Source organism: Corvus cornix, chromosome Z (assembly GCF_000738735.6).
Source record: "Corvus cornix cornix isolate S_Up_H32 chromosome Z, ASM73873v5, whole genome shotgun sequence".
NCBI lineage: Eukaryota > Metazoa > Chordata > Aves > Passeriformes > Corvidae > Corvus > Corvus cornix.
The window spans coordinates 43,494,832-43,566,920 of record NC_046357.1 but is presented as its reverse complement, the minus strand read 5'-3'; the positions used below and the strand labels follow the sequence as shown (position 1 = coordinate 43,566,920).

The 72,089-nt window shown below is 39.7% G+C and overlaps 2 protein-coding genes across 2 annotated transcripts; one reads left to right on the top strand and one right to left on the bottom strand.

Annotated features, from left to right (window-relative positions):
- The first annotated feature begins 12,652 nt into the window (after positions 1-12,652).
- On the top strand, positions 12,653-51,169 carry LOC104690483 (atrial natriuretic peptide receptor 2-like). Its single transcript, XM_010401338.4, is given in 24 exon segments — positions 12,653-12,706; positions 13,752-13,848; positions 16,684-16,816; positions 19,186-19,252; positions 19,254-19,310; positions 21,279-21,383; positions 21,935-22,037; positions 23,603-23,748; positions 26,346-26,418; positions 28,688-28,835; positions 30,280-30,366; positions 30,638-30,781; positions 31,662-31,783; positions 33,435-33,576; positions 36,814-36,862; positions 37,795-37,899; positions 38,833-38,946; positions 39,785-39,878; positions 40,678-40,765; positions 41,518-41,657; positions 45,086-45,238; positions 45,864-45,962; positions 48,255-48,346; positions 48,908-51,169. Coding segments are annotated over 24 exon segments (2,562 nt in total). The 3' UTR covers positions 49,058-51,169.
- A 976-nt stretch (positions 51,170-52,145) lies between these two features.
- On the bottom strand, positions 52,146-59,989 carry TMEM215 (transmembrane protein 215). The gene is made up of 2 exons (XM_010401340.3): positions 58,935-59,989; positions 52,146-56,031 (listed from the first exon to the last, which is right to left on the bottom strand). The coding sequence occupies exon 1, from the start codon at positions 59,816-59,818 to the stop codon at positions 59,096-59,098; it is 723 nt and encodes a 240-aa protein (XP_010399642.3). The 5' UTR covers positions 59,819-59,989; the 3' UTR covers positions 52,146-56,031; positions 58,935-59,095.
- Between the last annotated feature and the right edge of the window lie 12,100 nt (positions 59,990-72,089).

Here is a 72,089-nt window from a genome sequence, read left to right as displayed (position 1 = left end):
TGTATATGCAGATAAAATGTAGCTTCCTTTGCAAGAGCACTGATGTCTACTTGTGGCATTTAAAAGTCCTATTTTAAGCAATCTTGTAAGTTTATGTTAAATGTCTGCATGAGTGCGGTAAACTGCCTCCTTGGCACTGTTTCAGGAGGGATTCTGTAGAACTGTACTACTGTCACTGAACTGGGCTTATAGAGAGGTGTGACATGCCGTAACGCAGTTTCAGTAGCAGCCAAATTACTACCCTTTCCAAGTACTGTTATATTCTGTAGTTAAATGTGATGAGTCTGGGCTGTTTTTTCTGGTTTTTTTTCCTCTGGGACAAAGGGTTTAATCTGTTTGTTTTCACTCTGATGCCCTAGGAACTTCAAAGCAAATGATACAGGGTTACCACCTTCCCGCCTCATCTAGTTACTGAAGTGGCCTGCATTTTTTGATGTACCCCAGCACTTCCTCAATCCTCTGTAAATTCACTTTCCATTAAAGAGAAAATCAGACACATATATCCCTTCCACTAGTCCCCATCTCCTAGAACTCATTTTACTAATTTCTGCAGAAAATAGCACTTAGAGTAGGTGACAATCTATTCAGCAGGTTAAGTCTCTGTCTTTCTTGCTCTTTTTCCCAGTTTAAGAAAATGCGAGTGAAATTCATGAGACCTGAGCCAAAAATTAAGGCACTTTTAAAAGATACTACTTTTTTCAAAGAAAAAGCTTTTAAGTTAGAGTTAGAGAAATACTGGCAAGTGTATTTTAGAAGTAGGTTTAATCACGTTTTGAAAGACAGTGAAAAAATGCTGAGAAAAAAATTTAGTTAATCCTGGCAATTGAGATAGGCTATATTTCTCCCTTAATTTAGCAGAGTAATAAAGTCCAACTACTAATAAAAACAGAATTTAGAAAGTCATTAAGTATTTATAGTGGCATAGTGATGTATCTGGGACAAGTCTGACAAAACTGATTAGTTCATGGAGTAGGAAACGGTTCTGAAGGTAGATGCTTGAAATATTTTTTGTGCTGAATGCCTGATGTAGTCTAGGGAAGGAGAAATTCAGGTAACAGTTCTGCAGCCAGCACTAGCTCAAGGCTTGTGAGCCCAATAGAAAGATACACAAACTGAGATATTTCATCATTCTGATTTGTCTGAATCCTATAAATCTATTATAATACAAATTTGTTCCTTATAATTTGTTCTTTATATCAATTTTCTTTCATTCAATACTGTGATGAAACCAGAATGAAAAAATTGTTTCTAAAGAATTCATCTTCTTGGTGATGTTTCTTTTGTATGGCTCTAACCATCAGTATTGTTACCTTTAACAAGTGGGACATGATTTGCCACTGGGTCAGAACTGAGGTTCTACAACAACAGTAAATGATTGTCACATGTACAGAATTATGCTTGTGATTCCTGCCCTGCTAGGACTGAAGAAGTTAAATAAATGTATTCTTGAGTGATCTAGAAGTATTAATAGAAGAACAACATCTTGGCCAATGAAAACACAACAAAACAGAGTATGTTAAGAATAGTAAAACCTATACTGGATAAACCAAAGTTTTTGGACTCTCAAAAAGTTATCACAGAAAAGTGATAAAATTATGTCTGTAAAAATGTTGCATTACCAGAGTTTCCCACTGTGATTAGTAATGCATGATCACTGTTACAGTTTTGATTTTTCTCTACCTGTCAGGTAGAAACTTGCATTGCTCTTTTGCTATTGTGGCTAAATATCCCTGATGTGAATCTGCATCTCTGTCTTCTACTCTAGAAACTAATACCTTAGTAAAAGTACAGGGCACAAGCAGAGTCATGGATTTGTAAACACACATGAAAAATCAAGATTAAATATGTGACTGGAATTTCTTTTACTCATAAGAAAACATAACTTGCATGGCATTGCTTAAAACACGAATTATACAGCTAGCCTGAATTCTGGCAGTTCGTGTGACAGCTGAGACTTCTGTTGTATCAACACGTGTCTTTTTCGCTATTTCTTGAAGATCTCAGACAAGACAATTTTTTCAGCACACCCTAAAGAAAATAGGAGACTGCATTCACTACAGAAGGCAGTAGTAACAAATACTGGTGACCATTCTCATATAAGACAGAGATGATGTGCTTAATGACATCACAGGGTAAGTTCAGACATGCTTGGCTCCTGTCATTTTTAATTTCATACATCTGATGCAGAGTAAATATGTGTGTGTATATATATATATCTCACAATTATGAGTATCACTCCCCCATTCATTCCTAAGCAATTCATTTTTCCTTTAAGGTCCTTTTGTCCCTCTCAGCTAAAGCAGACCAAACTGTTGATTGACACCTTTTACTGGGGGTCCAGTGAACTCTGCCCTTCTACCTACTTCATTGCTTGCCTATCAAGTGCCATCCTGCATAAATTCTCATTGCCACTTCCAGTACTTAAGAAATCACACAGCCATTTTGCATTTTCTATTGTGCCAGCAGCATTCAGCAAATCTCTCGTCTCTCAGCTGGTTTCATTTCACAGTCAGGGCTTCCAATAAGAAAAGAGACAGCAGAGCACTTGGAGTATGTCTGCATCCCATCAAGGTCATTTTCAGCCCAAAAATCCAGTGAAACACATTTGTTCAACAAAGAGGTACAAGGACTTTCTCACTGTGAGATGCCATGTAAACCTTCCTTCTGATGGCCCTGCTCTGTGATCCTGCTGCTACTCCTTACTTTGCTTACTATCCTGGCGTAATTCCTTAATGTTAACATTACTCCTTAATGTTGATATTACTCCTTAATGACTAACATTTCTGCTACTTAAATTCTTCTAGAATGCATATAACCTGTGGAACTGCTGGTCATCCAAGTCTAGAAAACTCTAAAATAATTTTTTTCCCCTCTTTCTTCCCAGGCTATAACATTTATACCTCAAAACTTTTGCTGGGCAGACTTACCAAAGCTGGCTAACCCAGGTTTCTGCACACAAAACAAAACATATATTAATATAATAACAAAACATATATTACAATAGTCCATATATCGTGTGAGTGTATTATATGATTTTCTCATATATCATGACTGCTTCTTTAAACAAAAGTGCCTCCCAGACAGACAGGATTAGGGTGAGAAGTGTTGCTTCTTGGGACGGTTAAAGTCTGGCCCAGTGACTACATGCAGCGTACAGAGTAATGGAGTAAAATGGTGCTGCTGCTGCTAAGTCATGTTAATTTCATGGTTGGAACTGAAAGTAATCTCAGACTTCATTAAGAATAAGAGAATACTCTTTGTGGGACTATAAAGATCAGATTTTGGTCCTAGTCATTATGATCCTAGTCATAATACACAGAGATGTAGCTATTTCATAAAAGCTTACTATCTCAGAGTTGGCAGGGGGAGTGCATTGAAGCAGCACAAGATGTGAGTCAGTTTAAGAATGAAACTTAGTGTTGGGTATTTATTAAACCACTGATACCTCAGAGGAAACAAAAATAAACACTTATTTATTTAAGAGAATGATTTTCTTGTACTTACCCAAAGCCACACAAGTAATTTTCTCTTCAGCTTTATGCTAGCCACAGCTTCCCAGTGGAATTCCAATTTAAATCTCTTACATAATCAGAGCACTTTCAGGGGAGAATTTGACCCTGAGGGAGGCAGGAGAGCTGGAGAGACTTGCTAATAGTCATGTGATAAAAACAGTCTTTTCATTAGCCCTCCATGAAGCATGGAGATTGCCTTGAAATATGTCCTAGCTAGTATCAGAAATAGCCAAGCCAGAGATGAAAAACATCCTTGTGCTCAAATGAAAAGGGAGAAGAAAACCCTAAGATCATCTATGACAGTCCTCCTAATGAGTTCCTCACAAGTCACCGTTTAAAATGGTATCCTTTTCTCACCAGCACAGAAGTACAGGAATACCCTGGACATTCAGGTTCTAATGCACCCTTTCTCCCCTTAAATGGAGAATTGCATTTCAGGGTCCATAGAAATCAGTCCTTAATGAGAAACTCTCATGATCTCTGGGAAGCAACACTTCAGGAGTTGAGAGAAAAGCAGTTTCTTTCCTGGTTTTCCCTACATAACATACCTAGTTCACCTACTCTGTCTGCAGGTAGCCTGGTTCTTTAATCCCCTGTTTGACAATGGTAGGAGATTTATCCTACTTCGCACTTGGAGGGCTGAGACTTTTGTGTATTGCTCTTCCAAATGTGTAACTTGCATCTCTGAACTTTTCCATGAAGTATGGAGCAGTTTATGCAGCTTCCATGGGATATAAAAACTAGCAAGATAGGCTTTTCCTTCCCACAGAAGTACTGAGAACAAAATTTATGTAAGTTAAAGGTCATCTCCTCTTAATAGAATAAGCACCTGGGGCATGAGGAGAAGATATGCCTCATCATTTAAATGACTAGTGAAAGAGTGATATTACGATCCAATACAACACTTGGTTATGGTCAATCTGTGTTTCAAGTTAGTGATGGATAGAATTCTGTCCTATCTTGATAATTTTCTACTGGAACAGAAAGAAATGAAAATATTGTTTGTAAAGAGTAAGTCCTTTACAAAAATCCATATTTGCAATCAGAAATAGTTTAGCAAAAGATACTGTAGAGGGATATCTCTGTTAGGTTTTGAGCAAAGCATTTACATTTTCCTTTCTGGCCAGAATTTTATTTTATTGCATACTTACTCCAGAATATTATTTTTATTTATTTATTGTTAATATTTTTAATTTTTTTTCCCCACCACCATTACAGCTGAGGTATCCTTGTCACTGAGCAAAAACAGAGTGCTTGACAAGGGGGGGAGATCCAGGCAGCAAGGCAGGCAGAATAGTGTCAGCCCAAAGAGAGTCAGTTCTATAGTACCAGAGGGGGGCAATCATGATGGGTCTGTAGATAGAGTCCAGCCAAAATTGGAGGTTAACAGATGAAAACATGGTGATGAGACAAATCCAAGGTCAAGGCAGGAAGTCAAATCCATGTAGCCAGGGTCAGGATTCAGATAAAGAGTGTTTCTGGCCAGGTGTGGGCATAGGTACAATATAGCTCTGGCAGAAAACAAGTGTGAGAGCCCAGCCTCAACTCAGATCCTGGAGAAAGGTGCGGAGTCCCTGCAAGGGCTTCCCAGGCAACACTCCTGCACATGGCTTTGAGGCTGGGGAGCTGCACTGTCAGTGTTGGCCCTGAGACCAGGCAGGTAGCTTCCAGAAGAGAAGGGGATGCTCAGGGAGCATAGCTACTTATAACCCATGTCAGGATTGGGTTTCTTTTTTATTACTTGCTTTACACATAATACATAAAAATGAAGTATTTTTTCAAGAGCTAAGTGTCAGAAAGCCATGTGCAGATTCAGTGGGCATCAGGCCTCTGGTTGCTATTTATGTCTTTGAAAATCTCCTTTTGAAATTTTAAAAACCAGGGAATTATTTTATAAGAACTAAATTATAAAGGAAGTGAGGGATCTGGAAGAAATGTGTGAGATGAGAAGATACTCAGCTCAGCTCCTAACTAATATTTGACAGAGCAGAGCACTGAAATACTTTATGGTAGAATCATCTGACACACTGTGCTTCTTGCCAGCCAGACTGCACTAGAAATCATTAAGTATTCCACTTTGCGGTGTACTCTCTGAAGTGAGAGAGATATCAAAAACAGGAGAACAAGCAATTAGCAGTAGACCTAGACAATATAAAATCGAAATAATGGAAAATAAAAATCCTCTTTATAAATACAACTTAATATGCCTGCGTTTCTCCGTGCAGTAGATTTGCAAGTTTTCCATTCTGGAACTAGCACATCATTGGGAAAAGCAAAGACATGCCAGGGATTTCAGTCAAAGTGAGGCTGAGCCCTAAATCAGATGGTAGTTGCATGTGGCTACAAAGGATACCTTATTTTATTCCCAACAGGTACATCAGATCAGGTATTTGGGTTTCAAATCAAACCAGTTTTCTTTTCTGTCTCTTCCTTTCTGTCACCATTTGAGCCACTACTTCTTGTGTCAAAGCTACAGTGCAAATGGTAGATTGATCTCTGGGTGAAGTAAAAGAAGTTGCTGGCTGCCCAGTGTTTTCTGACAGAAGGAAGATGTGTCTGACTTCAGCAGTGAAAGTAATGTACCCAAAGAACCAGAGAATCCTGAATAGCAAATAAATCTTTTCAGGTTCAGTAGTGTGCAAAAATTCTCTTCTTCTCCAACTAGACTACTTCTGACAACTAGTCAGTCACAAAACGTTCTAAAAAATGGTGTTATACCAAACTGGACATTTACCAAGTTTGCTCCACTTGAGACACAGATTAAAAAAGGCTCATTGAGAGAAAGCCTTCATCAGCAGAAAGACTGTGATGTTAAAGAAAGACTGATTTTTACTGCTCTCTATAACTGTGACATTTATTTTAATTACAGAATGAGAGTGGTTGCATGGTAGTGATCCCAGGCTGCATTTGTAATCAGTTGTTTGCGTACAAAAACCAACATTCCCACAGTTGAAATATCTGTTCTGCTTTTTTTTTTAAATCTCCCTTTTTTCCTGTACTGTGTTACAGAACCTAGGATGATCCTTTTTCCCCTGTGGAGAAATGTGAGAACACGTTTATGTAAGGCATCTTGATACATAGTAACTGGCAGAAACCAGAATGGTGGAGACTTTGAGCGTGTAAAAAAGGATACAGAACAATATGACTGTTCTTTGTGTAGCTGGGATAAGTATTGAACTGAAATTATAGCAAGATAGAAGCTGGTGGGACTATAGAGAAAATCTTCTAGCAAAGAAGGGTAGTGAAGCCTTGGATTACACCACAAAGGAAGGGATAGAGGCTCCATTTCCAAAGGTCATTAAAAACAGGTTAGGCAAACATCTCTCCAGCCTGGCATATGCAGAAATGATCGTGGCTTGAGCAAAGGAAATAGTCTAGATCTCTTCTTCTTTTTTGGGTTGGTCCAAAGAGATGATAAAAAAGGCTAAATGTTCCTTTGGTTAAAAGACACCCTGTCTCGGTGATCTCTCAGTGTCTCTTAGGAATTCCTGATCTCATGACATCCTGGAAACATGGAAGCAATTGTGGTTTATGAGGGCGTGTTTCTGGGGGAGAGAAGGCCTGTGTGCAATGTCAAGAGATGTGCAGTGCTAATTGTACATAAAAATATGAGCTTTGGAAAATCATTGAAGAGTTCTGGAATCAGGAATGAGTAATACAGTGAGAAGTGAGGAGGACAGGAAAAACTCATTAAGGGAAAATGCAGATTTCAAATGAATGCCACTACTATCAGTGGAATGACCAGTGTATCTTTGGACCATAATGCAGGTTAAGAACAGAATTGTCCTTCAGCTACTGTCTGTCACTATTACCCAGGTCAGCCAGTAGATCTTAAGAGCAGCCAGGGTTTCTGTTCTTAAGCACTGCAGACATCTGGAACATTTCTGCCTGTGTGGGAGGACTGAAAGATGGGAAGCATTTGAGAACATCAGTGATGTTCTGCTCAGCTGAAAAACTCAAATTATACTGTACTGAACTGGGACCCACACTTCTTAAGCTTCCCAGGCAGCCATCCTAACAAATTGAAATTCATTCTCACATTCTCAGACTTGCTGAATGCCCTTTGAACAACTACAGCATTGACATGCTATGTAACAGTAACAGAAACAGAAAGATTTCTTCAGGAAAATCTCTTATGAAGAAATCTATATTAAGTTATGTACATAGGGTAGGATTTTCTAAAGTTTAGAAAGTTAAAGTTTTGAAAATAAAATGCTTGTTGGCTTCTCTGAGAACTGAGAGTTCATTTTTTCTTATCCAGTCTCTTTAGAGGCTTTCAGTTGTATGTTACATCAAATAACTAACATCACCAATATTTTCAGTTAGTGAGATAATCACTGTTACCTGCTAGTTTTCTACCCATGAGTATTTTCCTTGCAGAATTCTGGATATCATCATTCTATCTTCTCTTTAGAAAGAAAAAAACTACATGTTGTTTTACATGATGAAAATTCTAGAATGTTGCTTTTGTAGCACAATAGCTCATGTACTGGTCAATCCTCTAAATAGAGAATAGTCTTATTCTTAAGGAAAAATGTTTCTTCTTCAAGTCTGTGACATATCCTAGGTGACAGTCTTCATACAACCTGCAGGAAGTATGCAAGATACTTTTCATTTCAAGTTTTGGAGTATTTTCTAAGATGTTTGAAATAAATATTTAGGCTTATTTAGTGCCACAGATCAAACCCAAAGTGCAGCAACAGAACAAGCCTTCCTATGATGCCTCATGAACTAGAGTGAACCTGAGGAATGTGTCCGTAAAAGCATACATTTGTTCAGTATTCCCAGTAACCTGAGAGTGCAGGGAAGACTATCTGCCACCTTCACCAATTAATACCACTTGCTTTTTTGAGGTTTCTCTGAGTTTCTGAGGTATGTACAACATTGTGGGTGTTTGTCAGAATAAGCTGTTTCTTTGCTGCAGTTTTCAATGTCTGTAGTTGCCTTTTTTGTCTGTTTTGCTTTCATACTGCCTCCCTGTTCTGTTCCTTTGTGTAAGTATGTAACTGCTCCTTCTGCTGCGAGTAAACTGCCATCAAAGATTAATCATCTAACATTAACCTTTCAGATCCTTGAAAACCAATATGTCACCATTTCCTTTTCTAATTATGATTACCATTTTTTTAGCCTGAGACCTCTTTCTTTGAAATTCTCTCAAACTTTCAGTATTTGGAAAAGTGTATTAGGGAAATGAAGAGATACTACAAAGTTAAGTGATGGTGTGCATGCAAGACTCAGGGTTTTGCTTACTGCTTTCCAGCATTTCTTCAGACCCACACTTTATTACCTGTTCAGCACTTCCAGCAGATTGAGGGCATTCCGTACCTCAGAAGCTACTAATCTACTACAAAACTTTTTACAATGTTTAGTCTTTTAGTTAAATTATCGGTAGTTCTGAAGAAAATCAGGTGTTATTTTTTAAACCTGCTAATCCAGGCTCAGATTAGGTGTGAGCCTCACTGAACCATATGAGCTCACATGTGTGTTACTTGAATAAGTAAGAATGATGAGAAAAAACAAAGGGTGGGAGGAAAAAACACTGAATCTTTTTAAGCTAATGCATAATAATAAAAATAATAATAATCATCATCATCATAGCAGTTGTAACCAGATCAGACTTTTGACCCAGTTGTCCAGTTCATTTCGAAAGCAGCAGAAAGCCTGGAGGACCAGCACCATAAGGAGAGAACAAGAAGCTCATGCTGAAAGGCCTCTTTTGGCACATATAATTGTTTGTGTCAATGTGGATTGATAAGACAAAAGTCAGTGCTCTTTGTCTGTAGGGCTGCATTACATAGGGCAGAAAAACCCTTTCTGCATGCTAAAAATGCATAAACAAATGATTAGGGTGACCCAGTGAAGGTGTGATAACTTGTGCTATGGTACTGTCACCACATGCCAGAGCCCTGGGAGTTTCTTGTGGCTGGCCAGTGTATCACTCTGCTCTTGGTAAGGGGTAGAAGGCCACTATCTGCTGCCTCTGAACTCCCAGCTGAGAACCTGAAATCAGGCAGGTTCTCTGCTGCACTGCTGCTCTGTACTCCATTTGTGACAGGTTGTGCATCAAGAGGGGGCTTCCCTTAAACCAGACTGGGCATAGTGGGTGCATGCAGAGGAAGCTGTCCTTGAACCAGACCGGACACGATGGGAACCTGCCTGCCGTTGTGCTGCAGGGAAACCACTAGAGAGCAGTGCCAGAGTGTGCTGTCCATGCCCAGCAAGGGCCGCGGGTAGGGGAAGCCGTGCTGGTCCCAGTAAGAGAGGCACTTGGACTCTGTGCAGTTGAAAATGATTTTTGAGCTGTCACTATAAGATGAGAATAGTATGGATAATCTTACATCCCTGTCGCTGATAGGAGCCTGGAGCGGTGTAGCATTGAGCAGGTGCCAACCAATGCACAGGATGAACATCCTCTGCATGGTGGAGTTTTATATGCTAACAACTTAAGCTTTAGTTACTGATTTCACAAATTGCAGCACAGTCGTCATGAATCTGATAAATTTTGTCTTCGGAACGCCATAATTTTTAAACGTCAAATAAGCCCTGGCAGTGATTTTTTGAGTTTTTGTCTGGGGTTTTTTGGTGGTTTGTTTTTGTTTTTTGGGTTTGGGGTTTTTTGGGTTTGTTGCTTTTTGGGGACTGTTTGGTTTTGTTGTTTGTTTGTTTGGGGTTTTAGGAGGGTGCTGTTGGGTTGGGGGTTTTTTTGTTTGTTTGCTTGGTTTTTTGTTTGGGGCTTTTTGTTGGTTTTGGGGTATTTTTTTTTTACTCAGTGTCCTCATCTTGCTTTCAAGACAAGAACCATCTGGAAAATTTGAATGTTGGAATAAATAAATATTTTCAAGGATATCTGAAGCATTAATCACAATAATTTTTGTTCTGACTTATTGCTGGAATTTGCTATCCTAAAATACTTGAAAGCACAGAGGCAGCAACTTTTGTTCAGCAATATTGTATCCATTGTTATTTGCTACAAATGTTACAAAATTATATTTGTTATATGATTTTTGAAACACTAATAAGAATGCATGTTTTTAACAATATCTAAAGTTGTATTACTCATAGATTTTTGAAATATCTTTATTTTCCCTTTCTTTTGTAGCAGAAGTTATAATTGTGTCAATTAATGAAATGGAAATAGTGTAGCTTAAGGGACTGAGTACAGCCAACATAATAGAAACATGTAATATGTAAACATAAAGTGATTTGATAATTTAATTTCAATCAGTAGAAATGACCTGGGTTTTTTTCAGATTAAGAGATCCTTTGAAGAGAAGAAGCCAAAGAACTCGGTGTTACTGCACTAAGCAAGCCAAGGAGCAGTACACAGAATTCACTTAATCTATGCTAGACTGGGTCTGGCTGTGATAATAAACTCATCCTTGGTATGATGGGATGTTAAGATACTAATGCAAATTTTGTAACTGCGTATAACTTACAACCAGTAAAAGGAACAAATGTAAAGCAATTATTACTAAGTTTGAGATGAGTACTTCACTTTATTCAAATGTATTTCTGATTTCTTTTATATACAGAGAGTTGTGGACAGAGTTGAAGAATATATTACTCACTGAGCTGTCAATCCTTTCTTTTTACCAAAGTGTACATATTTATATTGTACTTGTTTCCTTTTTAAAATTTCTGGTGCTTATCTGCTTAAGTGCAGAGATGGTAATGTCCATCCCAGATAGCTGGGATTGGTTGTTAAATCAGATAATTGACAGCCATTTCTGTCTGCCCATCTTTGATCCAAGATTCCCATGTACATGTGCCCATTCTCCAGGAATTCTGAATGAGGGGATAGACAAGTAGCTGTAAAGGTAATGTATGATACTTACAGTCCTTGAGTATTGATATCACTGTCACCTGAATATTTGTCAGTCCTATTAAAGAAAGTAGGATCAGTCTGGTAATCTTTAGGCTTCTGTAGCATGTAACAAGTTGTAATCCTTAGCTTTGCTGCCAGCAAATTCCTTAATAAGCAAAGATATCCTAAAACACAGTGCCAATAAAACCTCTCCAATATGTTAATTTAAGTGGGCTCTTTTAAGCAGATAATTGTACCAAAAAAAAAAAAAAAAAAGGCGGCATTCTGAAATTCTCTAAAAGACTTCTAAAAGACATGGTGAGACCTATCATTTGGATGATCTCATCATAGTGAAGCACAGGAAAACAAAACACAAATGAGGTTTAGGATCTCACAACAGACATAAGATTTCAACCTAAAACATATTAGCTTATACAAGTAGCTCTTTAATGAGTGAATCCAAACAGATTTTTTAATTCATCTACAGCCCTTTCAAGATTAATTTGGCACACACTGCATTTTTTATGCCATTTTGATGCAAGACATAGTGAACTTCAAGCATTTTGAGTAATGTTCTTAATACCGGATTTGGCTGAGAGACAGAATTCAAGAGAAAACAGAGAAATATTCAGGAGAGCTGAATCACAACTGAAGATTTGTATTGGCAGGACTTCAGCAAACATAGATATTCATGGACACATCTATGTCTTTAGTGTACCACCATGGCCGCACAGAAGTCGTTTCACCTGTGTATGTAGCAGGACATTTGGATAGAAGTTGTCCTACACCTTCAAGGACTGCAAAGTTGAAGCTACAGGGTCTCATAAAATTCAGATGGAAGGAAGCTCAGGAAGCTGGTCAGCCTCTAGCCTTACCATTTATCTTATGTAGGTAGCCTTTGCTTGCCTTGGTGTTTATGCATCTCTCCTCCTCTGGGCTCAGCTATGTCTCTGTGTTTATTTCCACAGCATCAATTCATCTGCCTAAGGGTCAGATGCTAGTCACATTTGACAAGGCACTGTAAGAAAATCCCCCCAATTGGTTTTCTGATTTTGAGCAGTAAGGGGCAAAGGGTCTGAGGGTGGGGCTGGCCCTACAATAAGTGGGGACTTTTCGAAGGATTTCAGCAGAGGTGCAGAGGGATATTTCCACCCTGCACGATGAAGTGGGCTAGGGAAGAAGAGGGAAGGAGGAGGCAGAACAGCTGCAGCAGCTGGAGTTGCCAGGATCAGCTTGCCTAGCAACCCTCTTCTTAGGGAAGGACATCTAATTCAGAAGCAACAGCAACATCAGAAGCAGCCCTGACACTTGGTGAGCTGGGTGTACGTTAGGGAGCATGGGAGCTGTCAAAACACCAGCTGTAGAGCTCCGAAGCCTCCTCAGTTTATTGGTAGGTCTACCTAGATCTGCTTACCGGACCTTATTCCTCTGATCTGTGCATACAGAAAGAACTGTATATGGCTTATTAAAGTGAAACAGCTATTTGTACCAGGCAGTTGATTTTTATTTTAGTAATGTAGAAACTAAAAGCAATGGAAGACATATTACAAATAACCAGTTTTATCATTGTATCTTATTCCATTCATGTTGTGTTAAGCAATTGTATAATACAGTAGATGATTATGCTTTAATAATATGTAGAAAAACAATAGCAGATTGTATGAGTAGAAACTACTATCTTTTACTAGAAGTAGAATAAGCCCAGAGTACATTATCATAGAGTATTCTGATCTGTTCTTATACACCCTGGAGTATTTTTTAATACACGACTGATATAATCTGTTATATATACATATATAATGTATATTTTGTTACTGTTGCAATTCAATCTGTATGCTACTATGATGCTGTATTCTACCTATACCAGGCTTATGCTATCCTTATTTTATGTGTCATTGTGTATATTAACATTTATATGGTTAAAATTTGTAGTGTGTTATTAAAGGTATAATAGAAAATTACTCGTTCAAAGATTTTAGGTATAAAAGATTAAAAGAAACTGAACAGTTTGGAGTGGGAAGAGTGCCATTCTAGAAGCAAACAAAAAAACCTCTTTAAATAAATTGTGTCTCTGCATATGGTCCTAGAAGCACCTGCTCTTTGTAAAGAACCATTCTAGAAGAGAAAGGTTAGTTAAGTCCCCTCACTGTTTCAAGCCAATTTCTGGACAGATCAAAATAACATACTGGTTGTGTTTGTATACCCCCAAGGAGCTACCTTTTCTTTTTATTATTACTCCTATTTTTTTCTTTTTTTCTCCAGAAGTTGAAGACAGCAAAATATGCCATACTATGTTTCTGCATTTTGTTTGATTTCTGTAGAAGGATTACAAACTTAGGAGATGGAACCCATCCTTTCCCCGTTCTCCTACTGTCGTTTTGACTCTATTTTTTTTTGTTTTGTTTTGGTTTTTTTTTGGTTTTTTATTCTGTCAGGTGATACTAGTGGAGGGGTGGCATGATTTAGATAACAAAGACTATGACTGTTGGCCCCTGGAAAAGCCAGATGAGTATAACATGCTGGACTGCGGAGGTGAGTGAGTAATAAAGAAAGATGATATCTTACTTGGGGAATGGCTGAAACCCCAAAAGTGAAGTATTCAAAAGTGAAGTATTCATAATAATAGTTTACTCATGATGGATGTTATCTGTGGTAGAAAGCATCTAAATCAGTGACAACCTCTCTTCCTAGAGAAATAAGTGAAAGAAAACAACTAGAAGATACTTCAGAGTAATTATTTGTCCAATATAACTTTGTTCCAATAGAAAAAATAATAGCAACAGCTGTATCCCTTTGCCCAGAGAGAAACTGAAAACATTTTCTTTCTCATTAGAAAACCAAATGCAATTTAATCCAAATAAAGCATGGAGGCAGTGCTGCATTGTAGCAAATGTACTTGCTGAAACTTTGTAGTGTCAGTTCAAAAGTGTATTATGCTTAATCAGTAAGCCAGAATGCAAAATCACTGATTCTACATGTCATACTTTTCCACCTGGCTCAAAACTGTTCCATGAGTACCTAAAAAAACCCTCAGACCTTTAACCACTTACTTCTGCCAGTTCCAAAAATTAATTTACATTATGAGATAACAAAAAACCAGAATAATTTTTTTCTGTTGGTAATTTATAGATGAAAAAGTAATTAAGGAGCAACTGAAATGTGGAAAATTCAATTTAAGTATAAGAAAATTTCTTATACTGAAGGGGTTATAAAACAGTAGAACAGGTTTCTCAGAAAGTTTGTGGCTTCTCCATTCTTGGATATTTTCAAGACCTGACTAGACAAAGGCTAGAGGAACATCCTTGGGATGACACTGCCTTGAGCAACACAGGCTTGGACGAAATGATTTCTGTAGGCACCTTCCAAGATCAACTCTTCTGTCATCTTGTGACTCTGTCACAAATAAATAACTGATGTAAAGGAACACTTTGTTTATGTTGCAAAAGGTAGGACCGGAGACAAACATTTAATAGGGCTTTTAGAAAAAAACCAAGAACACCTCAGAAGGCGATTCTAATAAAACACTCCGGGAAATATACTGCTGTGTCACACTCTGAGCTGAATGTTACAGTTAAACATTCTCCAATTAATTATTTTGGAACAATGAAGTTCAAAGACTATCTAGATAATTTCAACTAGTACTTATATCCCTGTATGAATTGACTCTTGGTTTAACATTGAAACCGCTACTTATCAGTACAGATGCCTTGTTTAAATCTATTTTTATTAAGTACAAAGGAAACTAACATGAGCAGGTTGCTTAATTAATGTATACCCATTACAGTCAGTTTTAGAATGAACTTCAAGCTCTATCCTGCCTTTCTTTGTAGGTTTTCTTAGCCATTTTCTGGGCATTGCTAGAAGCAAAGCAAAGCACATATACTGTAGCCTCATTGCTGTGGAATTAACAAAAGATCTTCAAAGCTTTTATATGTGGGAGTATTTAGTGTTGAAAGAAGAGTTAGGTTTATGTTTTTAAGACCTTTAAAAGGAAGTAGAAAGTAATTTAACTAAAATTTGTTCTGACCTTTTGTCTTCATTCTCACATATTCTTTGAAGCTCAACTCTCTTACCTTTTAGTAGAAATCACATAGTATTTTTTAAAAAAATCTTTGTATTATAGTTTTTCACTTAGTGTTAGCAATTAAAATGAGTTTTTACTTTTCAAGGGAGATGGGAAATAAAGAGGTTATTTTACAATTTGCCTAGTTTAATCTGATAGGAAATGAGGGGGAAAATAGTGGTTTCAGTATAGTGCAAGTGAAGAACATACTTGTTAGAACAAGTATGAGTAACAGAAGAGGTCATAACCAAACAACAACAAAAAAAGAGATCTCTTGTAAGGCAGGTTTACCGGTCCTCTGTGGAAGAAATTTAATACTTCCTGACAAACTGAGTTACATAGTTGCATTATGTAGGTAATTTGATGTGGTGCAAATTAAAACTTTCATCCAACAATAGAGAAAAAGGTGGGTGGATGGAGTGGGAAGATTTTGGTAGTGTTGTTTAAGTTTATGGATTTAAAACTTTTCCCAACTCTTGTCTCACTTCATTCTCAGACCCAGAGGAGGTAATATGGAGTCCCAGGGACAAGAGACATGATGGGGGTAAACCATCTTTCCCAGTTAAAATTGTGAAAATGGGAAACGACAGATGTCTGATTAGCACTCCTTCTACTGTCCTCTGTTCTAGACGCCATATGGTTCTATTACATGAGAATGCATTCTTAAATATGTAGTATATATAATTTATGTCTCATGAGTTTAAGGGTTTTGGCTGAATTTTGTGTGTGGTAGAGTTGTCTGTTCCTCTTCCATAATAAGGTGTGTCTCAGTAAAAGCAGCCAAGAATTAAGAGTAATGTTGCCTGATCAAAAGAGGAAAGCAAATATACCGGGATGCCATGTACTGGAAACAAAGTTAGTTTGCTTAAGCTGAAGAGATGTTTTGTTACATTTCTCCAACGGCTTGATCTTTTCTGAGTGTCAGAATTCTTCAATAATGTGCTTTGGTGTTTACCTATACAGCCACTAAAATGCATGACTCTTTTTGGCTCATAAAAAGTAATGGAGGAATACTCTGAGGGTTATTCAGAGGGTAGTGAGCACAGGAACAGGTTTCCCAGAGAAACTGAGGATGTCCCATCCCTGAAAATGTTCAAGGCCAGGTTTGAGCAACCTGGTCTATTGAAAGGTGTCCCAACCCATGGCAGGGGAGGAGGAGCATCTTTAAGGTGCTTTCCAACCCAAACCACTCTATGATCCTATGGATAGATGAAAATCACTACAGAGGAAGTTTTACATTTGTATGTATCTGTTAAGTAAAAAAGTATAGGAAATATTCTGACCCATGATTGCATTGTTTCTAGGACTGGAGATGACATGGGTGCAAAGGCCTCCAGAAAAGTCTGTGAGTGGGGAATCCTTCAACGTTACTTATGCAGTCTTTGCTTCAGACAGTTTTTATCAATATGCTGTGCAAAATGGAATCCTTTCCCAAAGGTATTACTTCTTATAAAAATGCTGTCATTAGCATGAGTATATGAGGATTTTGTGTGTACATATTCAGTAATATAATTGGAACGCGCACTCAGGGGCTCTTCATTAATTCCTTCCATCTTTTGATGTCTCTTGTGGCTGTGTTTGCCCTGCTATTTTTCCCTTTGCTCTCAGACCAGCCATCATGGCATGGTTGCCTGCTAGGTCAGAGACAGGGCACATAACTACTGTCACAGTGCAACTCTGAACATCACTTCTTGCCTTCTCTACACATGGAATTTACAGCTGAAGTTTAAGCATGAGTCACAGACTCTCTGTATTATATACTCATTTCAATCATAAGTGTAATTGAAGTGCACAACATGGATATCAAAAAGAGATAGTCCATCCCTGAATCCATTTAATTCAGTGGTAAACCTTGCTTGATTTCTGTGGGATTAAAACCCCTCTGAAAGTTTATTTGTCAACTCACACACTGTGTTGGTGACTGTGGACATCACAGCAGTTAAATAGAGAGTATGTAGGGGTGCAACTACAGATCTACAGATCTGGACCTATAAATCCAGGGATAATACACTCTGATTTCACACTTCTGTGTGTATCTAGCAATTCTCCATCCCTGTACAGGAACACCTGGGACAGAGGGTGCAGCCCCACTTTCTGTGCTGTTGTGTAAGAGATGTTTTTGGAACATTTTTCTCTGCCTAAGTGTTCACATTCCAAAGTTCAATTTATAAAAGCTGTTATCCAGAGTTATTTTATTTTGTATTGAAAGATGATCCACAATCTATTTGCAACAGGAAAAAGTAGATATATTTTATTTTTTATCATCTATGTACTATGTTTAGAAACTTACTTAACATTTATCACATTTTCTGAAATGTATGGCTAGTAATAATTCTGAGAACTTAACCATGAGGCAGGTTTTTTCACTGCTTGGCATGAATCTGATTTTTCTAGCCTTCCCAGGGAGACCCACATGCTCAAATCAGTAAGAAATTTGGAAAAGTCTGCTTTTTGTGTACTTATACATATCTTGAAAATAGAGAGATGGCAAATATTTTTAAAGAGAGATAAATCTATGCTGCAGTTTTGCAAAGGGATCAAATTTGCATCTCATTTTAACTAGAAGATTATCTGGTTTACACTAAAGGTTACAGTGGTTGACCCAAATACCCATTGTGTATGGCCATCAGCATAATTGGGTGAAGTCGTGATGAAGTTACTGAATAAAAAATGCAGAATACTAAATAAATTTTAAAAAGGAGCCCTAAAGAAAAATACATGATAGAATTAGGCACCAGCTTAATTAAGTATTTTTCTTAACTTCACGTATGATCTCAAAGGCTAATAAATTTTAGTATTTTATCTGTTTAGATGTTTTGGAGATTGACGTATTTTCATATCATTTCAAATATGTCTATGCCCTTTTAAATCTGGCCATGAGTACAACCTATGTTAACCTAATCCTCTGTGGTTTTGTTTATTTGTCATCATAAACAGTCTTCTCATAATAAACAAAGCCTTCTGTCTTAGATCTACTCATTACTAGCTAGTACTTCTTTCATTAAGAACAAGCCAAAAAATAAATCCTGTGTTCTGGAATTGTTTTATAAAGATCCAACACAAGTGCGTTACATTTCAGCTGAACTGCAATTAATTCTGGCTGTATCTGAGTAAATCATGTTTACAGAAAACAATTTTATCTTACAGCCAAATTTATTAGGGTGATAACCACTGAAAGTATAACTGAGGAAACAGTGTTGCATCACACATTTCCAGGTGAATATATTCATCTTTCAGGAATAAGTTTTCAAAAGTCGTTTTGCAGAACAGTCTGTTCATAAAGTCTACGCTAAATTTGTGGTTTGGGGAACTGGATCTGATATTGTCCATTATACTTATTTTCCTTGGCAATTTAGATTGTGGAGCAAAGACTAGATCTAAATGTTCTGTATGAATCACATGCATAGATGAAGGTATATAATTGAAAACATTGAGACTAGAAGTAGCCAGGGACACATATGTCTGAGAGTAGAAGAAGAATAATGGTGTTTTTGTCTCTGTCAGATAAAGTAGTGCCAAGTAATCCCACCTGGTCATTAAGTCAGGCTGGAAAGAGAAGTGGAGGCTGGTCCCTGCTTGCAGCACAGTATCTGCTAGATGTTCATAGTACATGGCAGTAGGCAGAGGTCCAGTTGACAACAATCTCCAGTGCTCTGGGAGCATTTCAACCAGAAGTAAAACAAAAGAGAAGGAAATGATTCAACCCTGTTTATTTCACTGCATATGTTTTTGCTGCTAATTTCTCTGTACAGGGTAAAGAGCAAGGAATGGATGTAAAAGTTTTTCTCTCTCTCCTGTTTGGATAGCAATGCCACTGCTGCAAAGGAATTCTGTGAGGAGCATGAATGTCCTGCCAGATGGAAAGATGCAAATGGGGTACAACTGCTGTGTTTACCATGCCAACATTCATTCCTGTCCTTTAGCCTTCATGGTTAGTGTGATGGTGCAGCATCATGTGCTCTGTTCTTGCTACTGGATGAGACATCATTGTAATATCCAGGTTTAAGTTCATGAAGTATTTTTGTGATTACAATTAGACCAAATTTATATAGTTCACTATATATTCACAAATTATAGTTCACTAAAACCGTTGTGGCAATGTCTGTCAGTTTTAGAATTTTTTTTGCACTGGATGCTGAGGCTGCAAAGCGTCTGGACCTTTGGACAAGGCAGTCCAAAGAATCTCTCATTAGTGGGACCCGACTTAGATCACTGTGCAGCCAACAGAGAAAGACAGGTCACAGCATTCTAAAACAAACAGGGTAAATTGTCAGTTGGAGGTATTCCAGTCTCTCTGTTTTATAGAGAGGCTGTGAATAATTTGCTTGGATTACTGGAGCTGAGGGCGATGAGTATCACCAGCAGTGATTTGTAGAACTGAAGCCTATATACCCATGTCCTTAGATGGAATGGCTTTTCTCCATTGTATCAGAGCAAAAAAAGGAATCCAAATACAGGATAACAAAATTTGTTTATGCAGTGTAAGCAAGATCCATTCTTAGCCTGTCTGCTTGGCTTGTCCCTCTTTGAATGAATACTTAAAGTTCTGATTCTAAAAATACAGTTTGGAACACCTTTAGTTTTTTTAATCTATGAGGTAAGTCTTACCCTGCATGAAAACTTCCATGCAGTTGCCCAGTTTTTCTAGTTAATCTCCCTTCTGGCAATGTGACACATTCTTTGTGATCAAAGGTGGTGTAATAGGAAGCCTAGTCTACACATCTTGCAGCTGTTTCATGTACCCTTCTCTGTGAAGATCTAATGACTCCACAACAGCTCTATTTTGCTTCTTGGCAGCCTATTCTTAAGGACCTGTTTTATTAATGATTCCCTGAGAGCCTTAGCTGGCACCAGGACTTTGGTTTAAAAGAGGAATCCCTGCTGGAATCATCACATCAAAATTTTTGTCTAGAGCCATCAACTTCCCACCACGGTGGTGACCTCTCTATTATTTCTATTTTCACTTTTAGTTCTGCTTGGAATTAAGGTGTGGAAATGGCAAAAGCATGTTCATCAACATGCATCATTTGGTTTCTTCATAATAGTGTAAATGTTAGAGTTTCTGCTTAAAGGAATCCTAAGCCATTTGACTGTCATACAGCTGAATATCACTGCATAAGATTAAACATTTACTTCAAAGTAAGATTTTTCCATTCTTTGAGAGGAGTATGGGTTTTCATTGTTTTATTTTTTTCAGTGTCATGAGTTCTAAAACATTTTATTTTGGTTAACGTTCACCATTTCTTTTGACTTGGTTTATTTCTTACAGTCCTTTGAAAGAAGTGTCTGAAGAATTATCTGGAGTTGGGAGACAGGCTTAATCCTTTCAAGTAAACAAAAAACTACAAGATCTTTGTACAGCCAAAATATTCCTCTGTGTTTGCACATGTAGGAGGTTTACATCTTAATAGCTTTATTGAGAAATGCTCTGCAAACAGGCCCTAAAGATGTGCCTCCCTTCTTTATTAAAGAAAAAAGAAAGGAAGCTGCTGTGAGGGACACATAAATCAAAAGTGACACATAAATAAACCCCTTTGAGAAAAATATTAAAAGTGGAATATGATTCTGGTTCTGATTCTAACACAGCAAATCCAGAAAAAGGGAACCAGCTTTATAAGATCACTCATTCTATGAGTACACTACTGAGGCTCATGTTTTAAGAAATAACAGTATATGTAAGATCTTAACTGAGTATAGGATCAGTTGCTTCTCTGTTATTTTATCTTTTGTTTTGTTACAGAACAGTGTTGCTTGCATTTTGGCATTTAATAGCTTTGGTTATAAAACAGCACTTTATTTGCTGTTAGAGAACATAAGTAATTTTGAGAAAGTAAAAGAGGAGGAGCTAGGACTTCCATTGTGTTGTGGTTTAATGACATATTGAATATGTTTACTAAAGGCTAAAGGAGGAATATGTGGTCCATGGATCCCAGACGATGGTCAGATATTTACTCACACTTTGTCTACTGCTGGCAAAATGAGCCAAAGAAACTGGACTGCCAAGGTAAAGTATATTTATTGCATATAGGTTTTTACCCAATTTGCTCTTTCTGGAGCTTACTTGCTAGTAATTTAATGCAGTTCATGTACATGTTCCCCATTTCATTTATATGTATGTGTTATTGTACAAGTTATGCATATAGCTGAGTACTATCAATTCCCAACTGACTTGACTGGGAAGTACCAGCTTTACTCCTTAGGTAGTTAGTGGAAGGAGTGGGGATGGGAGGAAAACAAATAGCATAATCTGCCCATTTGAGATCCACACTAACAATACATTTCACTCATATGATCATTAGGGAGCTTCTACCTGAAAGAACTAACAGGAAACCATACATGGCAAAATGCGTAGGGCTGACAGCCCTGCCTAGTGAGAAGAAGACACACCAGGAAGGGAATCAGACCAGTCTTTCTCACATGAGCTGTCTCTCCTGATTCTGAAAAAAATCCACAAATTCTTCTGAAGGACACCACAGTCAGTTAGTCCTCGTTATAAAAGCCTACTGTATGCAAGTGAAGTTTTGATGCTTGCTGGTTTGTTCGCTTGTTTCACAGGTTGTTTTAGTTCATGTGGGTGTGACTTCTCTCATTGCACACATCAGAGTTGGGAGAATGCAAGCTGCTCTGGAAGCAAAAACCACAGTCCTTCCTGCAGTAGGTATGATATAAAATGAAAATGTGAGATAATTGCCTATTGACTCCAAATCTCAATGCTTTTATCTTTCATGCATGGTTACCAAGAGGAAAAGCAACTCCTACCCCAACCTTCCTTTGAAAATGTCTTCCTGAAATTCTTCTTCACATAACACTGAAATCCGAAAAAGAGTTTGAGCTTCTAACATGATTATTAATCTAGAACAGTAGAAAACCACTCTTGTCAAATGAGTAAAGTCAAATACCATGATGAATGGCTTCAGGCACTACAAGGCTTGTCTGCACTTCATGGGAATGTGCGAATATTCCTTCAGCTAGTGTTCTGAGGATCTGGACACTCTTCCTCTGAAAGGGAGCAGACTAGTCTTAAACATATTGGAAAGCTAGAAATCCATATTGGTTCCCTTGTTCACATTAAAAATTGTTGCCAAGGGCATCAGTCTTTCATTCACTTTAGTATACCTGGGTGGAGGGAAGCAGAAATAACTCTTGCAATTCTGTTAGTGATGTAAAATTTAAAAAGTGGACTTATTTAGTAAATTAAACACACAACCTGAAGAAGGTTATTGGCTAAAACAGGAGTGTCATCACAATACTCTTGTTAGCTACTCTTCTGGATGTGTGAGAATATATTTCCCAATGTTGTGGAAAAAAAAGAAAAAAAACCACAAAGTAAAACAGTGTGAATAGAACTATTTACCTGTAGAATTTTCTTCTCGTTTCAAAACAACTGCAGCTGAGTGTTCCGGGAAACTTAGGCTATATCTGAGAAGAAATTTTTTAAAATGCATCTCTACCCCTGAGGCAGAAAGTGACATCTGTTATTATCTTGGTATTATACTGGAATTAATGAGGCTGAAACAGAATTATTTCTGAGCAGTGGATTTTTTTTTTGAGGCTTTTTTATTTAAAAAAATTACATAATGACAGACTAATACCTTCAGTTCACCTCTCAAGGCTGAAGTATAGCACGATACTAGTTTAGTCACAGAGGTAAAATTGAAAGACCATTCAAGACATGGCAGAAGGAGTTTTGTTATTTAAAACTTTTTTGTTTTAAATTACATCTGATACTGCTGATAATTTGTATAAGACCTCGGAGTAAAGTAAAGGAAATACTTGAAGTGTGGGTTGCAAGATTCCTTTCTGTAGTCCCCAGTGTCTTCTGCTGCTGCTGAGGAAGGGTCACTGGCTTCTGGGGATCACAAGGACTGGATTAAATACAAAGAATACAAAAGAAAATGCCGGCCTTGAAGAACCTCAAGTTTCAGAAAAACAACATACGGATAATGAGAGACACAGTAGTGATGAAGTGATTTATACACAAGACATGTCAAAGGCTCAGATGTAATTAACATTTAACCTGATCAAAGAGAACCTGTATTACTTCAGAAATTCAGATTATTCTTTAAGTTGCTGGGATGGTATCTCTGAATTCTTCAAAATTTGTTCTTTCTGGGGCTCTGAGGTTTCCCAGCGCAAGAACTATGTGTTTAAATCTGAATACAATCTTGTGGATGGATGAAACTGCCTTAAAATTTTCTGATGTATGTTTCCTTTTCTAATCAGTCTGTGGAGATGGCTTTTGTGAGGAAGAAGAAGGCTGCTCTATCTGTCCAGCAGACTGTGGGGAATGCCCTCTTTCTGTTGATGTTAGGATAGCAATTGTCTTACCAATATGTTTAGTTTGCACTGGCTTCATTTTGACAGTCATGGTAAGTACCCATTCTCTCCTATTTCCTTTCTCTTACATCCATGATTTTATAAGAGTGGAGCTCTCTCTTAGTAGAGGGAGAGATTTTCTTCTGCATTCAGCACCTGTGTGCTATGGAAAAAAGGAGAAAGAAGGGAAACAACTTTTAAAGTTTTCTTATGAGGGAAGTCACATTGTACTAGGAATTTTCATCCTGTAAGAGAGAAGACTGAGGCGGAATGTAACAGAGGGATGGGTAGATGATGGTAAAGGAAAAAAAGATTTTCCACAACATGGGAAGCAGGGGATGCCAGCAAAGTAAGAGTACTTTTCAGTCAAAATAAAACTCTGTTATGAAATTGACTGCTTCAAACCCTATGGAGGTCAGAATTATAATTCAAAAACAAATTAGGTAAATTCATTAAGGGACTAGCTCCACAAGAGGCTAATCTCAGAGTCCAAATACAACTTTAAAAGCAAAACATTCAACTTTGGATATTCTCAAAAGAATAATGGGGAGAGGATAATTTTTTTTCCTGTTTTTGTTGGTTGATTTTTTTAATAGGTTTGTTTTCTTAGTGTAACAACCAGCTTGGTTCAGTTCAAAGTGATTAATTCTGCATAGTAATTATCAATTATTATAGCAGACTCATGAATGAAAAAGAGAATGAGGATAGAGGAGTGTATCAATATTGGAGAAGTAGTTTTGGGTGTCTGTGAATGAAAATGTCTGTATAAAGAGAAGAGAGTATGCTATTATGACATTATTTAACAGTGCTTCTGGGAAAGAGGATCTACATTCCTTATGTATCTGCATCTTAAAAAAAATGCATTTATGAGTTTCATAGCAGAGGTTGTCAGGTGAATATGGCAGTTGTAGAATCATTGTATTGACTGTATTCGTAACATGTAATTTATTTAGAGCTTGGCCTCTGTATCCTATAAAACTATAGGCTCCTCTTTCCTCAGGGATTCCTTCTCTTTCCATCTTGTACTGCAGTTGCTGTGAGTATCTGTGGTAGGCAGCTGCACTGAAAGGGAATGAGTAGGAGAAAGGTGATGGCCCACAAATTGAGGTACTAAGGGAGGCCTGAATCACGTTATATTTTTTTGTCTTTCTGTGCCTCACTGTGTGGCTTTGTGAGGTAGGAACAGAAGCACTGTTGAAAGCTATTTGAGCATTCATAATCCACAAGGAAGTTGTGACAATGAGTTTGTAGCAACTGTCCTGTAAAACCATATGATCTGATAGAAATATGCAATTGGACAGATGAGAAGCTCAGACAGTTTTAGATAACTAGCTTTTTTAGAAAGAGCGATGGAGTTTCTTGGCCTAGCATATGTTTATTTAACGGTATTGTAGCAAAATTAACCTATTATTTCTGCTGGTTTTCTGTAGATTTGCAGTACTTTGGGGTTTTTTTTGTTCTTTCATTTCTATATGCATATTCCTGCTAACTTCTTCAATAGCAGCATCATGGGTTTTTTAAGTTTTACTGGTTTTATTGTAACAAGATAGGAAAGATTATTTTATCCAACTCAGGAATTGATATAATGTAAAAAGAACCATCTAGGAAACCAATGCCTTCTTTAAAGCCTTGAGTAGCGGAAAGGATTCCTTTGATATCAGTATCAAAGGAAGCAAGCCTAGTATTCACTTCTTGCTAATATGTCTTTGTACAGTCATACCTTTACAAGATAAAATGTAGGGTTTTTTTCCTCAGAAGCCTTTTGAAATAAATAGGATGACTTGATTTTGATTCAGTGAGCTCTATATTTGTCACAATTTCAACCAGTATATCAACACAATCTCCACAACCTGTTCCTTATCCATTTTCTGGGCTTTTGTTACCTGTTTCAATGAATGCATCATTCCTAGTATTAAATTCTGCATTATAAAAAATGGTATAATGATGGTAAAATGCTGCTTTGATTTGACATTTTGACATTGCAGTCATAACAACTGTATAATTAATCTGGTGCTCATTTGAAAGCATGTATTTACACTCTGTAAATGTTAGCTTTGTATGTCAGCTCTACAGAAAATCAGCTATTAGGTCAATGCCTTCTTTACAAAGTAGCCACAGAAATCCTACCTAATATTCTTTATGAGAGAGTATTTGACGGAATATGGCCTAATTTGTAGTTCATGGGCTAATTCTATTCCAAGATATAAGATAACTGCTCCTTATCTCGGGATTGGGATGAAGTGTGTTCTTGTTCTTACTTACATAGCACAGGGCACTTCCATGAGATGAGATGATGTAAACCCCTCATCTGATGTCCAGGCTGAAATGTAAATGCATAAATGTTGACAGTAATGGAGAGTTTGTATCCAATGCAAAAAATGACACATAATTAGTTCTGGAATATAGTCTGTACAGTTTTTAATATATTTATTAGATGCTGTTTTCTTCTAAGCTTAATTAATATTTTTTATTTTAGTATTAATTAATACTTTTGGTTCTAATGTTACTTGTAAGACATATGCTGGATGTTTACTCTTCAGATTTAGTTTGGATACTTTTAAGTTTTCATATTTTATAAAAATAATCTCTGATTTAATTCCTTCAAAGACAGGAGGGCTACATTAGGAATGATTTTGTTTTATTTTTGTAGTGGTTTCAATATCAGAAACAAAAGATGCTTTGGGATGAAAGCTGGATTATAGATTTCAACTGCATCAAACAAGGTTAGTAACTTGTAATTTTGATACTGTGATCAGTGTCCTTATTAATCTTTTAGAAATAATCTCAATTATATTGTTCATATTTTGAGGGTCTTGCAAAAAGTGAAGCAGTTTGAGAAAGACATATCCAATGTTTCATCCCTGTAACCTCTGTGAGATGATCACTCATATTTTTGTTTATCAAAGCTTTAGATGACAAAGTTATTTTAAACAGTTTCCTTCTTTTTATTTATGTTGATTTGTCAGTTGTAAAAGACAAGCCTACCCCAAAATAAACAGATAATCTCTGGAGTGGAACAAAATAAATTACAGTGGCTTCAGTGGATATATCTTTCTGTATAATTGTTCCCACTAAGTTGGCCTGGAATTGCACAAATATATTGAGGGATAGAGAACTATCTTAATTTCTCTCAGTGTATGATGTCTGTGGCAGACTTGCTACAGAAAGAAATTCATTTTGGCCAGAAGTTTGGAGGGTTTTTTTTCTATTTTATCCTCTGGCTATAAACTATGATTTAATTTGTTTAATAAACTATGATTTAATTTGTTCTAATTAAGCAAGTTAAGAATAAATTCAGGTGTTATTATATGCTTTACCATGCGGCACTTAAAATACATATAGATTATTTACTTTGCTGTTCCTTGATTTAGCAGAAGGAAAACAATACCTAGATCCTCAGAAAGGGTAAATCTGTAGAAATCTGCTGAAGTTGGTAGGTCTGTGCTGATTGTACACTCTCTCATTTTCTGTCTCTGGGACAAATTGCTCAGCAGATGTCTGCTTTATCTGTGTTCAGTTGTGTTGCCAGTGTCAAGATGTTCGTGTGATAATATATAGTAGAGATACTTCCAGCCTTAGACTTGAACATTAATTTCTGTATACCTTTGATAAGATATTGTTGTTGTTGTGAAGAAGAGATTTTGGCTTAGAAATTAATTTGATTACAGGAACCAAAATGAATTTCAATCCAGATTATTGAAAACAGAAATGGAGAAAAGTGTTCTTCAATACAGCAAAATGTAACATGAGCAAAATTTTCAGCTGATAGTAAATTAGAAAATGCCATAAGCATCACACGTGAGAGGAAGCAATAGAAAGAGACTGAGGGAAATTAGAAACATGATCAAAAAATAACACATTAAAATTAATTTGGAAACTTCAAGATGAAAGATGTAACTTTCCTGGAAAAAAGCCTGCAAAGCAGCAATACTGTTTAAGACCTAAGAGTGATGGTTAACAACTTAATGAGGACTGATAACATTATAAGGTCACAGACACTATATCTTCTCTGGATAGAGTTGTTCAGAGCTACCCACGATGGCCTGAAATGCACAGTTATCTGAATGAAAACACATCAGCAGTGCTGTACCCAGGGTATGTAGCACTCAGTGTGAAAAATTAGCCTTATTTTCTTCAAGATAACGTCTTTTTTTGGTGTATTGCACCATATATAGAGATATAGATACATATGCACTCTTATTCTTAAAGCTATCTCAGGGACCCGTAATGTATTTCTGGGTGGAATGCTGTAGAAAGCTTCAAATGTCAATGCAATTTTGAACTGCATATGGATAATACTATGGTGTGGGAACATGGCAGTCCTGATTCAAGGTGAGATGCTGAACTTCCTCAGCAACTTCCTTAGCAAGATATTTCTACCAGAGAGAGTTGAGAGGTCTCAGCAATTCTGAGACTAATTGGCTAAATCTGGATTTTAATTGGAGATGATGACACGATATGTAGTTCATTAAATTTGTTTTGCAGTCCATTTTTTTTACTGTGACCTGGTCAACAGACATTAAAAAATGTACACTGAGATCACTGGGAGTTTTTTCCTCTTACTGTATTGTTGCTCTTCTCTGCCTTCTCTCTGGTGTCAGAATCACTTCCCACATTCCTGTACTTTACAGTCCCTAGGAACTCCAAATAGACTTGTTAAAGTATGGCACAGGGTTTGCTCTCCTTCCGTGGGTTCTGTCCTCAGCTTCTGTGTAGCAGCAAGGGCTAATCATCTCAAGAGCAGAGAAATAAAAATTGCATCAAATCCTGTGGTTTAATGAGAAGTATCTCTGGCAATAAATCATCTTTGAGACTTTTTTACTCTTTTTGCAGCAGTCACATTCCAAGCAATGGCTTTCTCTCTTAAGTATTAACAAGAGCAGATAAGATGCAAAGATTTTGAGAATTCTTATATTCGTTTGCCTCTGGAGTCTCCACCTGTGCAATAATAGGAACCTTCAAGTGCCTTTTCTCATCCCACAACCCATTTAGATTGCACTATATGGACAGCAACAGGAAGCATGATGAGTACTCCCCCAGCACCCAGTGACTCCAATGTCAGTTGTGTTACTGCTCTGAGCTCCTGCACAGCAGCTGCCAACATGTCCAGGAAGAAATATTTCACCCAGACTGGGAGATAGTAAGTCAATATGTTAATCATTTACTGCAGTATCTACTGTATTATGGTTTCACCTTGATCTCTGATTCTTGCCACTTTACATTGATAAGCAGTGAAAAAGCTTGAATTTATCTTGTTAGGCCAAATCTGGTAAGTTAAGATCACCATCTGACTTCTGCACCACATATTGGCTGTGGAATATTTGACATGCCAGGCTTCTGGTTTGGTTGTGATTCCTCTTTTTCTGTTAGGAACTTGTTAAAATGTTGGTACATAAGATGTCATGCATCCATTAATGAATGGCCCTTGCTGTTTCAAATGTATCTGAAACTAAGGCTTTTATGCAACTCTTTTTTGTAAAATGCAGGCAGAGAAAGCTAGGTTCTTTGCACTAAAGAATGACATCCTCTACAGTAGCACACAGAAATCTTTTCCTTAAACCAGCTGACACGACTCAAGATTCAGAGCATTTCAAGTCTGAATCAAATTATAAAGGTGCATATCATGTAACTATAAGGACAAATGGCATAGCCATATCCTGCTATCCAGAAAGCAGTTTTTCCCATAGAAGAGATAAATTAAGGGGTAGGAGCAGAACACATGCAAAGCAGTACTTACCATTTGAATACACAGGGAAGTATCTGTGCTTTGCAGGATAAAGTAGCTTACTTAGGATCATTGGCTGGGGGAGCAAGTGCCTTTTCAGCATAGATTGTGGAAAATCACAGCCACTTCTTTGATGAAATACTGTGTCCAGCGCTGATATTTTTTGCTTCTTCTTTCTGAATGGTGACATTTTCTTCATCATCATCATCATCATCATCATCATCATCATTTTCCTCAGATGATTCACAGTCAAAAACATTCATCAAGGGTGAAAAATGTAAGAATGGGACATTCAGCCTCATTGGGGAAACACCTACAACTGCTACACTAGCCACCTCATACTCTGTATTTATATGGTGGGCACCACTAATATTCCTGCAGGTATCTCCACTGTATTCCTTTACTCTAACAAGGAAAATTGCTTTGCTCTCAATCAAATTCAGCTGCTTCTTTGCTGAGAATGCTCAATCTCATGAGAAAAAAAGCATGTTAAATGTCAGTGCAGGATCTACAGAACAGTAGCCAGAATTAATGGATAGCAGGGATGTGGCTGTATGTGTTTCTCTAGCTCTGACATTCCCTTTGCTGCTACTCCGTCATCAAACTGCCTCAACTGACTCTAGCACTCACATTCCAAATGTTGGCCACAGATCAAGATTGCTTGAATGTAATCACTAATGCTTCCTTTATCAAAAGAAACAGGATCCTGTCCCTTGTCTTGGATTCAGATTTACAGCCACATATGGACATGCTTAAATTCTCTGCCTCATCTCTAGATATGAAGCTGTTCCCCATTTGTGTATTGCTGGCTTGTGAAGTTGTCCTAAAACTCTGTAAACAGCATTTCATTCTGTTTCAGTGACGGTAGAACAGTGGCCATAAAGAAAATAATGAAGAAGGCATTCACGCTGTCTAAAACCATACGTAAAGAAGTAAAGCAAGTGAGGTAAGAAGTGAAATATAAGAAGTGTATGTTCTTCCATTTTTACACTGGTTTTTTAGGGCTTAAGATTTTTCCAAACATGACTGTGAATTCATATTCCTCTTTCTTTCAAACTTTGCTTGAAAGAAAGAAAAGATCGAAATTTCCTTATGTCTGTTTTACTTTTTTCTTTACATTGTGAGACAAGGTACTTGGTTTTCCCGTTACACTAAAAAACCAGGAGGGACATCTGTGAAAATTTCTGTTGTGCTGTGATTTTTGTTGATTTTCACAGGGAACTTGACCATCCCAATCTCTGCAAATTCATTGGAGGTTGTATAGAAGTTCCAAATGTTGCCATTGTCACAGAGTACTGCCCCAAAGGCAGCCTGAGTGATGTGCTCCTCAATGAAGATATTCCTTTGAACTGGGGTTTCAGGTAAAAAAATCCAACTTTTTAAAAGCTAAATGACATAGACTGTGCTATATGCTATTTAGGACAAAGTGTTAATTTTAGATAAAGTTCTTGTGTAGACAGACCTGTACTGTGATATAAGAAACAAGAAAGAAAGCAAGAAAGCAAGAAAAGAAAGCAAGAAAGAAAGCAAGAAAGCAAGAAAAGAAAGAAAAAAAATTTGAATGTCTAGTCCAAGTTTTCTTCTGGTTTTTTGAGAAATCATATGTTTAGTGCTAGCAATGCTAAGCCAAGGACTTTTCAACTCTTTCTCTAGTTATACTGCAAAACTATTTTAAAACCCTTTTTTCCCATATAACTTTATTTTGTTCCCAAATATCTTAGGCATCCCTATTTAACTAAAATCCACTGCATCTTTGTTTGGGAAGACATATTGGTGAAATGGTTAGCATACCTACAAATGCTTTATTATACTTACCAATACTGGAAATGAGCTCACATTGTCAATGAAACTTTCACAAAGGCAGTGACATCGTTTTTTGAGATCGGTTGTCTTGATATGCCCATTCTGCTTTTGCTGTATGCTTGCCTTCAGCAAAGAAAAAAAGTTTTCAGGAAGGAAATCTTCCAAATAAAGAGAGGAAGGTAATAAAATTGTTTCACTTGTAAACATGTGAAAGTACTTCCAAGGATACAAAAGTACTGACAATTTCTAGAATAAACTCAACTGTCTTGGCCTGTGAGCTCAGGGAGATATGGATTTTCAAACAGTCACCTTAAGTGTTTTGGAAAAATGAGCATGGGAACACAAACTGAAAGCTATAGTTTCTGTAAACTTCAGCAGGCTTTGGAGCTATTGTTGAGTGAAAGTGGATATACTAGCTCACTGATTTTTGACTTCCAGGTTTTCTTTTGCTACTGATATTGCTCAAGGAATGGCCTATCTCCACCACCACAAAATGTATCATGGACGGTTGAAATCTAGTAACTGTGTGATAGATGACCGGTGGGTTTGTAAAATTGCAGGTAAAGAGGAGACTAGAAAAAATTCCAAAACTGTCCAGCTAACCCCCTAATTACAGATTTCACACTCAACACTCCTCCCAAGTGCTTTCATGTTGACATCTCATGTGGAATTGCTGACTGTACCAGACTTCACTAGCAGTGCCTTGTGCTGAAGCAAGTTTCATGTTACATTATCAAGTCAAGTCATTTAGTATATGTCACTGGTGCACATTTCAGATCCCACAAATTATGCAGTCTATCAACATCTGAGCAGAAACCGCCTCATTCTCAATTTTGATACACAGAGAAACCTGAGGTATGGACAATGGTGTAAAGAACTATAGCAATGCTGAGTGATTGGTAAACACAAGGTAGTTTAATGGAGAAAAGCAGACTCAGAGCTTTAAAGTCTTGTTCACAGCATTGAATTGTATGCTCCCAGAGATGGAACTACAGGTCAGGTCTGCTCTTGGTACAGGAAGACAGCCTGTGGGAAAAAGAAAACCACTGAAAAGTCTAGTTTAGTTTGCAGCTGCCAAAGGGAATTAAGGGAATGATCATCACTTCTACTATTTTCCCAGAGTAGTCATCATCCTCTCTAACCCATAGCCATCCTAAAAGCACCAGCAACAGATTTGTTTTTCAGTGGTACATCCTATGACTAAGGCTCCTACACAGGGCCAGGCCTGCTTCTCCAACTCCTTCAGTATCCTTTTGCCTTCAGAGCTGTCTACTCTGCTTGAAGCCTGTTCTGGAGAAACACATACAAATTAGACTTAGTTCAATTACATCAACTGCATCACCTTAGCACAGCTCCTCTCAATTAAATAGGATCTCTGTGAAATCACTCAGCAACTTCTGTTTTGATTCTGTTCTGCATCAAACTGTAGTGTTTTCAAATTTTCATAGTTTATTGGGATGAAATAATGTCAAACAAACCTCATAAATAACAAATGTGGGAGGTATTTTAAAAATGACCTCCACATAAAGATTCAATCCCTAGGAACGTCTTAATTAGAGGTCACTCCAGGTAAAACCAGATATCTGCATCCAGCCTTTGCATACACTCAGAAGAGTGCTGTTTACATAAGAAAGATAGCAGAAGTCAGTTGTTTTTTCTCCTTCTTCCTGATTCTGAGTCATATGCTAAGAATTCCTTCTATGTTAGGCTAGAAGTATAGACAGAAAGATATTTCACATCTATGCTGCCTTTGTTCTGATGTTGTTGGTGTTCAAGTAATGCCCACCATCTGATTTTCAGTTGTTATTCTGTCTAACTAGTAATTGCTTGAGCAGCCTGCCACCAGAGATAAGGATCAAGGGACAAAGTAGAACAGAAACCTGTGTTTACATGCTAACTCTTGCACTAGATGAGACTATTTGCTGAATATAATTTGATAAAATCATAAAATAATTCTGATTGCAGTGGGTCACGTAGTTCCATTTCCCTGCTGTCCTGCAGTCTTGCCCAAATATTTGGTTTACCAGATGCTATGTTTGCAATAGTTTAGGGGGACAAGACCACCCAGACCCCACTATTTCTAGACTTAAGATGTGTATTTAGAATAGGGAAAATTAATTTCTTTGGACTAACTGTGTTACTATCTACTACTGCACATGTTTCAGGGAAGTATCCACTGAATAGTTTGCTTCCTGTTTTCTTCCATTTTAGATTATGGCTTGCAGTCATACAGAAAAGAAGATTCTCCTGAGGGATCAAGTTCATCCCAGCAGCATTTGATACAGATTTACACGGCTCCTGAAATACATTCTCTTTCAGATTTTGAACCCAATTCTATGTCAGATGTCTACAGGTAGCTAAGTTTTCCTGATCTCACTTTTACTAATCTCGAGTACTCTTTAACAATTAGGCTTGTTGTATTTCTGTTGTCACTCCAGGTATATGTTTGATTGTATTTTTAAAAGCATTGGTCCTGGAACACAGAACAGCATAGATATCACAGGATCTTCTCTTTCAAGGTAGATAACCAAATACTGAATTCACTGACATTATTTAAAAGCCGAGTTGGCCTAATGATCTGTAAGGAGTCACTTGACCAGTAAAATAAAAAGGCATAAAAGTCTGCTATTATCTAATTATCCTTTTTTTTCTGTTGCTGTTTCTTATGAAAAGCAGATTATTTTCAATAATGGCGATACTTCAAAAGTTAATAGCATCAATGTTCTAGGATGTCATAAAGCACATATGCACCCTGTAATTCTGTAATTAAATGTCAGTACATTATTTTGGGGCATATACACAGTGTCAATATTTGGTTTACAGAGGAAAAATAAAGTGAAGGGAAAAAAAATGGATGCACTAGTGAATAGCTGCATTCCTTTCCTTTTGAAAGCCTTTATAGAAGATTGCCTTCCAGTGGCTTTCCCTGCCAGTGGTGGATTTCTTCTATCCAACCACTCTTCAGATAACCAGCATTACAATTGTAAACAAATGTCTGCATATACAATGTGCTTGAACATCATTAATTTTTTTCCATTCTATCAGATTACCTGAGAAAGAATTTGAAGTCTCAGTAGTATTTGTGCTCATAGGCTTAAATATGTTCTTAGAATTTGCTTCAAAATAATTCAGCTAAGGCAGTTTGAAATTCTATTGGTATTTCTGGCTACTGTCATTTGTCCTGTTGATGCCATGAAGATTTTTTTTTGCTTTTCTTTAAACCATTTTTATACCTTTTTACAACTTCTGTATTCTTAGTGCTTTTTGCCTACATTCTTGCACTTGTTTGTCAAGCTAAGAGACTAAACACTTTAGAAGCTTCGTAGCTAGGGATCAGTGTGCCCCAGACCCGAAGGTCCTCTCCAGAACACATTCTGTAAACCGAGATAGAACCATCCAGGGGAAGGTTCTTTGGGGAGGGGGGCTCACTCGAGCCTCTCATTGGGGAATCTTTGACAGAGATGCTAATTAGTAAGACCTATAATGTTATACCTGATCTTTTGTGGGGGTGTGCATTGTGGTGTGCATTGAGGGGCATTCGACCTGGATGTAGTGCACCTAAGGATCCTTAAAATAAATACCAAGGTAAAATCCCTTTTTCCCTTCTAACTGTGTTTGACTCTTGATTTTAAGACCAGGAAAAGGCATCACTGTGTTTTCAATATTAAGTAGTCTTAGAAAGAACTGTGCTCCAACTAAACAATAATTTTATGATTGTCTTATACATTCCAGTTTACCATTGCCCTGCAGCCAAAATGCATCCCAAAAATTGTTTCCTTGGCTTGTCTGTTCTTACTCTGCTCCTGTTCTGGATAGATATCATTATCTGACTTCGCAGGCAACTTGGCCTCCTGAAGGCATTTCTTGCCGAAGGTTCCCCTTTAAATAGTCCTAAGATCTGATTTGCTCATATCATGCATGTTTACAATGAACTTTTGACAGATTCAGTGAATGTTTCCTGGATTTATCTTGCTGTTCATCCACATGTCTGGAAAAAAAGAGCAACATGCAGTCAGGGAAGATAGAGAAGTGTCCTGTACTATTGAAAGGGTTGTCTTCTTATCTGGGCTTTCTTTAGAATTTGCATTTTAACACATTTTGAGCAGGAGATAAGCCTTCCTGATAGCTGTATTTGGCCCCACTGGCCAGGCAGCATTGATCCAGTCTTGAAATCCTCAGTTTTCATCTGTGCAAAAATTCCATTAATATTCCTGAAGGTAAGGCCCAAATAAAAAATGAGTAGAAACTGCAGGAGTGGGACTTGTAATTTAGTGGGCTCTTACAGATGAATCACTTGCTTTTAAAGTTCTCTAGGGAAAGTGTTGGTCAGATGGGAAAGCTAAAATGGAAATGAGAATAGGAGGGAGCATGAATGTAGCTCCTGTTTTTAGCTGAAGAGGCTGTTTCCAGTCACAGTTTCTCTTACATAGATTCTTCTTGATTTGTAATCGTCATATGAATTTCACTATCCACAATGGATAGTGAATTTTATTGGGCAGTGCTGCTGAAGATGAATTAAATCAATATGACTTTGTCAGAGTTACCATCATCTAATTATTGTCCTTGAAAATCTGTTTCAGCTTTGTGGCCTCCCGAGGATTGATTTTTCTTTCTTCCACCAATCACCACAAAATTAATATAAAAACCTCATCAGATTAATTTCTGAATTATTCGTCATGTTTTATATGCATTATTTTATTTTCGAATCGTGGTCCACAAGTGGGGTGAAAGACCAATGAACATATCCTGCTACCAATAGAATGTCTTACAGAGCAGTGCAACCATTAGCAACACAACAGATTGAAAACCAATATTCTCCAAAAAGTAAATGTTACCAAGCTTAGAGGCATGCAGGGTAAATTATTACACTGTTTCACTTTATAAAGCGGTAAAAGCATCTTTTTCCAGCCTGTTGGCTGGAGGAGGTGCTTGCTTTTAAGAGATCACTGTTCTAAAAGATCTCCAGTGAGTTCAGTAAAAAGACTAAACTCTGTTTTTACTGTCTTTTTCCATTCTTCATCCTTGGTGAATGTATTTGACCTTAGTTCAACTGAGGAAGATAATGATAATGAAAATATAATTCAGAAGGAACAAGCAGAAATGCTTACTATAAAATATGTCCTCTGGACACACTGTGTCATCATAGACTTCATGGGCATTTTCTAGAACAGTGATCTTTTCAGTGGCTGAGAAGAAGCCACTCCTCCAACTGGTGATTCTGATGAACCTGCTCCTGCCCCTTGACTGGAGCAAAAATCAGACCTCTATGTTTAACTGGTAGGAATTATGTATATAAACCTGTACATATCACCTCTGGATTCCATTAATTCTTACAGAGAAAATTGCTTTGCATCAACCTCAAACATCTCTAGGACTGATAACCATGAGAGAGGGATGCTATGAAACTTTCAGTAACAGATCTTTGAAATCACAGAGTTGTAATAAGTAGCAGCACCATTGCCATCCTTCCTATTGGGATACTGGGATTTCAGACATAGAATGGGGAAGAATAAGAAATCATGAAAAGAAGAAATCACTGACTCAATTAACTGTTATTGCATTAAGATTTTGCTTAATTTTTATTCTGCAGTTATGCCATCATTTTACTAGAAATTGCCACAAGAAGTGACCCTATGGCAGTAAGTAAAGACAAATTATCTTTGGAATTTGCATGACAACTTTGATTCTGTTTCTGCTGAAGACACAAACCAAACTTTGAGTTACTGCACCTTTGAGTTACTTTTTGAGCATGCATTTTCCTCATGATTTTCTGGATGCCAGTTCAGTTCCCATGGAACATGCAATCAGGGTTTCCTCATAAATCTACCAGTTTTCCCTTTCAGAGCTTTGAAGAAGAGCATATGATAAAAAAATGTAGCTCTAAAACTGCCTTTTGATTAGTTTTGTGAGGTTTAATGGCTAGGTGGATGCAGGGAGAATGTATATATTAGCATCTTCCTCTTGCTCCTGCTTCTTCCTTTCCCTGCCATTTACATGCCCTTTTAGTGGAATCTTGCAGTAATAAGAATTACCTAGAAAAGCAAATTAACTGCTCTCCATAAGGAAAATGTCCATTTTGCATGTGTCTTTTGATCAGTGCTAAATGGCATACACAAGAATGCACCTTGAAATTGAAAACAGATGGTCTGGATATGTAACCATGTTCTCTGAAATAATTTGCTTAAGAAAAATTGTAACAATGAAGACTTGAAACTGCTATTTTTCCAGTTCTGATAGTTTGTGATAATAGACTAATGTAGTCCTTTTGGTTTCTTAAAGGTTTCCCAATATCTTGCCAGGTTTTTTGTTTCAAATGTTGTTTATGTCATATAAACACTGAGATTAAAGCCTGTCAGCCATTAAAAATCTTTTAGACAAGGTGACCCAGTTTTGACTGGGTTATATGTTTTTTTATCCTTTTTTTTCCTTGTGCTCTTATATAAAAAAAGCTGACTTAGAAGTGATAGGGAAGATATTATAAAAGTGATGATGATAATAGTAATATATTTTCAGTGACTGGGATGAGAACCATAACACTTGTTTCAACATTGTTTAATCCCTTTTTCTCTAGAAAGATGTCATGCATTCAGCTGAATATTCTTGGTGCCCACCTTTGGCAGAATTAATTTCAGGAAAGACTGAGAATTCTTGCCCATGTCCCACAGATTATATAGAGGTGAGTAAAATACAATATTGTGTACAAAAGTCCTTTATTGAAGTGAATTTACAACATGTCATAACAGTTTTATGGCAATGTTACCTTTGATAAATATAAATAACCCAGAAATCAAGAGGTACAAGTACCTCAAACAATGCAAAATGAAATTATTTAATATCTGTAATAAAAACATGTCATTGTGACAATGAAAGATTCAATTGTCCCCTCAAGTTGCCAGTGTAATACATTATGTTTTTAATATTCAATCATTGATTTTTGTGCAATTTCATTTTATTATAGAGTGTTGAATTTCATACATATTTTATGTTAGTAATATCTAGCTTACTGACAGAGGGCTTTCAAATAACGAAGTCTGTCTCAGGCAAATTATGAGTTTGGTTTGATTCTTATGCAAAAGTCTTTGTCTTAGTAGCCTCAATAAAGTACACCCCCTCCCAGTTTAATTAAATCAGAAAAAGATTGGGTCATCCTTATTTCAGTTTCAGTGCAATATAATTCAGCTTTGCTGGTTTGTAATAACATAAATGTAAAAAACTTCTCATTAGTAGCACTGGATTTTAATCAGAAGTTAACGTTCCTAAGGGGTACTTCAGGTCTTAATCTTTTGGGAATTTGTGTAAAGACAAGTCCTCTGAAAACAGTATGTGACTCCAACAGTGTAACACTGTTTTACAGCACAAGACAAGAGCTTAAGCAGTGTTCAGCAGAAGGAACGTGTATATCTTACTATGATTTCCCACAGCAGCATTTTCATGAACTAATATCCTTCATTCAGCAAAAGCCTGTATAACTCCAGAGACTTCAGTACAGCTGCAGAGAGAGCTTCACACAGCCAGCTGGCACCAAGAAAACAGCAGTGTTAACTTAAAATACTGCTTGTGCTTGGAATAGTAAAAGCTGTGTGCTTTTCTCACTCTTTCCCTTCTGCAGTTAATTGAAAGGTGCAGAAAAAACAATCCATCCCAAAGGCCTACATTTGAACAAGTCAAGAAAATGTTGTACAAGATGAATCCCGTTAGCCCTGTTGACATGATGATGACTCTGGTAAATTTAGCTTTTTAATCCAATTCAATCTGCTCACTCTCAATAACTTTCACCTCCATCCTGCAGAGGGTTTTTTGATCTTATGCCCCTTGTTTGGTCAGAAAATCCACAGTTATTTGTTCTGCTTTGTTGGGGCTGATTGTAGCTGCAGCTCTGCTTGAAACCCAGCTTTCCTTCTCATTCAATTTTTTAACTGTTTCAACTTCTTTGGGGTTGAACTTTTTTTTTTTTTGTCAATCAAATGTTGTTTGCAAACTATATTCCCCCTTTCCTGTGGCTCAGTGGTCTTAACAGCACCATGGATATAGAATACCTGCATGCTACAAATACCATGTTTACAAATAATTTTGAGCAGAGTATCTCCAGCCCATCATCAGAGAAACAAGATTCCTGCCTCCACACACTATTGCCTCACACAGAGAAGGGATGCAAAAAGTAAAGCATTGACCAGCACAGCAAGATAGTTTATGAAAGAGCATTGTGAACTTTTGCTAAAAGATTGAGACTTAGATACCTTTTGTTTTGGTAAGATTTTGATCCATGTCTGTAGCTTGCTCTCTGCATTGGATTTGGCCCCTAAAGTTTGCATGAAATTTGAAAAGCCTGAAATTGCCTTCTACCATTTTACATGTAAGCAACAACCTCAAATCTAGATTTATAAATTTACCTAAGGAGAAATCTGATCTTTGGATTTTGTTAAAAAGTGTTAGGTGTTTTAGACCTATGCCCTTTTTTATATCTGAATGTTTTCAAAACAGAATCATTCAAATTCTTACACCCTATCCAGCTAAGCATCTGTTTCAGTAAAAAGATGATTTTAGAAAATTCTGTTATTTAGATGGAGAAATATAACAAACATCTGGAGATACTGGTTTCTGAGAGAACACAGGATTTAATGCATGAAAAACAGAAGACTGATCGTCTGTTGTATAGTAAGTTATAAAGAGAAAAATAGTGGATATTCTTCTCAATAATAATTTTATTTCAGCTGTCTAAATACAAACAAGAACCCTTTGATAAGTGATTATTTGATAGGTAACATTTAGCTAGCAAAGAATGAGTGCACTTGTTTCTTGCAAAGATGGAAAGATAGCTACGTTCTATATTTCCCCCTTAGAAATTAGTACACTCATCTGAGAGCTATGACCCCAAAATCCATAGTGCTCAGACTTTGAATCCATGTGGCAGGCCTTTTGCATAGTTATAAATGTTATGGAATTTTAGTTGGTTACTTTTAAAGGCAGTGTATGTTCCAGAATTCTGTAAGAAAAAAGGCATAAAGGGATGGGAATAGCATATAAGAGAGGGAAAAAAAGGGAAGTGAAAGTGCAAGATAGGGGGAACAAAGGTGATTTAAAAAAACCAGAGAGGAGATAGTAAACAAACCTAACACAAGTAGAAAGCACTAGCAAAGAGCTGACAAAGGAAGAATTAGTAAAAGCCCAGCTCACACTATTAGAATCTAACCTTACTCCTTCTTGGAATGTATAGATATTGATTTGTTTGAACTAAGAGTTATGGGCCATGTGAAAAATCTGGATGTGTTATCAGTGAGATTTATTGTGAATTCTCACATTACAGCAGAGCAGATTTTGATGCCAAAGTGTGTTTTCACCTTCATAATATTTTGCATTTATGAACGTATTTTTGTGCCTTTAAACAAACATATTATATTTAATGTGTTCTTTAATCCACATGAAAAGATTAATAATGCTCTACTTTCTACAACAGGTATGTTGCCGAAACAAGTAGCAGATGATCTCAGGCAGGGAAAACATGCACAAGCTCAAAGTTATTCAAGTGCCACCATCTTCTTCAGGTAAATAAAAATGAAAGATAGGACTAGAACTGTCTCCTACAGAAGAAACTTCTAGGCTTTTAATGGAGGTGAAGCTCCTAACCAAGTACAGAATTTCTATCTAAACTTACAACAGGTGGCTCTGCAAAAGAGTGTCTTTCAAAATTCTCACACCTCCCTATTTTTCATTATAATTACTTAAATAAAAAATGGCATTACTCTGGAGCTCTAACAAACAGCAGCACATCCCTTTGCATGTGTTACACATGCATGAATGTATGTTTCATAAGATAGGTCTAAGTGAAAAATCCACTATTTAGCCTGTGTAATGAAAATTTTTCTGTCCTTAGAGTCCACATGGATTTACAGTCCTAATTTTTTTATGTGTGCAGGAAGAAACATATAAATGGCATGCCTTCACTTGTCATAAATGAACAGATATCAAGTTACCTTTTTTCATTTGAAAAACCAAAACATGACCCAAAATAGAAGACTGCTTAGTCTGTTACAGATTAAACTCTACCTGTAAAAATGCTTTACTGCATTGGTAAGCAAAAAGACTCAGGTCAATCTGTCCTTTTAAATGGAAGAAGTCTTTTGTCAATTTAAATAAATGAAGACAAAACTATCCTACAAGAATCTTAGTGAAAGAATTATTGAAAAGAGAAGGTTGATGTAATTGCATTGAGAAGTTTTTACTGTGTGCTTAAGATTAGTAATCAGCAATGATTATGACAGTGGATGAATATGCTCTTTCTGTTGTGTTTTAACAGTGACATTGTTGGCTTCACTGAGCTGTCCAGCACCAGCACACCATACCAAGTGGTAGATCTCTTGAACAAGCTTTATACCACTTTTGATGAGATCATAGATAACTATGATGTCTATAAGGTGGAGACAATAGGAGATGCCTGTAAGTTCCTTAAGCTGTGGGCAGTGATGGGGCCTGGGGCATCAGGATAGTGACTCTGATGATAAGGAAGAATAGCTGAAGGAGATTTGGAAAGCTTCTTACCACTGGCAAGGCCACATAAAACAATTAGGAGATGAGTCCTACCAGAGCCCTAGCAAACTCCAGGAACATTTTCCTGCATACCTTTAATCATTTGTATGATTGATGAGTGTTGTAAATGGGACAAATTAATTGAGTAAAATACCACTGCTTTTTGTTTGGTTCCTATGACTAGTAAGGTCTGACTTTAAGTCTTGGCTGCAGATTAATCCCAGTTGGCAACTTCTGTATCACACAAACACAACTAAAAAATTTACTTTTTACATGGGATCATAGATGCCATACCCTAAGTTTTATAATCTGTCTTTTTTTGCAAAGGCCATAACAATCTTCTTTCTCCTAATACACTGTAGGGGCTTGAGTGCCTCTTCTCTTTGAGTTTATAGGAAAATGGTTTTATATTTGCTACCATGGGAATCTGCTGGGGATTGATTACCATTAAAATTGACTTCCATAAAACCTAAGGTAATCTAACAGGGCTTTTGGATGAGACAGATGTCCTATAAGAGATGTGGAAGAAAAGCCCCACTATTTTTTCTCTGTGGAACTGTTGAACAAATTCCTGAGCATAAAAGTCCTGAACAAATGCACCCCTAAAAGACCTGTTTCTTGCCCTACACAGCAATAGAGTCAAAGAATCACAGAATATCCTGAGTTGGAAGGGATCAACAAGGATCATCGAGTCCAACTCCTGGCTCTGCACAGGACATCCCCAAGAGTCACACCATGTGCCTGAGAGCATTGTCCAAACACTTCCTGAACTCTGTCAGGCTGGTGCTGTGACCACTTCCCTGGGGAGCTGTTCCAGTGCCCAACCACCCTCTGAGTGAAGAACCTTTTCCTGACATCCAACCTAAATCTCCCCTGACACAGCTTCAGGCCGTTCCCTTGGGTCCTGTCACTGTCACCACAGAGGAGAGATCAGTGCCTGCCCCTCCTCTTCCCCTCACAAGGAAGTTGTAACTGCAGTGAGGTCTCCCCTCAGTCTCCTCTTCTCCAGGCTGAACAGACCAAGTGACCTCAGCCACTCCTCACACGGCTTCTCCTCAAGGCCCTTCACCATCCTCGTGCCCTCCTTTGGACACTCTCTAACAGCTCAGTGGCTTTTCTGTGTTGTGGCACCCAGACCTGCCCCCAGCACTCGAGGTGAGGCCGCCCCAGTGCAGAGCAGAGCGGGACAATCCCCTCCCTTGCCCGGCTGGTGATGCTGTGCCTGATGCACCCCAGGACACGGGTGGCTCTCCTGGCTGCCAGGGCACTGCTCACTCATGTTCAACTTGCCATCAACCAGGACCCCCAGACCCCCTTCCCACTGTGCTGTTTTCCAGCATTTCATTCCCCAGTCTGTCTGTACATCCTGGGTTGCCCCATGCCAGGAGCAGAATCTAACACTTCCTTTTCTTAAACATCATGAAGTTGGTGATTGCCCAACCCTCTAATTTACCAAGGTCTCTTAGCAGCGCCTCTCTGCTTGTGAGGCAATTTAGTAGCATTGGCAGACTTGCTTAGTATCCCTTCCAGTCCTGTGTCCAAGCCATTTATGAAGATGCTGAAGAGCTCAGGGCTGAGGATGGAGCCCTGTGGAATGCCCCTAGTGACAGGTCACCAGTCTGGTGTCACCCCATTCACTGTAACCCTTTGTGCCCAACCTGTGAGCCAGTTGCTCACCCACATGTGATGCATTTATCCAGCCGTGTGCTGGACAGTTTGTCCAGAAGAATCCTGGGTGGGCCAGTATTGAAAGCTTTACTGAAATCCAAAAAGATTACATCAGCTGACTTCCCTTAATTAGCTGGGTGGGTTATCCTGTCATAAAAGGAAATCAGATTTGACAATCAGGACTTTTCATTCATGAAGCCATTCTGGCTGTGACCATTTACCATATTGTCCTTCAGGTATTTTTCATTACCTCCCAGAAAAATCTTTTCCATAATTCTACTGGGCACTGAAGTGAGACCGACAGGCCTGTAGTGTGCAGGGTTGTCCCTCTTGCCATTCTTGAAAATTTGGACAATATTTGCCAGCTTCCCATAGACCGGAACTTCTCCAGATTTCTATGACCATTCAAAAAGCATTTTCAGAGGTCTTGCAATGACTTCACCAGTTCTTTGAGTACTATGGGATGAATCCCCTCAGGTGCCATAGATTTACAGGGATTGAACTACAGCAGCAGGTCTCACGTAAATTCAAGGTTTATCATTCTCACAGTCATGGTTCTCCAGGTCAGCACCCTTGGACCCCCAGAACCCATCATCAGTGTTTAAAGCATAGTGCAGGAAGCATAGGACAATGCCTAGTTGGAGTCATTGCCTTTTTTTATTATATCTGCCCAATGACAAAAGGTACTGAACAGCCACATTTGCACTGCCTGTCCCACTTTAAGAATTCTCAGTGGAGGGGAGGATGGAGAAAGAAAGGGTTGGAGGGAATAAATCTTATGTAGAAGTAAGAAGGAAATACAACATTTTTCAGATGTAAGTGTACCGGTTTGGCCAAATTTAGAAATATCCTCTGAGAGAAGGCACAACCACCCCTCCCCCACCAGGTTCGGGAAAAATAAATTTTCCTCAAAGGAAAGTGAAAGAGATAAAAACTATTTATTTAACAAACACACGGGAAAGGAAAATTATGCTAAATAATAAAATCTCTCACTGTGGAGAAAAAGCCTGGGAAAGTGTCAGAGTCCTCCCTTTGGTCTCCTTGGAGCTGGGGCTTGGCCCAGGGCCAGGTCCTCTGTGCCCGGTGGAAAGTCCTCCCGATGTGCTCTGATGTTGAAGCAATCACGCAGTCCAGTAGAAAAGGGGAAAAATCTGAAATTCCAGGGAAGGAAAAATTTAACTCTCAGTCTCTCTCCGGAGAAAAAAAACCAGCTGAACCACTGGCCAAAAACTGTCCTCGGAGCAGCAAGCTGGGTGCTTCCTCCCTCCCCTGCCGCAGCGGGGAAAACCCATTGCTATCTGTGTGTGACCTTGAACAAGCTGCAAACTGCTTTGAAAAAGTTTTGCTCAGTTTTTTCCTTCCCCCTCTCAGGCTCAGTTTAGAGCCATAGAAAGGCACAGGAATTAATTTTTGGGCATAGGCAGTGATATGGGATACACATCATAAGGTCACCCTAAGACATTAAGGTAATTCCACACATGAGCTGTTGCCCTAGCCTTCATTTGTTTCTGGCTTTCTTTGCTCAGCAGGCACAACTGTGCCTTGGGACATGAAGAAATAGGGCTTCTTTCTTTTTCTTATCCTTTAAAATTTTTTTTATTGTAGGCAGCATACTTTAGTAAATCTGTGTGTAATGCCAAAGGTTAACACAGTTGCACTGTTGTGTTAAGATATGGTGGTGTCGGGAGTACCCAAGGAGAATGGGATCCTTCATGCTGGTGAGATTGCAAGCATGGCTTTAGACCTTCTGGACGTCTGCAAGACTTTTAAGATCCCACACAAGCCCAATACCCTCCTAAAGATAAGAGCAGGAATACATTCAGGTATGTTGAGAAAGCTGCAAATGAGTCTTCCTCTGGCTTAACAAATGCATCTGTAGTGGTGATTTCCTCTCCATTTAAAATAAAGTTAATTTTTTGATATGGGATGGAACACATCATAGAGGTCATCCCAACAGAGTAAATTACTGGATACTGGGATATTGGTACCTCAGTTTGGAGTACAACATTGGAAAGATCCCACAGCTCCAGTGCATTTGCTGATGTGAGTTAGAACTGCCATTCTGTATCTGTTACTTGTCCTTATCAGCTGTTCTCTCAAAACAGTGAGTTTTTTCTTGACACTCTGCTCTAGCCTTCACTCTCAGATCCCCAGCTCCTTGATTTAATCTGATGTATGACTGCAACTCCTTGATAGACAGCCAGAGTTGGACATGTCCTGTGCAGTCCAGCATCTCCCAGTTAAACAGCTTACACTGACTTACCAAGAAATCATATTTTTTATGTTTTAAATCACTTGTAAGACAGATGTGTAACCCATGTAAAGACAATACTGACAGTCTTTATCTGGTTAACAAATTAGATATAAGATAGTGTAGGAAGCAGCCATAAGGCTGTATGACCATGTGATTTATAAACACAAAATATCTTGTTTTCTATTTCTTAACAGGGGCAGTTGTAGCTGGAGTTGTTGGAACCAAAATGCCACGGTACTGTTTATTTGGAGATACTGTGAACACAGCTTCCAGGATGGAATCTACCAGTGAAGGTAATAAGGAAAAAACTGCAGGTGGGGTTTTAATCATCCCTGAATTAGTTCTTAAAAAATGTTAGGCTGAGTTTTGAGTCCTGACCTATTCAAATGATTGCAAATCCTTTAAGGATATAAGGAGGTTCTTGATTTCTGGGTCCAGTCTGCCTAGGGACAAATTATGAGAGTGATATTCTCTACAACCGTTTTTGTAATCAGATCCCCTTATTTCTCAATTCTCCGAAAGGGATTTTTGTGGCTTTGAAGTCCTCTACAGTAAAAAAGGTAAGAATAAAATAAAATGAGAGGCAAGTGGTTATGTTCACTGTTTCTATTTGTTGCTCACACACATCTGGATTTATGGTAAAAATATTTTCATTACTCCTCTTTTATTGCTGATAACTTTCTCTGATGGAGAACACGAGAAATAGTAGAACACCATGGGAGCTGTGTCTGTGTTTAACCAGTATAGAAGATTATGTATGTGTCCTCTAGCAAAGAGTTTAAACAGAAATTTTGTGGAGGTATTCTCACTGCTTCTTCCCAGGAGATAACAGAGCTCCAAGTTTACTTAGCAAGCTTCATCTTTATCCAATATGAACATTTGAACCTCAGATTCTGAAATATTTTAGCTGACCTACAAGAACTGAGAGAAACAAATGATAGAGTGATTCAACATCAAAGAACTCTGATATCTTGTTTCCTTTCATTCATGAAATGAAGCTGTAGTAGTTTTATGGCTCACATTACAATGCATTGTAAATGGATTTGAACTAGCCACATACAAGATTCTTCAAGTTTAATTTCATGATAAAAACTGCTGCTTTCAACATCTATCATGATCCACTAAAAACAAGGCAGAAAGGCAGGGGAATGGTCCTAAATGATGTATTTGAAAGTTTTGAAAGGATTTGAGAATCACCAGCATCCATTCCTTCTCACCATTTTTATTTTTCCAAAGCAAATGATAACCTGGGTGGAACAAATATAACTTCATTTTCTTTCTGTCAGTCTCCAAGATAACTCCTTTTATGCTCCTCGTATCAACTTATCTGAACTCCTTTAAAACTAATACATTCAAAATCTGCTTCCATCATTCATAGGTTATCTTTTGTTCTGTATGCCAGTCTCTTTCTCAGACGGTGCATCAACACTATAGACTTAGGAATGAAGACAACATTTTATCTTTCAAGCCTTTATTTTCTCTCCCTCTTTTTCTGGCCACATACATCTGAGGTCCTCAAATTACATTACCATGTTTTAAACCTAAGATGATTGCTTTAAAATCGATTAATTACTAGCAATGTGCATTAGAAATGCTATCACCTGGAATCTGAGTGCTAGTGTCTTCTTGTCAAGCAGGATGACAAGTTGAAATATAATGTATTTACTGCAAGGAATATTTCTGAGATATGTATCTATGTATGTTGACACATATATCTCCTGATCTACAGGCAATGTTCTGAGACTCTAAAAAACATTTAAACAAATAAAAGTGGGCATATAAACTGTCATTTTCTGCTACAAGAAAAATCAATTACACAATCTTAGCCAGTCCTACTATCATCTGGGATGTTTTTTAAACAAAAAAGCATAATGATTGACTCTGTGTCACAGAATGTTACAGGTGAAAAAACCTGGTTTTTAATTTTTTTAAATTTTGGCAAAATTTTGCTTTCCAGCAAAAGTAGAATTTCTTCTAGCTGTCCTGCTTCTTGGTCCTTCCTCCATCATTTTCACAAAGCAAGACAGGTGAGGTTTGCATGGTTTACAGGAAGATAAAATCTCAACTAAGGAAAAATCACCTTTTTAAAAAAAATGTGGAATTATGTTAGTATTGTCTCTTCCAACTGTCTTAATTTACAGGTTTGGAGTCAGAGCAAGGATGGCTGTATCTTTAATGTTTAGACTTTGCTGAAAACTATATATGCAAAGAAAGCACTGGCTCTTTATTTATCAGGAGGTAGAACTGTGTATGGTTTTCTTCACCAGATGAAAAGGATGCTCATCAGTAGCACAGACAGACAACTGTGAAGAGTTACAGAAATATTTTTAGATGCAGAATGTGAAAGTAGTGTTTGTTGAAAGCTCCATATTTGTCCTGAGATGCTCTCACAAACAGTCCAGGATACTGGAGCTTGTGTGCAAACATTTCAAATAACAAATAACAAGGAATGAAAGCAAAGACCTGAAAAAAACCCCAAGGGGGAGTTCATTAATGAGTCTTGAAATTTTTGACACACTTTAGGAGATTGATCTGTCTTAGATGTATAAATTGCTTGCTAATATGATATTTATCTTTCTTTCCAGCTCTTAAAATACAGTGCAGTTCAAGGGCGTACCAGCTGTTGGAGCAGATTGGAGAGTTTGTGTTAGTATGCCGTGGGAATTTACAAGTCAAGGTGTGTATGCAACATTTATACTCAGCTTTTCAGAGAGGAGAGTGTGAAAGTACTCTGGAGTCCCTAAATTTTAACCCATGCAGCCCCCTGTATCTTCTAGTCCTCTACATCTCAAAGTGCTTTGGTTAGACTAATTCCTGTGCCTGAAGAGAGCATGTTCAAGTTCTAAGACAGGACCAGTTCTATGTTCACAGGACAAATCTGGTAAGTCAGAGATGAAGGACTTAGTCAAGCTTGGAAGTCCTGCATGGCACATTCACTGTCACAACTGCCTGAAATCAAAAAAAGGTCTTTCAGAGACATCACAAATCATCATGTGAGTTCCACAAGAGAATTAACATACTTGTGGACCCTGTTTTGAAAGGGACTTCAAAGAATTGTTTTAACTGATACTACTGCTATTATCTTTTAAGGAAAGGTTTTATGCCTCATTTTTCCTCTATGTAAAGTGGCTGACAGGCACATGTTTCTCATTTTGGGATTTGTTTTGAGTTGTAGTAAGAAAATTATTTCATAAATGATGGATAGTGTTATAACCTCATGACTAATATTCTTTCTTAGGGGAAAGGAGATATGGTTACATACTGGCTTGAAGGTAAGAAAGCCTCTGTTACCCAGAAGGCAGTCACCAGCCCTTCTGTGACTCCTCAAGATGCCAACAGAGCTTCATATAGTCCGATACCAGCTGTCCTTCCCGGTGATCCTCTCTGAAGTCCTGCTTCCTAGTCACTCATTAACTCCAGTATCCCTTCTGCTTTCAGTCTGTTAGGTCATCCTGCTAAATTAGAAAATTAGAAAAGAGATAATACACCCCTTTGGCCTTGTGAATGTATTAGCTCAGGCTTTATTAACAGGTGTCTCTCCCAGAAATGGCACTGAAAATACAGAAAAGCAAAAAACTCATCTTAAGGAATAATACATAGAACTGCCCCACCAGCTACCAGGGCAGAAGGTAGCTCCCAATGTTACTTCTTGATTTAGTTTTGATGGGAAATCCTCTGCCAGCGGCCACCACGACTTCAAAATCAGCTGGCTGGACATTCCAGCCTGTGAGGTGCTCCTACAGGAAAGGAGACAGCATAGTGTTGCTGTTTAGTGGTATCAGAAACCTTATGGGTGTGGTTGGTTTTGTGCTGTGAAAAATGAGGTGTGTATTGTGTGACAAAGTAAGATCCATCAAAAGAGGAGGATGAAGCAGAGAAATTATAGTGGATACAAACTGAAACAAGAATCCGTACTCCTGCTTTCATTTAAACTCCATGGTCTGGGGCATAGAAAAAAGAATTAAGTCTGCTGTTTCCATGCAGCCAATTCCTAGTGACACCTGCCATCTTGTTGCAGAGACATAAAAATCTTGGGAGAGAAGTGCAAGACATTGTATGCTGTTACTAAACAGGATAAAGTTCACTACAGCTGCTCTTGTCTTTGGCCGCTCTGGGATTTCTCTGAAAAACAACTCTTAACATTAGCTGATGTTATGGAGTTGCTTTGATTAAAGTGGCAGTGAACCTACTGTTGCTGGATAGCTGTCTGTCAGTGAAATCAGGCAGCCCTCTGAGTCACTGTGTAATTTAGAACACAGTTTAGGAAAGGTCATTCCTGAGCCAGCATTTCCTGTAAAGAGAGAACTATCACTACAAGTGGAGTAATCTCTAGATGAGCATGATTCTGTGAGCATTGCTGGTGTTGGCTTTCTTTAAACACTTACCTTTCAGGGCTAATATATTTTGAAGAGTTTAGCCAGTTCCAGTTTAACTGATTAGCAAACAATCTAACAGCATAAGTGAAACAGAGACAAAGGATATCAAGAGTCACAGCCGTTCCACCATAATGTGAACTAGACTGGATAAAGCTAACTGGGAGGAGATGAAAAGGAAGGACTTTGAGTGACATAGCACCACCTACTCCTGCTTATTCTGCTTCCTTACCCTCCAGTCTGTCCCTGATCCTAGGTACAAGTACAAAAACATGCATGAAGCTGCAATTTTTCTGGTATAAATTTGTGCAGTTTAAACAAGCAACTGACTGCTTGTTCATGTTCCCATGTAGCTAGCATAGCCACAACTTTTAATTGCAAGTATGTGCTGTGTGATTGTGATAGTGATAGGAGGGTTACACTACAGTCTTTCTTTGGCTTCTGTGAGAATTAAATGCAGCAGTAATGATAGATTTTTCAGGGATGCCTAACAGAGGTAGAAAGTTAAATCCTTCCAAATTATGGGAGATTTTTTCAAAATACATAGAAAAGACGTAGAAAATTCTGAGTGAATTTATGTCTCAAGAAGTGTGTGACATTCTGTATCTGCCATGTTGGATACAGAATGGTTCTGAATGGAACCAGAATCTCAGCACGGGAGACAGACACAGCTGACTTTGGCACATGAGATCCCAACATAGAGTCCTGCCAAATTTTTTAAAATCAAAATTTTTAATTGGTTTCACATTTTTTATAGGCTTCCAAATTCCTTTCTCTGTTTTTAATTTTCATATTAGAAGGTACAGTAAATTTACTGTTTTTGTAATCTTAGCAGAATAAACTTTTCAGTTATCAGTAGTCCAGAGATATCCTCTAATACAACTATTTCCATTATCCAAATGCTATCTAGAAATTGTGAAACTCTCTGCTGTATTATAGTGCTTCATGTTGTATTAAATAGTTTACATTATTCTTTTAATGAGTTTGGATTTGTTTACATTTTTATTTAAAAGGTGCATATCCGTATCAAATGTGGATGTGAAAACATATGCTTTGTCTGTATATTACAGTTTTAACTCCTCTGCTTTATTTTAATGTTGTCTGTAGAATAAAAACTTTAAAACACATGTCTTATGAGTTTAAAGTCTTCTAAATATAAATGAGCGATGAGGGACCAATAGAAAGCTTGCTGTATTGACAGCTTCCACCACTGACAAGTCCTTGGGTAGTATTCAAGTTCTGCTGAAGACAGCAGAGACTCTTGCTGACTTCAGGAGGCTTAGAGACTGGTGGTTTTCTGTAAAAGAGGTACAGTTTGAAGAGTGCTTGTGTCAGCCTACCTCAGTTTTATTGTTACTTCCTGATCCTCTCCTCAAACAGAGCATCTCCAGAATGAGAACTAGATTGTTTTCAGGACCGTTGAATCTGTCATATGTTTCCTGCAACTTCAAGCAGTAGTCCTTATTAATGTCTGTTTTTCTGATGACTGTGATGATATGACCGAATTTGGAAGATAGAAGTACAGTAGTGAACATTACAGATAAAAACAGAAGTGTCCTCAGTCAACTTACAAGATTTTTTTAAGATTAATTTCAGACATTTTGACAGATGTAGTCAATAACTACAGCCATATTTCAGATGCAGGAAAGCATTTACCAGCTGGTAAAGCTGAAGTATGATACCAGCACAGTGCTCATCTGTGAGATGCTTTAAATCCACAGAGATTCACATCCCAGATTTGGAGCTAGTCAGCTAATTCTAGCAAGCATTCTTTTCTAAAATGGTACTCTATACTAGAAGTATGTGATGTGTTCTTCCTTTTCTTGATGATTATACCCCTGCCAGAAAATGGGAAAGCAATTGCAATAACAGAGCGGAAGAAGTGAAGGTGGTATGTACTTTATAGATCACTTCATTTCTTCACTCAGTGGCCATTCATTTTCTACAGTCACGCAAGATAATACAGAGGATAGTAACACTCTATTCACGATGTGGTGATTTTATGGAAAGATTGTGCATTCTGATTATTGTTTATTGCAGTTCTATCTACCTGGCAGTGAGAATGCAGGCAGGAACATTAAAAAAATCACACAACACAAAAACTGACTTATGAAAGTCTTTTATTAGATTGATAAACCTTCACTATATTGTTTAAACTTGAATAATGAGGAACAGACTGAATAATCACAATATTTTAAAAAATCACAACAAGTAAAGCCAAAAATTCATTAATGTATTTCCAAGTGTAAAACTTCCTAGATTTTATTCACACCATGGGCATTGGAAAAAGACTGTGTTTTGCCACCAAAAAATTATTCTTTATCCCCTAGATTAGGTAGCAAACATATTTTAATTAGTTTGTTATTGGTGTGTGTGGGGGGAGGTCTCTGGTTCCAAGGCTCCTTTTTTTTTGTAAACAAAAAAGTTATCTGCTTCCTTGTACAGCTAATTAGTCAAATGAAATAAATTAATTTATTTAAATAAAAGTGAAGTGAAATCAGGTGTCCTTTGCAAACAATGCAGGGGCATAAAATGAGTGTTAAGCCTGACTGTGCTGTCAAAGGATGCAGCATCTCTTTAAGATCTATGTCAGATCAGTATGATATTTCCCCAGCTTGTAGAACATCTCTTCCACCCACTCAGACCCCTAAAAATTACTAATAGCCCTTCCATCTGAATTGACCTCAAAAGTAGAAATCTTTGGTTTTTTTAAGAGTGTCTTTCTGGGGCTGTCCTTTCAAACCTGTAAAAAGACAAGGCTATGCAAGATTGTTCTGATTATACTCCAGCTGAGTACCATCTGCTTTTCAGCTAATGAGCACTTCGTCTTCCTAATTCCTCTCCCAATTCTTCCCTACTTCAGTATAAAACGTTGTATTGTACTTTTTTCTAAAAATTCTAAATTGGAATTCAAAGATAAAATGCTTTGCAATAAAATATTCTCTCCAAATAAAATATGGGAAAATTGCCTTTCCTCCCAGTGTAAATTTTGGTTTAAATTTAAATGCACTTTCTGATGTAGAGACATAAAACGACCAGAGTTTTAAATGTGAAAGAGTGGGTGTTTAGAATTTGTTTGAGTGGCAATCCTAATGACTGAAACCTTCCTAAGAACACCGATGAGTCTACATGATATTATTTAATGTCCCATAGCACAGTAACCACAGTCCTCTGGTTCACACAGCAAAACAACCTCCCCCACCTTCTTTTTGTACATCACCTTTCCACTGCACTATGTCTTAAACACATATGCTATCCTTTTTGGAACTGAATTCCAAAGACTGGATTCAACAGTTTTCATAAAGCACTAAGTTTGACCTTCAAGGTCCACATGAAATGCTTCGTGTTACACCTTCGTGAAATCTGCCCTGGATTTCAACAGCAACAAAACAAGTATTTCCTACCAGTGAGCGCCAAATACGAAGCTAATGTGGGAGCATCCTTATGTTCATGACTGTGCACAATTGCTGATTACTGCTGCATTTCATACTAAAAAACAATGGTGGGAAAATAAGTGTTTTGGTGAGATCTAAAACCAGCTCCCTACTACAGGGTAATTTCTTTCCTGTAGTTCTTGTATCATGCCTTCGGGCAGGAAAACACTCTCTGTCTCTACCTGAGGAGCCATCTGGGTAAGCTACCTAAGATACAATGCACACATGGAACAGAGCACTAAACACACTGCCTTTGTGACCAGAATTTAACACAGTTAACCTGACAAAGTAATGAAATTGTGTGTGTGATGCCTTTTTGGTTTCTTTTGCTTTTATGACCTCTTCTGTTCTACTCTTACTAGAATATGTGAGTACAGAGCCAGATTTTCAAAGGGGTTAACCCTTTTTTCACTCCCTAAAGAGTGAAAAGGACACTTCAGGTTGAAAAAAATGCTAGAACTGAATCTTTCAGAATTGACTAAAGGTTCAGGGCTTTTATGAATGGTTTGAGGAAATGCTGAATGCAAAGCACTGGAAAAATTCTGATTTCAATTACCAGGATTTCCCGGTGGCCATACTGAAACACAGACCTGGCATGTCTTAACTCTGTTGGAAGAACTATGTGTTCTTAAAGAGCCACAACAGAGTTGTTCTTAGAAAAAGTTTTTTTCTCCTAAAGAACAGAAGAAATTTTAAATTGCACCAACAAGCTTGAGGCAGAAAAGCTGGGTAAGGTGTAGGAAAAACACCTCTGAGGAGATCTTAAATTAATATGTTGCTATGATTGTGCATTCTGTTTCCTGCCCTTGCAGACAAATGTACAGCATATATACACACACCCATTCAGGGTACATTTTGTAAGCAAAAACATTAAGCATAAGCACTTCTGTGTATCTGACACAAGGCTAATCCATGCAACTGTTCTGAACACAAAATACATAAAGATTTAAAAACTAATGAACACTGCATCTCCATATCTGGTAACGGTACAGAAGGTCTGAAATTCTACCACTGATAGGACTGCTAAATTAAAGGTAATGCTTGCCAATGAAAGCTTGCCAGGGTGCATGAAAAGTGACTTCTCAATCCACTCTCTGTGTTTTCCAGACATAAAAGAGCCCCTACCACCAGAGAAGTAACACACCCGCTGACAGCTCTCCCAGTAGGGATTGCATGTTCAGACTGGTTGCAGAATGGAAACGGGCTCAGCATGAGCTGCTTTGCAGCTGATGCCCCATGCTATGTGTCAAGAGAGCACCTCTAGCCTACATATTAGGAAACTCCTCCACAAGTTTTAATACAATTGATATTAGAAGCATAGATAGAAACCTTTCAGGACTCAAAAGTTTCCTATGCCATGGCTTTACTGGCAACATGCTGAGAGTCAAGGTCCCGTGTGCTGATTGTGCTCTGCAAGTAAATAGGTTAGTCTCTACATGGACATGAAAATCAGGCTGGAAATGCTCGGTGGCCTGACAGTCACCCACCTCTAACCCATCACAAAATTCCAAGCTTGTGCTGCAAGAACTGACAATATAATTGAATGTCTCAACATAACAGCTTAGATTGGATGGATGATGTAGGGTCAAATTCTACCACCCTGGCCAAAAGCAGGAGCTCAGTCTGCCAAGTCTGGTCTATAGCAGCAGAAATGGTGAGAGGGGGTCACAATAGCTGTTACTCCAGTAATTACAGCATAATAAATAGTTACTGGAGGCACAACTGCAGAGAGTTTGGATCAGAGGGGGAGGAACTGCCTCTGCAAGCATATGAATTTTTGCAGAACGCAGATCAAGAATACAATACCAGTCCTGAGGGACACATACTCTAAGCACACTCACCTCTCTCGCTTGTTCAGTTCCAGGCCAAAAGGACCAGCTATTATTTTGCACTCAGGAGGACAAAGTGCATGCTGATTAAAACTTCAAATTGTCTGTTAAAGATTTTACAGTGATCAGCTTGTACAACTGGAAAAATACTACTTGTGACAACAGAAGTTTAAACAAAGCTACACAAAATTGCCTTTTGTTGATCTGCATATCATATTGTCTCTTAAAAGAAGTTATACTACACTGTAGCACTATGATAAATGCTATTCCAAAAATAAAGTTTATATATCTTAGGAAACTTCTCTGAGTGTACAAATTACTGTTTTCCTTTGAATGCTTTATACACCATGTCATCCATACTTTAGGACCAAGCAATATGTGGTTCACAAGGCATTTATCCCCTAAGACTTTTATCCCCCAAACAGAGTTCCCCTACAACTTCATGTGTTATTTCGAAGAGAGCATTGAGGAGAGAAGTGGGACTTTGATCTGGCGGTTTTTTATAGCAAGAACAGAAAGAAGCTCTCATCTCTGGTCACAGTTTAGAATCACTCCCCAAGATGTGGTATCCTGAAGCCAAATTCTGACTAGAAGCTGCCTCTGAAAAGCAAAGTGATTATTCCTGCTTGCTCAGGTACTTGATCAGCACGGGTACCACAAGTTCTGGCGTCCACATGAGCTGAATGAAAATAAAGTCCAAGGTGCTCTCTGATCTGGGAATGTTATCTGCATAAAAAATTTGATAGTGCTGTCATGATGTCTGTGATCAAATATGCAATAGATTTCTACTGGCAAAACTGTAAAAAGTTCACTTTATTAAAAATAAACCAAACCAAAATCACAAAACCCCCCAACAACAAAAACAAACAAACAAAACCAAACCAAGCCCCCATAACACTTAACCCTCCCTAAAAACCAAAAAATTTAAAGCCCTTTCATTTTCAAATTAACAAATTCATGCTTTTAAAATGGCCAAGTTAATCCATTTCCATTTCATTCTCTGCTAAACTAGCAGGAGAGAATGGAAAAATAAAGAAAGAAGTTTCAGAGGCAGTATTAATTTATTTCTCTAATTTCAAATTCTCACACATTCAATAAACAAATTTAGTGGATTATGGTATATTAGCCTGGAAATATTGCTTAAAGTTGTATTTTATTATGAAATCTTACCTCAGCTGAATGCATGGAGGGATGACATTGCCTGTAAATATCACATTTTAAACACACATTTTTTTATACCTCTTTCTGTATTATGGGAAGTTTTCACGCCCATTAAACTTTGCTTTAATACAAGCATTCTCTTGTTTTTACACTGAGAATGGAATAAAGCACATGACTCAGATCTGCATGTCTGTATATCAAGTTACATATTTACTATTCCATTTGTCACTAGAGTTTGCTGTCTTGTCTTGAAAAAATCCATGTAACTTTTGACAGAGAACATCTAATCCTAGACAAAATGGAAAAACTTGACTGCTTCCTATATATATTTGCAGAACTGTACAAATCTAGGTTCCCAGCTGGCTGGTGCCTTGCTCTCTTATGCAAGGCAAGCGATTACTCACAACCCTGTCAAAGGCAGCAGGCAAGACCCAGTAGCCTGTTTTCGCACGGTGGGTCTGATTTTCAGGGATGCTGAGCACCCCCAGTGAGACCCTCACCTGCTTTTCTCAGAAACAGAAAGCAAAAGACCCTACTCCTCATCATGTTCATCAGCAGTATTTTAGCTGTTGGCTTCAGAGGTCATGAAATCAAACTTCCTAGTGCCAGTAAAGACTTGCTCTGTACATTGCAGAATAAGGTCCTGCAGTGACTAATCCTAAGCAGGAGGCAAGCTGCTGACAACAACTGAGTACTTTTATGTGGAAATTGAACCTGTCAGGGAGAGGGTCTGTTTTTGCAGAATTCCTCTGCTCATTGGATAAAACCGGTGCTGTGCAGAGTGCAGGTGTTAATTTATTACCACAGTACTGTTGCTGCATGCCTGAGCAGCAGAGCGGCCTGTAACCACCTATTCAGAGTCTTTGCCTGACTTAAACTAGCTAGTGTTTTCAGAATTTATCCTAATAGTATCCAGATGCCCCACCAAAGCCTGGCCAAAGTGTTAACATTTTATTTGGTCTGAAAGACACCAAGTTCTGCAATGTAAAAAATTTTCCTCCTTCTGGAGACCTCTTCAGAGACTGGTTGTCTGTTACGATTTGATGCAAGTTTCTCAGCAAACAAACAAACAAACACATACATACACACAAATATATGTATAAAATTTACATTCACTTTCCAAACAATTCAATGGGCATTGAAAGCCTCATTTGAGTACAAAATTCCTTTCAATTTTCTGCACAACATCTCAGGTTGCTATAAATGAAAGGCTGTTTTTTCTTATTTCCTACTCTGGTAACTCAGTACATTTCTCCAGTACAACTTATGGTTGACAAAAACCAGCTAAGTAGGAACAATTATTAAGACTTGCATCACACAAGAACTTTTTGGAGTTCTGGGAGTTTACTTAGAGGAACTGGGGCTTTGTGAGATGCTAGCAAATTATTCTATGCTTTAGCAACCATTACCCTAAGTCCTTAACACTTAGCGTAGCTGCTTAGCATGCCCATTGTGTTACACCACATCTCTGTTACCTACACCGTAGAGGTCAGGTAAGATGTTTATGCACAGCATGGAACATGCAATATAGTGTTGGACAGAATAGCCAGGATTTGTATTTCAGTATGTAAACTGCAGGCTCTGAATCTGAGTGGTTAATCCTCATTACTCACTTCACATTTTCTTGCTATGTATCCATAAGCTGTGACAAAAACATCTATCAGTCAGGTCCTCTGTTCCCTTCTCCCAGCAAAGCATGGCTTTGAGACCCCTGAGTGGACTGTCACCATGCATTCCCCATACAGAAACATCTGGCATTTTAGAAAAGGCACAAGAAAATGGCATTTTCAGAAGAGTCAGATCCCAATCTGAACATAACTCACAGAAGTCTATTCCTGAAGCGATTTTTGAGGTACTGAAACATATTTTAAAGACCTGAGTTCACTGACATCTGCTCCTAGTCTCTGCAAGAACTGTGTCATGTTAATGTTGCATTCTCCTTGTCAAGTATGCCTCTAAAACCCAAAAGTGTTAGAAACATTCCAGTGAACTCAAGACCAGTGGAAAATTAAGCTAACACCTTTATGTTCATGCTATTGATGATGGGTTAGTCTTTGAAAGCCTAATCTGGTTCTTTGAGCCCATCTGGTTCCAAGGAGTCTTTCAGAAGAGCCCATGGGGTTAGGATATCTATTCCTTGACACAAAGGAAAATAAAATCCTGCCAGGATGAAGGGAGAAAAATGACTTCTACATTCCCTAACATAGCCAGCTATTGGAGTTTATGCTGACATCTCTCAATCCCTCCCAAAAGGAAGTGACAGTACTTCAAACACTCCAGAGTTTCATTCAGCTCTTGATCTCAGCTGACAGCCACTGCTGCCCTCAGTGTGCCTACAGGCTTGGGTACGATAGGCAGCAGGAAAACAAAAGGGAGGAAAAGGGAGAAAATGAAATTAAAATGCAATTTCTTTTTTTCCAAAATGAAAAATTGAGTTCTTTAACCTTTAAACATGCTTGTTTACTTACAGAAAGTGTACTTCAGGCACAAGAGGTTTGAGTATCAGTCATATAACATGTTAAATTGAAATAGTATCGGGATTGTCCCATGCAGTCAGCTATATTATCCCCTATCAAGAAGTTGAAGTTGCAGTTTTCGTATACATATATATATATAAAGTATGCATCTTTCACACAATGGTCTCCTGGTCTGAGTTGACTCCAGTGGGGTTTATGTAACAACAGTACCTGTCATAAGGGCTGCTATCCTTGTAAGAGCAGACAATGATACTGTCTTTAGGAGCCACAAAAATGTTGTCTTCAATGTCAGGGCAAGGAGTGCTGTCCCTGCTGGGAGAAGAGCTCTTCTTCTCCAAGGCACTGTATGTGGAGCCATCTCCCACGAACACATTCTCTGGCATCTCTGGGTAACAGCTCTCCAGGTATTTCAGCATCTCCTCCTGCTCCACCTTTTTGGTGAGGCTCTTGCACTCTGCCGTGGCAGCGGCGGTGGTGCTGGTGGTGCAGATGAACACGGTGTCCTCTCCCCTCAGCCCTCTCCTGTCCTTGCGGTAAGCTTTCCTGGCCAGCTCGTCACAGCTTCCCTTGCCAGACTCCAGGTCCGAGGGGGTTCTTAGCAGCTCCATGACATCCCGGTCCTTGACTTCCTTACAGCACGGACGCATGTTCTCGGGACATTTGGTGCAGCCGTCGGTCTTTCTGGTGAGGGCAATGGCGGCGATACCCGGCAGGCAGATGGCCGGCCCGATGGCCAGCAGCGGGATATCTCCCAGGGTCTCTCCCTTGATGCCAGACACGGTGAACATGAAGCCGAACACCAGAAAGACGCTGACCAGAGCCACCACCAGCCCCGTCCGGGGGTTGATGTCATCGGGTCTCAGGGTCCGCGCCATCCAGCTGGTGCGCACGGGGACGCTTCCCTCCACCGGAGCGCCCCTCGGGGCAGAGGACAGACGCTCCCCGGCAAGCTTCCGAAGTTTCCCGGACAGTGAGGCGCGGAGGACCCCGACCGCCGGCACGGCTCGGTTTCCCTTCGGTGCAGCCGCAGACGGAGGGCGGGCCGGGGCCGGGAGCTGTCCTGCCTCCTGCCTCCTCCCTCGCTCCCTCCCTCCCTCGCTCGCTCCCTCGCTCCCGAGAGCCGGTCGGAGCGGATCCCCCGCTTGCAGCCCCGCCGCGCCCTCCCACGCTGGCAGCGGGCGCAGGGGGCTCAAACCCTGCCGGAGGCCGGGGGTAGAGAGACCGGGCGGCTTCCAGCAGCAGCGGCCGGGGAGGCAGCTGCCGCGAGGGTTCACCTGCCCGGCCTCCACCTCCTCGTCCTCGTCCTCGCCCGGCCCCACCGGAGCCCCGCACAGCCGTGAGTACGCGCACCGCCCGGCGCGGGATGCTGCGGGGCCGGCGCGGGGGCTCGGCGGGGTTGCCCCTACCTGATGGCCACCGCTGCTTGGCCGGCCGCTGCCGCCACCCCGGGCAGCCTCTCCCTCTGGGGCGAAGGGGAGCGGACCCCCGACGGGCGTCCTTCCTCGGGAAGCCGGGATGTACATCCTCCGCAAGGACCCTCGCACTTAAAGCCTCTTCTTCGGTGAGGACGGGGCTTGCGAAGTAAATCCTCTCCCGGACAGACGGCAGTCCTGCCTCAAGTCTTCTCCCGAGTTAGGCACAAGTGGAGAGCAAGGCTTCAGGAGATGCTGTGCTGCAGCTGGATTTCATCCTGAAGGTGGCCCTTAGGGATAAAGCCTCTCCTGATGTTATTCCCTGCCCAAGAGTGAACATAGATGTTGGGGTTCCCTTGGTATCCATGGCCTGCCGACTGTGATGGTGACGTTCTGTCCCTGTGATTTGATGCACTTCAGTGATGGTAATTTGAAGTAAGCACCACCAGCAGAATGAGTATAGAAAAGGATCTCAAATAGGTGGGAATGTGGAAAGGCAGCAGCATGTTCAGGCAGGTTGCCAGTGATACAAAGGACTGAATGCTTTCACTTGGGGCAGAGATACTGGGAGATAAAAAAGAGTGATACCAGAAAGCTTCCAAGAAAATTAAGGTAACAGAAAAGGACACTCTGAACTAACAATCGTGAAACCATGGCTTCTCTAAGTTCTCCCATTAACATGATTCATTTTCCTCATACTACAAACTTGGAGAGCTCAGAGAAGCCAATTTAGAAAGCACTCAAATGTTTCTCAAGTCATGAAAAGCATGGGTTTTATTTACCCTCCCTACAGTACAACATCAACAGAGTACCTCTGTGTTTGAGGTTTCCAACTTGCCTTGCAGAGAGCAAGTCCAAGAATATAATTTCATAAGTGGGAACAACTCTTGCCTTACAGGACACTTTCTTCATAAACGCGGTGTCAAGATATAGTGTTTACTGTTTAATTTGAAGGATGAGTAAATAGGAGTAGAAGTATACACTGGGGAGAGTTTTTAAGTCTGTGGCAATGGCTTGTGTTTGAGATTAAAAGTTTGTAATGGACCATGATCATTGTTTCAACTTGTCCTCCAGAAAACTGTCCAATACAATTCACACTGAACCTCTCACCTGTTGCAGAGTGGGCTGAAACAGGAATGTCCTGGACTCTGCTAGAAATACCTTTCTTGACTGAAAGACTTAAAAATCAAAACCTTCCAGCTAGCACAAGTTAACTTCTACTTTTGCCACTGCAGGATTTAGCAGTATGAGAAATGATGGTAGTGTCTCAGCCCCTATTTTCCAGAGTGAGAATTTGCTGTTTCTTTCCATCTGCTGTTATTCAGACACAGCTTTTATGTTCTCACAATGGAATGAATAATGCCTTTTTTTATCCATCAGCTAGATTCTGGATGAAAGAAAGTGATTAATCTTCAGCAAGCCTGTCCCACATAACTAAAATGTTGTAAAGTGTAAGTTATGAAGTTATGAGTATGTTGGTAAATAATGCCATGAAAGTCACTGTTCCTGCTCCCTGACCTTCCTTCACCTCCCCTAGTGCATTTGAATAGTCTTTCAAAAAATTGGAAATTGTTCTTTTGTTGAAAAACAAATGATGCCTGGGAAAAGCAATTACCTGAAGCTGTATTCATCAACAGTCCTTCAGAGATAGAAAAAGAACACAGAAATCTAAATATTAGTGGCATTAGTGGAGGGGAAAATTGCTGTAACAGCTGAAGTACATGTCAGAATATCTAACAGGAGTAAAAATGGCCCTTCAAATTTAAGCAACAGGCTTACTGAGATGGAAGAGGGAACATCTACTTCAGAACAGAAAGCTGTTAGTGGACAGAAAAACACAGAAAATGTCAGGACAAAGGTGGAACTAAATGTCTTCAATTTGTCCCTTTGTGAGTGATTTCAAGACAAGATTATGTGCTTCCAGTAGGAGGGGATAGAAAGGGAAAACAATCACCCAGTTCCAGGAAAGCATGCCACAATTGTTAAAATTGTCTTTCCAAGCTAGGAATCAAGAGATCAGCAAGTGCTACTTAACACAACTGAGCAACAATGCAAATGGTTGAAATTTCTATCCTGTTCGTAACTAGAGAAAAAAAAAAATTACTTCTTTGAGGTGAAGTATGTTTCTGTTCTGGTGCTGTACACAAAAATTAGGTACTCAACAGCTTTTTTACCTCAGTCTTCAATGGCAACCTCTCTTCCCCCTTCTTGAGTGGATGGACAGCAGGATGGGGACTGAAGGAAAAAAGTGCTCTCTACTGTAATAGGTCAGGTCTGTGATCACCTGAAGAACCTGAACGTGTCCATGGGATCTGATGAGATGCTCTGCTGGTTTTGTTTGGGATAGAGTTCATTTTCTTCACTGTGTCTGGTATGGGGCTATGTTAGTAATGTAGAGGTGCTTACACAGAGCCAAGGCCTTTTCTGCTTTCTGTGCTACTGCACTGGTGAGGAGGTTGGGGGTGCCTGGGAGGCTGGGAGGAGACACAGATGGGACAGGTGATCCCAACTGACCAAAGGGATATTCCAGACCATGTGACATCATGCTCAATATATAAAATGGGGGCAAGAAGGAGGAAAGGTGGGAAATTTGGGGTGATGATGTTTGCTTTCCCAAGTCACTGTTATAGCTGATAGGGCCCTGCTCTACTGGAGATGGCTGAACACCTGCCTGCCCATGGGAAGCGGTGAATCCATTCCTTGTTTTGCTTTCTTTGCGTGTGTGGATTTTAGTGTCCCTATTTAACTGTCTTTATCTCAACCTGTGACTTTTCTACCTTTTACCCTTCTGATTCTCTCTCCAATTCCAGTGGGGGGGGGGGGTGGGGGTGGGTGAGTGAGTGGCAGCTGGGGCTTGGCTGCTGGCTGGAGTTAAACTGTGACAGATGCATCCCAGAGTCCCAAGGGAATTAGTTCACATAGTTGCCAAGCCACTCTCCTGGTACTTGAAAAGTCCTGGCAGTCAGGTGGAGTCCCAGGTGACTGGAAGAGCAGAAATATTGGACCCATGTTTAAAAAAGGTAGGAAAGAGAGCTCTGGGAGCTACCGATCTCTCAGCCTCCCTGGACTAACCTTTCCTATCAAAAGCTATCCAGTGCTCTCTAAATTGTCTAGAGAAGGATGTGATGGGTGGACTGTTCAGTGGATAAGGAATTGGTTGAACATATCCAGAGGGTAGTGGTAAATGGCTCAATCTTCACATGTAGGTTGGTTATAGATGGTGTCCGTTAGGGATCTGCCTTGGGACAAATACTGTTTAATGTCTTTCTCAGTGATGGAGAACCACTGGCAGATTTGCAACCAACCTGCTTTGAGTGGTTTGAGTGTTGCTGTTGATGTACCTCAGGGATGGGATGCCATCCAGAGGGACCTGGACAAGCTCAAAAAAGTGGACCCATGAGAGTCTCATGAGGTTTAACAAGACCAAGAACAAGGTGCTGCACCTGGGTCAGGACACTCCCAGTACCAGCAAAGGTTGGGGATGAACAGATGGAGAGCAGCCCTGTGAGAAGGATTTGGGAGTGCTGGTGGGTGAGAGGCTGGACATGACCCAGCCATGAGCACCCACCCACAGCCCAGAAAGCCAAACGTGTCCTGGGCTGCATCCAAAGCAGCGTGGGCAGCAGGGGAGGGAGGGGATTCTGCCCCTCTGCTCTGCTCTGTTGAGACCCCACCTGGAACACTGCATCCAGCTGTGGGGTCCCAGCACAGGAAGGACATGGACCTGCTGGAGTGAGTCCAGAGGAGGCCACCAAGATGATTAGAGAGATGGAGCACCTTTCCTACAAGGAAAAGCTGAGAGAATTGTTGAACCTCATGAGATTCCTGTGGGCCCACTTCTCCATCTTGTCCACATCCCTCTGGATGACATCCTGTCCTTCAGGAGTGTCAACCACACCACTCACCTTGGTGTCATCTGCAAATCTGCAGAGGGTGCATGTGATCCCTTCATCTGTGTCATTAATGAGATAGTAAACAATGCTGGAGCCAATACGGACCCCTACGGGATATCCGGGATATCTGGGATACTGATGTCCATTGGGACTCTGAGCTGTTGACCACTACCCTCTGGATGCGACAGTCCAACCAACTCCTTATCCATCTAACAGTCCGCTCATCAAATCCATCTCTCTCCAATTTAAAGAGCAGGATGCTGTGAGGAACCATGTCAAAGGCTTTGCAGAAGATAAATGACATTCACAGCCCTTCCCTTGTCCACTGATGTAGTCACTCTATTCACTCTCTATTTCCAGTCACTGGGGATTTCTCCTGACTGCCATGGCTTTGCAAATATGGTGGAGCGTGATTTGGCAACTATATCAGCCAGTTCTCTCAGGACTTTCTGGGATGCATCTCAATGGATCCCATAGACATATATCCTCAGGTGATCATGAACATGATCTCTTAAGGAAGGAAGCACTTTTCTCACCCAGCCCCCACCTTGCTGTCCATCCACTCAAGAGGTGTGGGAGGAGAGACTGACAATGAAAAAAGTTGCTGAGTATATCAGCCTTCTCTCATCCGTTGTTACCCATTTTCTAGTAGTGTCATCAGAGGAGTATGTTTTCTTTGACCTTTCTTAATTACCATGGAGCAACCAAAACAGCTATTTGGATAAGCAGCTTTAGATGTACTACATTCTTTTTGGTTTTCTTATGTAGGTTTGAGGACAGAGATCAGAAAAAGATGGACCGAGCTGGATGTGGTGAAAAGAGTACCACTTGGATGACAGGTAATTTTTCCTGGTACTTCTTTCTTAAGCCCTTTCTTAAACACATCTGCTGTTTTGTAGATGTGATTGTCTGCTTCAATGGCTTTTTGCAAGAGCAAAGCCTTACTCTGAGCAGGCAGTGCTGCAAAATCCATGGACAAGTGTGTATGCCATATCTTTTAGTATCTTAAAGTTGAAAGATCAGGCAGAAGGAGTTTTGAATTAATACATTACAATGGACATCTGGCTTACCTATAGGATCTCAGCCGTACCATGCAAGGACTCCACAAGCCCTTAATAACATCACAGGTAAAATTAGACTAATTTTCACCTTCCAAGCTCTGTGGCAATGCTAAAACTTGATAGTGTTTCTGTGTATGGGATCATGTAAGTCCTATCTATAATTTGGATATGGAACATGGGACTTGTTTTGCTAGCAAGTTCTGTGTGGATTGGGATACTCAAGTTTCAAGCTTTTACACTAATGCACTTGTGCACATATTTGAGCCACCCCATTAGCTTGAGGACACAGTCAGTCATTCTGCTGTGGTCACTGGCAGGCACTTCAAACCTGCTCAAGAGCTGCTTCACAAAAGTCCTTCCTGTCTGCAGCAAGTAGTCCTTACTGAAAGTGGATGCTGAATGCGCAACATCCATCTCCAGGCCTTTTTGTACATTGTGTTTTCTTGGCAACACATACAAAAGGAAATACTTGACAATTTCTTTGTAATGTGCAACTATGTGCTGTGATCCTCATATACCTCATATACCTCAGTTAAGAGATTTTTTTTTTTTATTTGAAAATGCTTATTGTTTACCCAGCTTCACATACCATAATTATCTTATTTATATTTCTTAGCGGTTTTGTGTAGCCACTTCTGATGCCTCTTCCATGCCTCTGGACTGCTCTCAAAGCCCCAGGCATTTCTCTGTGTCTTCATGTCCTCAAGCACAAGAAGTTCACCTGAAGGAGGATTTTTGTACTCTGTTCACTCAAGCCCCTGGGTCTCGCTCTTTGTAGACAACCATTTGTGCTTCACTGCTGCTTGCTGGCCAATTGGCCAGATGTGGAAGGACTCTGCTGATGAGAGCATCTGATCAATAAACAAGGGGCAAAAGGGAAATAACAGATGCCTGAAGGGCTTGTGTTTTGTCACTGAGCCATCACACCAGGAGTGGGATTCAGAAACCCTGGTAGTGAGTCATGCATCCGTCTTGAGGTGACCTCGGGGACTTAGCAGGATTGCTGTGGAAGAGGTACAGGCTGCTGTATGAGTCATGGCATCAGGCAATAAATTAGCCGATATAATTCACTGGGAACTTTGTCTATCTGCATCGCTCTGCCTGATGTGCTCTTTCCCTTTGGGAAGCTTCTGATTAAATATACTTTATTTCTTCTATCGAAAATTGCTCACAAAAGATGCAATAAACTCAGGGGAGTCACCCACAAGTACTGTGTGTTATGCACAGTGGTGAATAATGGGTGGCTTGCTTTGTCCCAGAGAACATAGAAAACATTTCTTAAAGGGGGTCTCTAATTGAGTTGCTTGTCTGTGGAGAAAGAGGAAGGGAAAATAGGTCATCTTGACCTACCTCTGCAGAAGAAGCTAATAATTTTTGATATGCTGAAACACTTTTAAAGCAGTTTCAAGCATAATCATGTAGAAATGACCATGTATTAGCGTACTTGCAGTGACTAATTCTTTCTGTGAAGCTTGCTGGCATCCTTCCTGTCTGTTTAGGAAAATTTAGTACAAAACCAAGGGAACTGATCAAAAGGCTATGCATGTTCCTTGCAGGCTCTGGAAGACTGGAACTTCCCAAGCCAATTAAACTTGAATCAAATTTAAATGGGAATGGATATGATCAAAGTCTATAGCTCATTAAAACAATGCAAATATGTCTTTAAAAAAAAAAATCATCCTATGCAAAGAAGCAAAGAAATCTTTGTCATAACAGTCCTGATTTCCTGGCCCAGTGATTATGCCACATCTGCACCTTTTTGAAGATGTAGCAGCTAATCCTGGGAAACATTTCCAGGCATATGAATGACAAGAAAATAATCAGGAACAGGCAGCGCGGATTCACAAAAGAGGAAGTCATGCTTGATCAGCCTGATAGCCTACAGTGAAACGGCTGGCCTGGTAGATGAGGGGAGAGTTAGTACTGTCTACTTGGACTTCAGTAAGGCCTTTGACTCTGTCTCCTGTAAGATCCTCCTAGACAGGCAGTTGTATGGCTTGGGTGAGCAGATAGTGAGCTTGACTGAAAACTGTTCAAATTGGCAGATCCGAAAGCTGATGATTAGTGGCACAACATCTACTTGGATGCCAGTGACTAGCAGTGTACCCCAGGGGTCAATACTGTGTCTTTCAACAATCTTCATTAGTGATCTGGATGATGAGGCAGAATGCACAATCAGGAATTTTCAGAGAACATAAAACTAGGAGGAGCAGCTGATATCAAAGGGTCATGTTGCCATCCACAGGGACGTCAACAGCCTTGAGACATGGGCTGACAGGAACCTAATGAAATTCAGCAAGGGGAAATGCCAAATACTGCACATGCAGAGGGAAAAAAAATATATATGCTAGGTACTGCCCACCTGGAAAGCAGCTTGATAGAATAGGACCCAGGGACTTGGTGGGCACCAAGTTGAACATAAGCCAGCAGTGGGCCTTTGTAGCAAAGAAGGTGAATGATGTTCTGGGCTGCATTAGGAGGAGTATTGCCTGCCAGCTGGGAGGTGATCCTGCTCCTTTACTCAGAGCTTGTGAGGATATCCCTAGAGTACTTTGTCCAGTTCTGTGCTCCTCGTTACAGTAGAGCCATGAACATATTGCAGAGAATCCATTCTTCAATGGACCCTTCAAGGGAAGGGTCATTAAGACATCTCAGGGACTGGAGCACCTCTGCTATGAGGAAAGGCTGAGGGAGCTGGACCTGTTCAGCCTGACGAGGAGAAGGCTCAGAGGGATCTCATCAAAGTCTGTGAGTGTGTGCAGGCAGGTCACAAAGAGGACAGAGCAGAGCTCCTTCCAGTGGTGCCCAGTGACAGGACCAGAGGCAGTGGGCACCAACTGAAACATGGGAGGTTCCCTCTGAAGTTCAGGATACACTTTTTCATTGTGAGGATGACCAAACATTAGGGCAGATTGCCCAGAGAGGTAGTGCAGTCTCCATCCTTGGAAATACTCAAAAGTCATCTGGACACAGTCCTGGGCAACCTGCTGTAGATGACCCTGCTTGATTAGAGGTTTGTTCCAAAATGCACCATTCTGTGATTCTTTTATGGCAGATAAAATGATGGATGAATGTGAACATGTGTGCATGCACAGGCTGAGAAGTCTCTCATCACTGTGTGCAGGGCACTGGAGAGAGGTAGGCAAAGCATTTTTTACTGGAGATGGGGATGCAAGCAACTGTCTTTGAAGGGGGTGAAATCTGCATGGTACACCAGGAATTCTCTAGGGGAAAGTGTGCAATGGGGCACAAGGTGTGCACACAAGTCACAGGGCATCTGTGTTTTTGAATAACATGAAATCTGCTTTTTTTTGGGAAGCAGCCTGTCCAATACCTGTCAAGTGGTGATGGCTTCCCTCCACCATCTGCTCCAGCAGATCATCAGCCATCACATGGCTGGAGGCACCAGGAGTGGCTTGCTGCAGTCCCATGGTAGCTCCTCACTCTCATACATTTCCTCGGCAGCCCCCCTTCTTGCTGCCTGTGGGAAATACCTGCTACTTCACCCTCTGACACCTCACAAGCCGAGTATCTGAGAGCAGGTTTCTCAACCACTGCCCTCCAGCAGCTGTGGGGCCACAGACACTCCTCAGGGGACAGCTCACCTCAGCCCAGCTAGTTGCTGCTGGTGGCCGCTGTGAAGATCTTCAGGGCCTCTCTAAAGATCCAGGGGAGAGTGGTGAGCTATGAGATAGGTATTTGTCAGCTCTGCTGTCCCAGTGATCGATACCTAGCAATAAGAGCAGCTGGGGATCAGACCAAAGCATGTACACACTGAAATTTCCTTTTTTTTATTTGGCTTTTGGGTGCACCAGAGACTGAGGTCACGGAGTGATGGAAGCCTGTCCAGGCTTCCTTCCAACACTGAAAATGCTGCTGAAGACTGCGTTCAGAGGAAACACTGTTTGAGTTTGTACCCACAGGTACCCTCCATGAGGGGTTGTGGGGAAGAATATGCAGACATGGTTGTTAGGAAGATCTTGCTCTTTTCCTCCATGGATGGTGAAATGAATGGGTAGGAAGCGGTAGTAGCGGTAAGGCCTCTGTGATGGAATGGGGAAAAATCAGATGTTCTGTTGTCCAAAGAAAAATTCATGTACACCACCATGGTCCTTGCATGCCACCACTGTCTAAAAATTAAGAACTGATTTGTACAGACATCACTCATAGGAGTGGCTAAATGTGTACTTGATTAACCTTAGTGCCCTGCCAACTAATTGGGCAGCTTATGGGGATGGCTTCACAGATGGTAATATTTCCTTTCTATGGACTTGTTCCCTTTTCCCATAGGCGGCACCCATAAGTATCCATTATCTAACTAAGCCATTGCAGATGGTGAGATGACAACAACCATGAGTCAGTCATGGTACTGTACTGTGTCAGGGAGCAGTACTTAAAGGAAGGGTTGTGTGTTCACTGTGCCAGGATCTCAGCTCTGTGAATGCGTTAGGTATAGACCAGATCCTGGTGTTTCCTACATGAGGAAGTGTGTAACCCCAAAGGGCAAAGGATGTGATGGGGGAGGACTTTGCCAGCATTACACACCTTTCAGTGCAGTAAGGTGTTCTTGTGTTTCAAAGGCATTTGATGCAGAGGTGTAATAAAGTTTTTATTGCTGTACGCTTGGAGTGCTTGCAATGCTTAGAGTTGGTAAAAAACTTGCATGCTGATATCAGGGGATATCAAATGGCTTCTGATTGCAAGCGTGGGTGTAAATACTGCCTTTCACTCCCTTTCTGTAGAACAGACCTGTCTCTCTAAAGAAACGGGGAAAGATGCTGTAAAAATAGCTACATATGTTGCAGAGGAGGAGCAGAGCACGTGAAGGTCTCCAGCCATCCCACAGGAATGAGGGGTTGGTGCAAACCAAGCTTTGAGCACAGGCTCAGACCTGTTCCTCTACCACCCTCATTTCCCCTGCACTGTACCTGGAGCAGAGACAGCGCAGGCCACTTGGGGCAGCTTCATTTGAGCAGGGATGTTCCTTTCCACATCCCAGAGATACTGGGTTTAGAGGATCTCAGCGAATACTTACCCAATGTGTTTACTATTGCTGGCGCTTCACAGGCCATCATTCCCTGGTTGAGGCTCCATCTCTACATCCAGCATCAGGCATCAGGTGCCCTATGTCCTCTGTCAAGGGATCTCCAGCCTACAAAGAAGGCCATGTGGCAGGTTCCTTTATTGCTCTGCAGGTTGCTGTGAAATACTGTCCAAAGCGTGTGCAAAAGAGTTTAAATCACCTCCACCAAAGAACACATTTTCCACTGGTATTGTGGTAGGGAAGACATGGTAGTAGAAATTTTGCAACTTTTTGCTTTTTGCTCCTTCCTGCAAAATGCAAGTGGTTCCTCAGACTCTGACAGCATTTTGGGTCACCGTGGTGTGTGGGCACTGTCTCTTTAGCTGGCCTACTCCTGGAAGCCCTGTTACAGCAGGACAGCTGTCAGAGGTCTAGCCCCAAGACCTGCAGGTGAAGACACTGCTAAAGGAGAAGCCAGCGTGCTTCCTGCTTCCCTGACTGCTGCACCACAAGCAGATGGGCACAACCTGTGCAGTGTCACCCTGACACAGGATAAAGACCTTTGGGTGCACGTCCTTGGGGCTTCCAGTTGATTCCAAATGCCCTCCTCCCAAGACTCATTTTCATTTTCCATCCAGGAAGCAATGTTCAGCTCAAGCAATAGAATATGGGCATCAGAGACTCCTCCTCTAGACAGACAGCTTATCCCAGACACAGTCACCTAGCTTGGACACCCCGTCAAGCCACCTCCCTATGGAAAGTGAGCACAGGCCAACCCGGAATCCTCCTCTGCTGCTGTCATGGTCTCTGAAAAGGAGCAACCAGCCATTGGTGTGTTTTGAATTGTACCTTGTGCTTTGACAGGAAGCTGCAATGTGGCAGGATGAGTAATTAATTAGCCTCATGCTGCCACAAGCATTTCCAGTCCCAGCTGACAACAGACTAATTAAGAACCTCCCTGTGGCATCTATTTTAGATAACCATTTACTTTGATACAATTTAACAAGGGCTTTTCTAATGGTTTATTTCACAGGCAACTCATTAGATTAATTTGTGTGGCAAACAGCAGAAACTTGAATAGACATTTTGAGTTCCCAGCTGTGGCAGCTGGTGTGGGGTCAGTAGCTCTGACCGAGGAAGCTGTGACCGGTCTGGAGAGATGGTCCCAAAAGAGATTGTCTTCCCGGGGTCCGGTGTCTTCCCTCAGCTGCTGGCTAGGAGGGCCCATGCAGAAGCTGTCAGCTCTTTAGTGATTGTCAGTTCGTGATTCCAGCCCAGCTCTGCAAGGCAGCCTCCAGGCCAGACCAGGGAGGGAGATGAGAGGCTCGTGTAGGTGTTCCACACGAAGGGAGCTTTATTGGTCTGTACCCGGCGAAGGGAGGCCAGGGACGAGCACCTCTCTGCCCTCGCAGGGTCAGGGGGCTTCTTTATAGGGATACAGGGGTGGGTGTCAGAGGGTAAAGGCCAATGGGTTACAAAGGATCTGCATAGGGTCTCCCAGAAGATTCTGGGTTTGTCTTCTTCTCGCGGTAACTTCAAAGTGGTTGCCTTTCCAGGGAGCTCTGCTGGGAGATTGAGCAATCTCCTTATCTCAGCAGATGTCCCTCCAGGGCAGTGGCTGGGCATACCCTACACCCAGCCACCAAAAGTCAGGACAATTTTGCCAAAGAGTGCACTAATTTTATCAATGCAAAACATATGCTTCTTTCTGATATTTTGTGTCATGTTATTTGTTTTCAGATGTTACCTTAGCCTAA

Coding starts and splice junctions, on each gene's coding strand:
- TMEM215 (XM_010401340.3), bottom strand. CDS start 59,818: ATGGCGCGGACCCTGAGACCCGATGACATCAACCCCCGGACGGGGCTG.